This window comes from Mirounga leonina, unplaced genomic scaffold (assembly GCF_011800145.1).
Source record: "Mirounga leonina isolate KUSES-001 unplaced genomic scaffold, KU_Mleo_1.0 Mir_101799, whole genome shotgun sequence".
Taxonomy (NCBI): Eukaryota; Metazoa; Chordata; class Mammalia; order Carnivora; family Phocidae; genus Mirounga; species Mirounga leonina.
Genome location: NW_023270210.1, coordinates 524157 through 595537, shown reverse-complemented (window position 1 = coordinate 595537; position 71381 = coordinate 524157). Strand labels below are relative to the sequence as shown.

General features: G+C 39.1%; 4 protein-coding genes and 2 pseudogenes across 5 annotated transcripts in view; 3 read left to right on the top strand and 3 right to left on the bottom strand.

Annotated features, from left to right (window-relative positions):
* LOC118014332 (phosphatidylinositol-binding clathrin assembly protein-like) overlaps positions 1 to 11685 on the top strand; it is a 43514-nt gene extending 31829 nt beyond the window's left edge. The window contains exons 15-16 of the mRNA XM_035010549.1: positions 10640 to 10745; positions 11599 to 11685. Of these exons, the coding sequence (XP_034866440.1) occupies positions 10640 to 10744 (105 nt within the window). The 3' untranslated portion in view covers position 10745; positions 11599 to 11685. The remainder of the gene's footprint in view (positions 1 to 10639; positions 10746 to 11598) is intronic.
* Positions 76 to 2003, bottom strand: LOC118015254 (annotated as a pseudogene).
* An 11113-nt stretch (positions 11686 to 22798) lies between the features above and the next one.
* On the top strand, positions 22799 to 44263 carry VBP1 (VHL binding protein 1). Of its 2 annotated transcripts, XM_035010582.1 has the most exons (7): positions 22845 to 22925; positions 26300 to 26325; positions 26913 to 27037; positions 36519 to 36585; positions 38448 to 38546; positions 41413 to 41551; positions 43227 to 44263. In XM_035010582.1, exons 3-7 carry the CDS (start codon positions 26931 to 26933, stop codon positions 43295 to 43297), a joined length of 483 nt encoding a protein of 160 aa, XP_034866473.1. In that variant the 5' UTR covers positions 22845 to 22925; positions 26300 to 26325; positions 26913 to 26930; the 3' UTR covers positions 43298 to 44263. The 2 variants fall into 2 exon arrangements, with proteins under 2 accessions (XP_034866466.1, XP_034866473.1); XM_035010575.1 differs by lacking the exon at positions 26300 to 26325 and having other exon boundaries at positions 22799 to 22925.
* Positions 44264 to 58343: 14080 nt separating this feature from the next.
* RAB39B (RAB39B, member RAS oncogene family) lies at positions 58344 to 62685 on the bottom strand. Its single transcript, XM_035010512.1, has 2 exons — positions 62471 to 62685; positions 58344 to 59720 (listed from the first exon to the last, which is right to left on the bottom strand). The coding sequence occupies exons 1-2, from the start codon at positions 62683 to 62685 to the stop codon at positions 59294 to 59296; spliced, it is 642 nt and encodes a 213-aa protein (XP_034866403.1). The 3' UTR covers positions 58344 to 59293.
* A 2419-nt stretch (positions 62686 to 65104) lies between these two features.
* On the bottom strand, positions 65105 to 65717 carry LOC118014325 (DNA-directed RNA polymerases I, II, and III subunit RPABC4-like). The gene has a single exon (XM_035010539.1). It carries the CDS (start codon positions 65589 to 65591, stop codon positions 65244 to 65246), a length of 348 nt encoding a protein of 115 aa, XP_034866430.1. The 5' UTR covers positions 65592 to 65717; the 3' UTR covers positions 65105 to 65243.
* A 290-nt stretch (positions 65718 to 66007) lies between these two features.
* Positions 66008 to 66799, top strand: LOC118014320 (annotated as a pseudogene).
* The last annotated feature ends 4582 nt before the right edge of the window (positions 66800 to 71381 follow it).

The window sequence follows — 71381 nt, the reverse complement described above, 5'->3', positions numbered from 1 at the left end:
CTAACAAAAAAAGCATGATATAGATCATTTAAAATGGAAGGTAGTCCATCCATGTCCTTCCCTCACATTGGAAAAAGAAATAGCAGCCCTTTGAGAAATGATATAGCAAAGGCTTTGTGTGATGGATAAAGGGAATAGAGAAAGGAACCCTAGAAATGGGGAGGAGAAGGGATGTGTGGTAGTGGAATAGTTTAGAGAAAGCTGTTCTAGAATTAATAGATAATCCAAAATAGGAATAATCAATATGCATATAATAGAGATTCAACTAAGCCTTAGTTTACATTCATGAAGTCCAGTTTATCTATTTTTTTTTTCTTTCGTTGCCTGGACTTTTGGTGTCATATTGAAGAATTCATTGCCAAATCCAGTGGTATGAAATTTACCCCCTATGTTTTCTTCTTCTTCTTTTTCTTTAAATGTCCAGCGTTTATAATACGAGGGCCAGAGCTTTCTCCCCAACTCAAGTTTATAAATTTTCGATTGGCTTGTGAGGCCAATAGGGATACTTCTTCTTGTCTAATTTGGTTTCTGGGAAGACTTCATTCAGGTCCTCAGTGGTCATCTGATCAAATGGAATTATGTTCTTCATCTTCGCCAGCTCTTGTTCATATTCCTCAATCCTGGCCTTTGAGAGAGACAAAACCTCAGCCCAACTGTTCACATCTTTTTCTTCAGCATCCACCTGAACAGTGTATTTATTCTCTGGCACAAGAAACTTCAGGGCATTAAAGTGCTTCTCAAAGACTCATGTACCAAACCAGCCTTCACCACATTGGCCTTGTCGTAAGCCCAGTTGATAGCAGGTGGTTTCTCAGGGAGAGTAGCCAACCTGGAGGTAAGTGTTTCATTCCAGGATTTCAGGGTGTTAGCAATGGCCTTCTGGTTTCAGGGTATGATCTCCCCAAAAGCTACCCAGTCACTAGTTTCTAGAGCAAGTTTTTGCCCCAGCCATCTTGAGATCCTTCACCGACCCCGGCAGCCCACAGTCCATAGCAGCAAGGAGCCCCTATGTTTTCTTCTAAGATTCTTATAGTTTTACCTCTTAAGTTTAGGCCTGGTTTGCTGCTGGTTTTCCTCCCTTTCTGCAGGGATTTTGTTGTTATTTCATTTTGTTTTGTTTGGGATCATTTCCCTTCTTTATCAAGCAGGTAAAAAAAAGTGAAATTTAATAAGCTGAATTTGTTCTTATTGTTCAAGACTTGCAATGGGAGAAATTGTTAATACAAGCAAAATATCTGGAATTTTTCTGATTTCAGGCTTTTTATCCAACCCTTTTCTAGCTCATTTAATCTGTTATTTCTGTTCTGCCGATTTGGCAATGTTTTCATGATTTAAAATTTTTCTTTACTTACTTAAAAACTGTTTGCAAACAGCAGTTCTTATAGCTTATAAGTTCTTATAGTTTTTATAGCTTCAATGCGTTTACATAAATTTCATGTGATATAATACAGTTAATGGAAACTCTGAAGTTCAGTCTACACAGCCTCACCACCAACTCACTCATGTTCTTATTGGTGTTGTTAATTTGGAAAAATGTTAAAAATACAGGAAAGTACAGAAGATAATAGCCATCCATGCTTCAACACCCTGAATTACTAAGTGTTAATATTTTGTCATATGTTTTTCCAGATCATTTTTAATGGAATTTTACAAATAAAACCAAAATAATCTTGGCACACTCCTAGTGCTAGTCACCCTCCACCTCTCCAGAGACAATGACTGTGACGAATTTATGTATGGCCTTCCAGAACATTTCCATTCTTTACTGTGGAAAAATAAGTAGTATTATTTTATATGATTTTTTAAAAAACTGATTATAATCATTATCATTTCCTACTTATGTTTTTGAGATCTATATAGATTGGTGCTTATTAATTATAATGGCTCAGTGGCATTCTACATAGGAATACTACCATGTAGTAGTATATTTTATCCCTTTACTGAAAAATTCCTCCAAAGAATTCTCTTGAACCTATTTTAGTAAGGACTCTGCCTGCCCCCATTGTTCTTATCTCAGTCATGAGTGACCTCCATATTATGATAACCAATGGCCCCTCCTCAGTCCACATCATGTCTTACCAATGGCATTTGATACAGCTGATTGCTCCCTCCTTGAATACTTTCTTTCACTTAACTTCTAGGACATCATACTCTCAGCCTTTTGTTCCTTCTCAGTTTCCTCTTTCCTGTCACTAAATATTGGACAGGATCAATCTCTGGATCAATCTCTGAGTACCTACTCTATCAACATTCATTCCCTTGGTGATTCCATCTACACCATGGCTTTAAATGTACATTTATATACTGATGACTCCCAAAGTTGTATCACCAGTCTAGAGCTCTTCCCTGCTACCAATTTATATATCCAACTACCTAATTGACATCTTCACTTGAATGCATAATAGGCATCTCAAACAGTATGTGTCCAAAACTGAACTCTTGATCTCCTCAGAGCTGTTCTACACACAGCCATCCTAATCACAGCTGATGGTAACTTTATCTTTCCAGTTGCTCAGGCCAAAAACCTTGGAGTCCTGCTTGACGCCTCTCTTTCTTTTGCTTCATAAGAGATTGGCTTACAGTATAAGTTAGACCAAGCCACTCAGGTATAACTGCCCCCCTCCCATTTCTCTCAGAGTAAAAGCCAAGGTTCTCCATGCTCTCTCTCTGTCTTCATATCCTGGCACTCTTGCCTGGCTTAGTTCATTCTAGGCTGCTCTTTGAGTACACCAGGCATCCTCCCAGCTCAGGGCATTTGCAACTTTCTGTGCCCTGGCCTTGCACTACCTTATTTCCTTCAGGGATCTGAACAAATGAGTCCATTCTTGACTACCCCATATAAATGGTACCCCACTATTACCCAATGAGTTACTTTTCTGTCCTTATCTTACTCAACACTTCTATCACTCAGCCAGCACATATTCTTAAGCATCTACTATGTTCTAGGTACTGTTTTAGAAGCTGAGCATATAGCAATAATCAAAAGAAACAAAAATCCATGCCCTTGCGGGACATACATTCTAATCGTGGGGAGTACAAACAATAAATAAAATAAATAAGGTGACATGCTAGGAAGACATTTAAAGCAGGGAAGAAGAATTTAGAGAATTGGGGTAGGTTTCCAGTGAACACTTTATTGAGAATATGACTCAGTCTTAAGTAGAAAACTGAAAGAGGAGAGGGAATAGGCCATGTGGAAGATCAGTTCCAGGGAGAGGGAGTGGTCAATGCAGAAGTCTTGAAGAGTGTCAGGAGAGAGCAGATGAGATCACCTAGGAGTGAGTGTAGACAGTCACACAGGTCCAAGGAGTGAGCTCTGGGATGACTTGCCATTCATGGGGCAGGGAGATGCAGAGGAACTTACAAAGGAGGTAGAAAAGGAGTAGCCAGTGAGGGAAGAAGGATGTTTCTTGAAACACTCTTAGATTTGGAAACACCGCACTTTCTTAGTTTTCCTCCCTTCCTCCTACCTCTTTTCTTTTAACGTTCTTAAAAATTTTATTTGAGTATAGTTGACAGACAATGTTACATTAGTTTCAGGTGCGCAGCATAGTGATTCAACATCTCTCTCTGTAATGCTATGCTCACCGCAAGTGTAGCTACCATGGGTCAGCATACAGTGCTGTTACAATATCATTGACTATATTCCCTGTGCTGTGCCTTTCGTTCCCATGACATATGCATTACATCACTGGAAGTCTGTATCTCCCACTCTCCTACACCCGTTTTACCCCTCCATCACCCCCCTCCCCTCGTGCAGCCATCAGTTTGTGCTCTGTATTTGCAGGTCTGATTCTGCTGCTTGTTTGTTTATTCATTTGTTTTGTTTTTTGGATTCCACACATCAGTGAAATCATATGATATTTGTCTCGCTCTGTCTGACTTATTTCCCTCAGCCTAATACCCTTTAGGGTCCTGTCATGTTGTTGCAAACGACACAGTCTCATCCCTTTTTATGGCTGCATAATATTCTGTCTTCCTTATCCACTTGTCTATCAGTACACACTTAGGTTGCTTCCATATCTTGGCTATTGTAAATAATGCTGCCATAAACATAGGGATGCATATATCTGTTTGAATTAGTATTTTCATTTTCTTGGTGTAAATACCCAGTAATGCAATTGCTGGGTCATAGGGTATGAGGAACCTCTCCATACTGTTTTCCAGAGTGGCTGCACCAGCTTGCACTCCCACCAACAGAGTAAGAGGGTTCCCGTTTCTCCATATCCTCGCCAACACCTGTTGTTTCCTGTGTTGTTAATTTTAGCCATTCTGACTGGTGTGAGGTGATACCTCATTGTAGTTTTGATTTGTATTTCCCTGATGGTTAGTGATGTTGAGCATCTTTTCATGTGTCTATTGGCCATCTAGCCATTTTTCTTTGGAAAAATGTCTTTTCAGGTATTCTCATTTTTTAAATTAACATATAATGTATTGTTTGTTTCAGGGGTACCAGTCTGTGATTCATCAGTCTTACACAATTCACAGCACTCACCATAGCACATACCCTCCCCAATGTCCATCACCCAGGCACCCCATCCCTCCCACCCCCCTCCACTCCAGCAACCCTCAGTTTGTTTCCTGAGATTAAGGGTCTCTTATGGTTTATCTCCCTCTCTCGTTTTGTCTTGTTTCATTTTCCCCTCCCTTCCCCTATGATCCTCTGTCTTGTTTCTCCAATTCCTTATATCAGTGAGATCATTTGATACTTGTCTTTCTCTGATTGACTTATTTCGCTTAGCATAATACCCTCTAGTTCCATCCACATCATTGCAAATGGCAAGATTTCATTTTTTGATGGCTGCATAATATTAATCTGTTGATGAACATCTTGTCTCTTTCCATAGTTTGGCTATTGTGGACATTGCTGCTATAAACATTGGGGTGCACGTACACCTTCGGATCACTACATTTGTATCTTTGGGGTAAATACCCAGTAGTGCAATTGCTGGGTGGTAGGGTAACTCTATTTTCAAATTTTTGAGGAACCTCCATACTGTTTTCCAGAGTGGCTGCACCAGCCTGCATTCCCCCCAACGGTGTGGGAGGGTTCCCCTTTCTCCGCATCCCTGCCAACATCTGTCGTTTCCTGACTTGTTAATTTTAGCCATTCTGCCCGGTGTGAGGTGGTATCTCATTGAGGTTTTGATTTGGATTTCCCTGATGCCTAGTGATGTTGAGCACTTTTTCATGTGTCTGTTGGCCATTTGGATGTCTTCTTTGCAGAAATGTCTGTTCATGTCTTCTGCCCATTTCTTGATTGGATTCTTTGTTCTTTGGGTGCTGAGTTTGATAAGTTCTTTATAGATTTTGGATACTAGCCCTTTATCTGATACGTTATGTGCAAATATCTTCTCCCATTCTGTCGGTTGTCTTTTGGTTTTGTTGACTGTTTCCTTTGCTGTGCAAAAGCTTTTTATCTTGATGAAGTCCCAATAGTTCATTTTTGCCCTTGCTTCCCTTGCCTTTGGTGATGTTTCTAGGAAGAAGTTGCTGCAGCTGAGGTCGAAGAGGTTGCTGCCTGTGTTCTCCTCAAGGATTTTGATGGATTCCTGTCTCACATTTAGGTCTTTCAACCATTTTGAGTCTCTTTTTGTGTGTGGTGTAAGGAAATGGTCCAGTTTCATTCTTCTGCATGGGGCTATCCAATTTTCCCAACACCATTTGTTGAAGAGACTGTCTTTTTTCCATTGGACATTCTTTCCTGCTTTGTCAAAGATGAGTTGACCACAGAGTTGAGGGTGCATTTCTGGGCTCTCTATTCTGTTCCATTGATCTATGTGTCTATTTTTGTGCCAGTACCATGCTGTCTTGATGATGACAGCTGTGTAATACAGCTGGAAGTCCAGAATTGTGATGCCGCCAGCTTTGCTTTTCTTTTTCAACATTCCTCTGGCTATTCGGGGTCTTTTCTGGTTCCATACAAATTTTAGGATTATTTGTTCCATTTCTTTGAAAAAAGTTGATGGTATTTTGATAGGGATTGCATTAAATGTGTAGATTGCTCTAGGTAGCATAGACATTTTCACAATATTTGTTCTTTCAATCCATGAGCATGGAACATTTTTCCATTTCTTTGTGTCTTCCTCAATTTCTTTCATGAGTATTCTATAGTTTTCTGAGTACAGATCCTTTGTCTCTTTGGTTAGATTTATTCCTAGGTATCTTCTGGTTTTGGGTGCAATTGTAAATGGGATTGACTCCTTAATTTCTCTTTCCTCTGTCTTACTGTTGGTGTATAGAAATGCAACTGATTTCTGTGCATTGATTTTATATCCTGCCACTCTACTGAATTCCTGTATGAGTTCTAGCAGTTTTGGGGTGGAGTCTTTTGGGTTTTCCACATAAAGTATCATATCATCTGCAAAAAGTGAGAGTTTGACTTCTTCTTTGCCGATTCGGATGCCTTTTATTTCTTTTTGTTGTCTGATTGCTGAGGCTAGGACTTCTAGTACTATGTTGAATAGCACTGGTGACCTGTCGTGTTGCTGACCTTAGGGGAAAAGTGCTCAGTTTTTCCCCATTGAGAATGATATTCACTGCAGGTTTTTCATAGATGGCTTTTATGATATTGCGGTATGTACGCTCCATCTCTACACTGTGAAGAGTTTTAATCAAGAAAGGATGCTGTGCTTTGTCAAATGCTTTTTCTGCATCTATTGAGAGGATCATATGGTTCTTATTCTTTCTTTTATTAATGTATTGTATCACATTGATTGATTTGTGGATGTTGAACCAAACTTGCAGCCCAGGAATAAATCCCCCACTTGGTCGTGGTGAATAATCCTTTTAATGTACTGTGGATCCTATTGGCTAGTATTTTGGTGAGAATTTTTGCATCCATGTTCATCAAGGATATTAGTCTGTAATTCTCCTTTTTGATGGGGTCTTTGTCTGGTTTTGGGATCAAGATAATGCTGGCCTCATAAAATGAGGTTTTTTTATTATGTTAATCACCATACATTACATCATTAGTTTTTGATGTAGTGTTCCATGATTCATTGTTTGCCTATAACACCCAGTGCTCCATTCAGTATGTGCCCTCTTTAATACCCATCACCAAGCTAACCCATCCCCCCACCACCCTCCCCTCTAGAACCCTCAGTTTGTTTCTCAGAGTCCATAGTCTCTCATGGTTCATCTATAAAGTGAGTTTTGAAGTTTTCCTTCCATTTCTATTTTTTGGAACAGTTTCAGAATAGGTATTAATTCTTTAAATGTTTGGTAGAATTCCTCTGGGAAGCCATCTGGCCCTGGGCTCTTGTTTGTTGGGAGATTTGAAAAAAAATTCTTTTATTGTTATGTTAATCACCATACATTACATCATTAGTTTTTGTGGGAGATTTTTGATTACTGTTTCAATTTCCTTACTGGTTATGGGTCTCTTCAGGTTTTCTATTTCTTCCTGTTTCAGTTTTGGTAGTTGATACGTCTCTAGGAATGCATCCATTTCTTCTAGATTATCTAATTTGCTGGCATATAGTTGCTCATAATATGTTCTTATAATTGTATTTCTTTGGTGTGGGTTGTGATCTCTCCTCTTTCATTCATGATTTTATTTATTTGGGTCCTTTCTCTTTTCTTTTTGATAAGTCTGGCCAGGGGTTTATCAATCTTATTAATTCTTTCAAAGAACCAGCTCCTAGTTCCGTTGATCTGTTCTACTGTTCTTTTGGTTTCTATTTCATTGATTTCTGCTCTGATCTTTATTATTTCTCTTCTCCTGCTGAGTTTAAGCTTTATTTGGTGTTCTTTCTCCAGCTCCTTTAGGTGTAGGGTTAGGTTGTGTATTTGAGACCTTTCTTGTTTCTTGAGAAAGGCTTGTATTGCTATATGCTTTCCTCTTAGGACTGCCTTTGCTGCATCCCAAAGATTTTGAACAGTTGTTTTCATTTTCATTTGTTTCCATGAATTTTTTTTTTAATTCTTCTTTCCTAATTTCCTAATTTCCTGGTTGACCCATTCATTCTTTAGTAGGATGCTTTTTAGCCTCCATGTATTTGAGTTCTTTCCAACTTTCTTCATGTGATTGAGTTCTAGTGTCAAAGCATTGTGGTCCCAAAATATGCACGGAATGATCCCAGTCTTTTGGTCAGTTGAGACCTGATTTGTGACCCAGGATGTGATCTATTCTGGAGAATGGTCCGTGTGCACTCGAGAAGAATGTATATTCTGTTGCTTTGGGATGGAATGTTCTGAATATATCTGTGAAGTCTATCTGGTCCAGTGTGTCATTTAAAGCCTTTATTTCCTTGTTGATCTTTTGTTTAGATGATCTGTCCATTTCAGTGAGGGGGTTGTTAAAGTCCCCTACTATTATTGTATTATTGTCAATGTGTTTCTTTGATTTTGTTATTAATTGGCTTATATAATTGGCTGCTCCCATGTTAGGGGCATAGATATTTATAATTGTTAGATCTTTTTGTTGGATAGACCCTTTAAGTATGATGTAGTGTCCTTCCTCATCTCTTATTATAGTCTGGTTTAAAATCTAATTTGTCTGATAGAAGGATTGCCATCCCAGCTTTCTTTTGATGTCCATTAGCATGGTAAATGATTTTCCAACCCCTCACTTTAAATCTGGAGGTGTCTTTGGGTCTAAAATGAGTCTCTTGTAGGCAGCATACTGATGGATCTTGTTTTTTTTTTATCCAATCTGATACCCTGTGTCTTTTGATTGGGGCATTTAGCCCATTTACATTCAGAGTAACTATTGAAAGATATGAATTTAGTGCCATTTTATTGCCTGTAAGGTGACTGTTACTGTATATTGTCTCTATTCCTGTAAGGCAGGAAGTCTTATCAAGCCCTTTGTTTGGTCCTGCAGAAGTGGCAGCCCTGTACACTGAAGATAGCTGGGAGCTGCTTCTAAATTGCTGGCATAGGGTTAAGACAAGAAAGACAGGAGGGGCTCCTGGGTGGCTCAGTCGGTTGGGTGTCCGACTCTTGGTTTCGGCTTAGGTCGTGATCTCAGGGTTGTGAGATCGAGCCCCACATCAGGCACTTCACCCAGTAGGGAGTCTGCTGGAGAGTCTCTCTCTTCCTCTCCCTCTGCCCCTCTCTCCACTTGTGTGCACATGGGTACGCACTCTCTCTCAAATAAATAAATGTTAAAGAAGAAAGAAGGACAGGAAAACTTAACCTTATTATCAACTAAACTTCTATTAGTCTTTTTCACTTCTCCCCTATTCACTTCTACCAATACCCCCATGGGGATTTTTAAGATCCAGGAACAAAACTTAACAATTTCCTTTGTTAAAATTAATCTGTTCATTTAGGATCCTATCTCTAGCCTGGCAAGCACATTAATGTTTCTGAGTCTATTTAATATATTTATTATCCCTTCCAATATATATATGTTATTCACATGTTCAATGCACAAGTGTCCTACATTTTCATTAATAACTTAGATAAAGATAATCTGGAAGACCAAGGACACAGTCCTGCAGCATATCACCAGAAACCTCTTAGCAGGTCAACACATTAATCATTCATCTTTAGATATGAGTCATTTCAACAGTTTCTAATTTACCCAGTTGTCCTTAACTATAGCCCATACTGCCTCAACTTGTGAGGAAAAAGTGCAATAGATACAGATCGAGAAGCAGTAGGCTTGGAAAGTCATGCTGAGGAGTTTCACACTGTCTGCACTTAGTGAGGATCCATTTAAGAGGTTTAAATGGGGAAGGAGATGGTCAGTCTTATCTTAATAGGTCTGTGCAACCTCCTTATATTTGTCTTTCATTAAATGTCCTTCTTTCATCTTTTGAATATATTTCAAAATCTGTATACAAATGCCAAATCATAATGTTGTAGACTTTAAATATATACTGCTTTGTCAATTATACCTCAATAAAGCTGGAAAAAAATCTAAACTTATCAGGTCACTGGAAAGATAATACAAACTAGAGAGATGTCAAAGCAAGATTTGATGGTGTGCCTGCCTGCCCTTCCCTCAGTCCTTTCACCAGGAAAATTTCTATATATCCTTTACATTTAACTTTTAAATCGTCATATCAAATCACATACTTGTACTAAAGTATTTCATCAAAGATACATACATCTCGTTGTATATTTAATATGTTCCATGTCTACCTACAGACTTCCCTTCTCTTTCCCATGAGGATTATTGGCTTTGAGATGTAGGAGTTCTTTTTCTCATAAAGAGTCTTTTGTAGGCCTTATTGGCAGTTAATTCATCCCTCCTTTTCAAGAACCTTTTTTTTTTTTAAAAGATTTTATCCATTTATTTGACAGAGAGAGACATAGTGAGAGAGGGAACACAAGCAGGGGGAGTAGGAGAGGGAGAAGCAGGCTTCCCGCCGAGCAGGGAGCCTGATGCGGGGCTCAATCCCAGGACCCTGGGATCATGACCTGAGCCGAAGGCAGATGCTTAACTGACTGAGCCACCCAGGTGCCCCTCAAGAACTATTCTTTAGGTCTTTTTCCTTCACACTTTATTACAAGCAGCTCCTTCACAGATCTATTTTTCTCTCTAGCATTTAGCATTCCTTTCAGTTGACATTCATCAAATGTAATATTTACCATGGGGGGCTGCCTGTCCTCTTGGCACTATTATATTAGGAGAAATAGTAATTAAGTTTTCACTTTTTGTTTTCTTTTCCATTTGAATTCATAGGTTCAAACTCCAATGGGAGCTCCTTCCCTGATGGCACCTCAACCTATGATTCATACGCAACCAGGCTTAAGCACCAGCAACTCTTGCTCCATCCACAAGAAATAACGTATGTTTGAACTTCTGTTGCTTAGGGCCTTGGCAGAGATGTATAATCACTGGAGGCAGGACCAGTGTTAGAAGAGTCTTACACTCTATACATCTTTTGTGTACTGTTGGTCTCTCATAGAAGAAAAACTAATTCTAACATTTTCAGCATTATAAAAAGACACAGAACTGTGCAGACCTGGTCCTCTACAAACTTGTGTTGTTAAACCTCAACTGGGTTCTGATACCTATTCAGTTTTAGTCATTCATTCAACAAACCTAACTGTCATCGGTGCTGGAGAGGTGGATAACTCAGCCTGGAGATTTCAGGAACAACTTTCCAGAGAAATGATACCTAAGTTGATTGCTAAGATTTAAAAATAGGTGGCCAGATAAACATATAAACAGAGAGGAAAGCACAAAGCACCGTGAGAGATCAAAGGAGGGAATGATTAGATCAGGGATGGAAGGTTCCAGGGTAAGGGGTATCACATGATAGGGAGGATTTCAATCAGTAGATGTATAGATAATAGAAGTTTTGCATTATACACAGAGAAAACAGTGTGGGCAGAGAAGTGGATGCAGGAAGTGAAAATGTGGATGAATGTAGCTGAAGCATATGGCAGACCGTGTCATGGCTTCAGAGTATTATTTTCTAGAAGTCTTTACAAGGTTTCTTCCTTGAGTCTTTAGGTGATGTATTGGGCCCTCGGGTTCCTGAATGCTTGTTTTAGGAGGCCTGACAAAGCTTTGGGTATTAGATAATAAGATTGACCAGAGTTTTATGTAAAAATATTTGTAATTTATTTTAGAACCACAAAGAAAAATATGTAGAAATGATAAAAGATTTACATATCTATCTTTCTTTCATGCAGACACAATCCATGTAGAAGTACCAAAGCAAAAAGATTCAGATTCAGAGGTGAACAAAGGTGATGATCTCTCTACAGCCTGAACTGAATCATCCACAGCTTCCAAGTAAAATAAACATTCATTTGAACATTCAGTACTGTGAGATTCTTCAATTCAATGTTTTGGAGGTGATACATTCTACTTCTCTTGTTTTAATAGTTATCCTTGAAATGTTACCCTGCAAAATTATCAAAAACTAAAGTTAGTATCTTAATCTCCCCTCCCGAATAACACAAGGACCTTAGAACACTTTTTTTTTTTTTATTATGTTAGTCACCATACATTAGTTTTTGATGTGGTGATCCACGATTCATTGTTTTCGTATAACACCCAGTGCTCCATGCAGTATGTGCCCTCCTTAATACCCATCCCTGGGCTAACCCATTCCCCCCAACCCCCTCCCCTCTAAAACCCTGTTTGTTTCTCAGGGTCCATAGTCTCTCATGGTTCATCTCTCCCTCCGATTTCCGCCCCCCTTCATTTTTCCCTTCCTTCTCCCAATGTCCTCCATGCTATTCCTTATGTTCCACAAATAAGTGAAACCATGTGATAATTGACTTTCTCTGCTTGACTTATTTCACTTAGCATAATCTCCTCCAGTCCCATCCATGTTGATGTAAAAGTTGGGTATTCATTCTTTCTGATGGCTGAGTAATATTCCATTGTATATATGGACCACATCTTCTTTATCCATTCATCTGTTGAAGGGCATCTCGGCTCTTCCCACAGTTTGGCTATTGCGGACATTGCTGCTATGAACATTGGGGTGCATGTGGCCCTTCTTTTCACTACATCTGTGTCTTTGGGGTAAATACCCAGGAGTGCAATTGCTGGGTCATAGGGTAGCTCTATTTTTAATTTTTTGAGGAACCTCCACACTGTTTTCCAAAGTGGCTGTACCAACTTGCATTCCCACCAACAGTGTAAGAGGGTTCCCCTTTTTCCACAACCTCTCCAACATTTGTTGTTTCTTGCCCTGTCCATTTTTGCCATTCTAACTGGTGTAAGGTGGTATCTCAATGTGGTTTTGATTTGAATTTCCCTGATGGCTAATGATGATGAACAATTTTTCATGTGTCTGTTAGCCATTTGTATGTCTTCTTCAGAGAAGTGTCTTTTCATGTCTTCTGCCCATTTTTTGACTTGATTATTTGTTTTTTGGGTGTTGAGTTTGAGAAGTTCTTTATAGATCTTGGATACCAGCCCTTTATCTGTAGTGTCATTTACAAGTATCTTCTCCCATTCTGTGGGTTGCCTCTTTGTTTTGTTGACTGTTTCCTTTGCTGTGCAGAAGCTTTTTATCTTGATGAAGTCCCAAAAGTTCATTTTTGCTTTTGTTTCACTAGCTTTTGGAGATGTATCTTGAAAGAAGTTGCTGTGGCCGATGTCAAAGAGGTTACTCCTATGCTCTGCTCTAGGATTTTGATGGATTCCTGTCTCACATTGAAGTCTTTCATCCACTTTGAGTTTATCTTTGTGTAGGGTGTTAGAGAATGGTCGAGTTTCATTCTTCTGCATGTGGCTGTCCAATTTTCCCAGCACCATTTATTGAAGAGACTATCTTTTTCCCATTGCATATTTTTTCCTGCTTTGTCAAAGATTATTTGACCATAGAGTTGAGGGTCCATATCTGGGCTCTCTATTCTGTTCCATTGGTCTATATGTCTGTTTTTGTGCCAGTACCACGCTGTCTTGGTGATCACTGCTTTGTAATATAGCTTGAAGTCAGGCAATGTGATGCCCCCAGCTTTGTTTTTCTTTTTCAACATTTCCTTGGTGATTTGGGGTCTTTTCTGATTCCATACAAATTTTAGGATTGTTTGTTCCAGCACTTTGAAAAATGTCATTGGAATTTTGATCGGGATGGCATTGAAGGTATAGATTGCTCTGGGTAGCACAGACATTTTAACAATGTTTATTCTTCCGATCCATGAGCATGCAATGTTTTTCCATCTTTTTGTGTCTTCTTCAATTTCTTTCATGAGTGTTCTGTAGTTCCTAGAGTATAGATCCTTTACCTCTTTGGTTAGGTTTATTCTGAGTTATCCTATGGTTTTTGGTGCTATTGTAAATGGAATCGTTTCTCTAATTTCTCTTTCTGCAGTTGCATTGTTAGTGTATAAGAGAGCAACTGATTTCTGTGCATTGATTTTGTATCCTGCCATGTTACTGAATTGCTGTATGAGTTCTAGTATTTTGGGGGTGGAGTCTTTTAGGTTTTCCACATAAAGTATCATGTCATCTGCGAAGAGAGAGAGTTTGACTTCTTCTTTGCCAATTTGAATCCCTTTTATTTCTTTTTGTTGTCTGATTGCTGTTGCTAGGACGTCTAGTACTCTGTTGAACAATAGTGGCGAGAGTGGGCATCCTTGACGTGTTCCTGATTTTAAGGGAAAGGCTCTCAGCTTTTCCCCATTGAAGATGATACTCGCTGTGGGTTTTTCATAGATGGATTTTATGAACTTGAGGAATGTTCCCTCTATCCCTACACTCTGATGAGTTTTAATCAGGAAAGGATGCTGTATTTTGTCAAATGTGTTTTCTGCATCAATTGAGAGGACCATATGGTTCTTCTCTCTCCTATTAATGTGTTCTGTCACACTGATTGATTTGCGAATGTTGAACCACCCTTATATCCCGGGGAAAAATCCCACTTGGTCCTGGTGGATGGTCCTTTTAATGTATTGTTGGATCCTATTAGCTAGGATTTTGTTGAGGATTTTGGGATCCATATTCATCAGGGATATTGGTATGAAATTCTCCTTTTTGATGTGGTCTTTGCCTGGTTTGGGGATTAAGGTAATGTTGGCCTCATAGAATGAGTCTGGAAGCTTTCCTTCTGTTTTTATTTTTTGAAACAGCTTCAGTAGAATAGGTATTATTTCTTTTTTGAATGTTTGGTAGAATTCCCCAGGGAATCCATCAGGCCCTGGACTCTTGTTTTTTGGGAGGTTTTTAATCACTGCTTCAATCTCGTTACTGGTTATTGGCCTATTCAGGTTGTCAATTTCTTCCTGTTTCAGTCTTGGCAGCTTATAGGTTTCCAGGAAGGCATCCATTTCATCCAGATTGCTCAGTTTATTGGCATATAGTTGTTGATAATAATTTCTAATAATTGTTTCTATTTCCTTGGTGTTAGTCGTGATCTCTCCCCTTTCATTCATAATGTTATTAATTTGGGTCCTTTCTCTTTTCTTTTGGATAAATCTGGCCAGTGGTTTATCGATCTTATTAATTCTTTCGAAGAACCAGCTTCTAGTTTTGTTGATCTGATGTACTGTGTTTCTGGTTTCTAATTTATTGATCTCTGCTCTAATCTTAATTATTTCTCTTCTAATGCATGGCTTAGGCATCATTTGTTGCTTTCTCTCTAGTTCTTTAAGGTGTAGAGTTAGTTGGTGAATTCGGGATTTTTCTATTTTTTTTGAGTGAGGCTTGGATGGCAATTTATTTTCCCCTTAGGACCGCCTTTGCAGTATCCCGTAGGTTTTGGACCGATGTGTTTTCGTTCTCATTGGTTTCCATGAATTGTTTAAGTTCTTCTTTGATTTCCTGGTTGACCCAAACATTCTTGAGCAGAGTGGTCTTTAGCTTCCAAGTGTCTGAATTTCTGCCAAATTTTTTCTTGTGATTGAGTTCCAGTTTTAAAGCATTGTGGTCTGAGAATATGCAGGGAATAATCTCAATCTTTTGGTATCGGTTGAGACCTGATTTGTGACCCAGTATGTGGTCTATTCTGGAGAAAGTTCCATGTGCACTTGAGAAGAATGAGTATTCTGTTGTTTTAGGGTGGAATGTTCTGTATATATCTATGAGGTCCATCTGATCCAGTGTGTCATTCAAAGCTCTTGTTTCTTTGTTGATTTTCTGCTTAGACGATTTGTCTATTGCTGAGAGTGGAGTATTGAGGTCTCCTACAATTAACGTATTGTTATCAATATGACTCTTTATTTTGGTTAACAGTTGGCTTATGTAGATGGCTGCTCCCATGTTGGGGGTGTAGATATTTACAATTGTTAGATCTTCTTGTTGGAAAGACCCTTTAAGAATGATATCATGACCTTCTGTGTCTCTAACTACAGTCTTTAGTTTAAAATCTAATTTGTCTGATATAAGAATTGCCACCCCAGCTTTCTTTTGAGGTCTGCTGGCATGGGAGATGGATCTCCATCCCTTCACTTTCAGTCTGGATGTATCTTTAGGTTCAAAATGAGTCTCTTGTAGACAGCATGTCTTTTTATCCAGTCTGCCACCCTGTGCCGTTTTATGGGAGCATTTAGGCTGTTCAGGTTGAGAGTGATTATTGAAAGATATGAATTAATTGTCATCATGTTGCCTGTGAAGACATTGTTTTTATAGCTTGTCCCTGTAAATTTCTGTTGTATGTGACTCTTGGGGTCTTTCTCCTTTTATAGAACCCCCTTAATATTTCTTGCAGGGCCGGCTTAGTGGTCACATATTCTTTCAACTTCTGCCGGTCGTGGAAGCTCTGCATCTCTCTATCCATTCTAAATGACAGCCTTGCCGGATAAAGTATTCTTGGCTGCATGTTCTTCTCATTTAGTACCCTGAATGTCTTGCCAGGCCTTTCTGGCTTGCCAGGTCTCTGTGGATAGGTCTGACGTTATTCTGATGTTCCTCCCTCTGTACGTAAGGAATCTCTTCCCCCTAACTGCCCTTAAGATGGTTTCCTTGGTTCTAAGATTTGTGAGTTTTACTATTACATGCCGGGGTGTTGGCCTGTTTTCCTTGATCTTGGGTGGGGTCCTCTCTGCCTCTAGGACACTAATGTTTCTTTCCTTCCCCAGATTAGGGAAATTCTCAGCTACGATTTGCTCAAATATATCTTCTAGTCCTCTCTCTCTCTCCACCCCCTCTGGGATTCCAATAATTCTGACATTGGAACGCTTCATGGTGTCACTTATTTCTCTGATTCTATTTTCATGGATTCTGAGTTGTTTTTCCCTGGCCTCCTCTTTTCCCTTTTTATCTATTATATTGTCTTCCAGGTTGCTTATTCTTTTTTCTGCCTCACTTACCCTAGCTCTTAGATTATCTAGATTAGATTGGATCTCATTGATAGCATATTTAAGTTCTGCCAATTCAGCTTTCGTTTCTGCCCTTAGAGACTCTATGTTGCCATTAATTGATTTCTCCATTCTAGCTATTGTCTTCACAATTGCTAGCCTGAATTCCATCTCTGACATCTTGGTTATATCTGCATCCATTTGTAAATCTGTGGCATAAGTCATAATCTCTGAGTCTTTCCTATTTTGGGGGTTCCTCCTCCTAGTCATTCTGTTGATGGGTGTTTGAGGGAATGTATAGAGTCCAAATTATTGACCACAACCCAAGCAAGATGCACCTGTTTTTTTGGGACCTTAGAGTTGCTGGCCTCTTGTTCTCCCAGCCCATCTTCTGTGGGAGGGGCCTGCTGCACTGTTACTCAGGCAACCCTGTTGGGTTGGAGTTGCCCTGCCCCCCTGTGGCAGGGGATTGGGTCAGTGGGAACCAGTTTTTGGGGGCTTTTGTTCTCTGGTGGCTTTCCCTGGCGGCTTTCTGCATCTCTTCCGAGAGTCAGAGCAGAAGAGACTGTTTCCAACCCTCTGCCTCAGAGCAGAGAGATCGCAGTCTGTTCTTCAGTGAGCTCTCCAGGCCACAGTCTCTCCGTTTGTCTGTGCTGCTATAAACTGCAGCGTCCTGGGTTGTGCGCCCCTCTGCAGCACTCCCAGTCCTGCCTCCAGGTCGGGGCATGTCTCTGCCCTTTGTGCTTTTAAAACTGCCAGCTGCCCCCAGTTCGCATGCATGACCCTGCCGCTCCAGTTTCCGTCTAAAGTCCTTTCCCCGCTGCTACCGGTCTGCGAGTCTGTGCCCTGTCCCCAGCATGGGAGGTTATCGCTCACCGGTGGTGTAGGATCCCCACGGCCAGGCTCCCTCCTGCTGCCATTTATCCTCCGATATCTGCCCATGGAATCACGGCTCCCCACTTCGTACCTCGAAACCAACCACCTGTGATCTTCTGTTTGTAGAGATCCAGATCTATCGTCTGACATCTCAGACAGATTTTGTGGGTACTCAGAGTGGTCTGGTAGATATCCAGCTCAATTCCGGGGACCAGTTGGAATAGGGTCCCCTACTCCTCCGCCATCTTTTCCCTGTGTCGGACCTTAGAACACTTTAAAGCTACAAGGACATTCCCTCCCAACTTACATACTTTGTGGTCCCATATTTTAGCCCTGCCCCATTTTGTTAGCCCCCCAAATTAAAAGTATTAGACTGGCTGGCTCAGTCAGGAGAGCATGCAATTCTTGATCTCGGGGTTGTGAGTTTGAGCCCCACATTGGGCATAGAGCTCACTTAAAAAAGAAGGATTAGTATTTATGGAAACAGTTTTTGCTTAGATTTAGCCACATGTTTACAAATTCTTTGTTCGCTATCCCTTCTTGCACTGGAATCATTTCCCTCTTCCTGAAGTACAACTTTTAGAAGTTCATTTAGTATAGTTATGCTTGTGATAAACTCAGTTCTGTTTATCTGAAAATATATTTCTTGTTACTCATTATTTTTAAACCAGATTTTAAATTGATGTATACATACAAGTTCTATAAGCATGCTTGTACAAATCTTTTTGTGGACAAATGTGGATATATCTTTTGGGTAAATGCCTAGGAGTAGAATGGCTGGGTCATAGGGTAGGTCTTTGTCTAAAATTAAAACTGCTGAAAGTTTTCCAAAAACTCCTGTTCCACTTTATCCTATTGGCAATGTATGAGAATTCCAGGCACTCCAAATTCTGGTCAACAATTACTGCTATCAGCATTTTAATCTGGCCTGTTTTATTGGGTTTGTAGTAACATAATATTGTGGTTTAATTTACATCTCTCTGATGACTAAGCGACTTTTTACATACTTATTGGTCATTCCAATCTTTTTTTGTGTGTGTGAAATTCAACTACTTTATTCATTTTAATGTTTTCTCTTTTTTTTGGCTGTTTATTTGTAGTTATTTATATATTCTGAATATTAATTCTATGTTAGATATATATTCTACAAATAATCTGTCCCAGTCTGTGGCTTGCCTATTCACATTCTTAATGGTATCATTTGGTGAGTAAATGTGTTTCCTAATTTTGAAATCTAATTTATGAAGTTTTTCTTTTATGATTAGTGCCTTTTGTGTCACTAGAAATATTTGATTCTCCCAATGTCATGAAGATATCCTCCCATTTTCTTTGAGAAGGTCTATAGTTGTAGTTTCTATATTTAGATCTATGATCCATCTAAAATACATTTTTATGTTTGGTGCCAGGTAAGGGTAGAGATTTACTTTTTCATATAGTTATGCAGTTGTTCCTGCAACATTTGTGAAAAGCAAATTCTTTTCCCCTTGGGTTGCCTTGGTAGATTTCTCAAAACTCAATGACAACAAATTTATGGCTCTATTTTTTACTTTGTTTTGTTCCATTGAGTCGTATCTCTATCCTTAGACCAACAGCACACTGTCTTGATTATGATTGTTTTCTGTAGGTCACAAAACAGTCTTCCATGTTCATTCATATTTTCCAAGGTTGTGTCAGGTATTCAGGTTCTCTGTGAAAATCCCATGAAAATATTACAATCAGCTGATCAATTTCTTTTTTTTTAAAGGCACCTGAGAATTTTGATTGGGACTACACCAAATCTATAGTTAAATTTGGAGAAAATAGACATATAGAAACATTAGCAATATCGGTGCTTCCAAACCATGAACATGGCATAAGTCTCCATTTATTTATTTAGGCATTCTTTAAATTCTCTCTGTTGATTTGGAGTTTTTAATGGTAACTAGCATATTTCATTATCTAACTACCAAGTACTTTATGTTTTTTAATTCTAATATAATGGTACTATTTAATTTCATATTCTAAGGTTTTGTTACTACTATATAGAAGCTCCCACTGCCCTCTACCACCGCCCCATTCCGGTCTTCGGCCCCTCCACTTCCTTAGTCCAACTTCTCTGCTCAATCTCTTTTCTCCTCCAGCATCAATCATCTTCCTAGCCCTCCACCACCTCCCCTTTCCCCAGTCCTGTAGCCCCACCCCATGTCCAGTCCTTCAGCTTCTTCCTGTCCCAGGTCCTGTAGTTCTGCCCCTTCCAGTCTTCCAAACCCTCTCTTCTATCAGGTCCTCTACAAACACCCCTCTTTCTAGTCTTAAGCCCCACCCACTTTCCTTACTCCCCCAGCACCATTACACCAGTCCAGTCCTCTCCCCAGTTCTCTTTTCCCTCCCCTCTCTCTACTCCAGCAACCTCTCCCATCTCCCCAGTCCTGGAACTCCTCCTCTCTCCCCAGTCCTCTAGCTCTGGCCACTTTCCTCATTCTTCCAATGCCCTCTCCATCCTGGTCCCCCCAGGTCTGCAGTTCTGCCCCCCTCCAATCCACCTGCCTCCCACTCCTCAGTTCTCCATCCCTGCCCATTTGTTTTTACTACTCCAGTCCTGCTGCAATTCCTATACCTCTAGCCATGTTCCCCTCCCTGAGCAGGTTCCTGAGTGTGTTCAGAGTGGAGGGTGTGCCTCTCCTCCAATTTCCCTGTCTCCCTTTCTTCTTTGTCCCTGTATAAATGCCATGTCTGAGAGTTCCAGCCCTGCTCAATGTCCTTTGGCCTGGCCCTCTTTTTTTTTTTTTTAATATTTTATTTAGTTGAGAGAGAGAGAGGGAGCGTGAGTAGGGGGAGGGGCAGAGGGAGAAGAAGACTTCCTGCCAAGCAGGGAGCCCAATGCAGGGCTCGATCCCAGGACCCTGGGATTATGACCTGAGCTGAAGGCAGATGCTTAACCGACTGAGCCACCCAGGCGCCCCATGGCCCTCTTTTTTAATTATGTTGCTCTTCTTCCCTTCTCTGGTCCTTAATCATTTTGCCTGCCCCTTGCTCCATCATTATCCTACTCTGCTCTACCCTCTCTCGTGTCCTTTCCCTGTCCCATCCCCATCCCCAAGCTCTCAGGTAGGTCTTCATTCATCTTACTGCTTTCCCCTCACAGTAGTTTTATTTTGAATTTTATTAGTGTTTGTGAGGTTGAACATGTTTCATGCTTAAAGGAAACTTTTACATCTTTTGGTTAATTGTCTTTTGCCCATTTTTCAGTATGACTTTGTCTATGTGACATAATTTTGCTGAATTTTTTCAAGCTGAATTTACAGTCTGAATTTGCTCTGGTATCATTTTTGCAGGAGTTATGTTGTTGTTGTTTTTCATAAATGGGCAAATATATTGGCCTTTTTTCTCTTTGTCCCTGGATGAGTCATAGAATGTCTTACACCAAAGTTAAAGGTGGAATTACCCCATATTTTCTTCTGGTACTTACATGATTTAGGGTTTTTAACATTTATTTTGGTAATCCATTTGGAATTTATTCTTGTATATGGTTTATGATATTAATCTAATTTTAGCTTTTCCCAAATTGCTACCCAGCTGTCACAACACTATTTGTTAAAAAGTCTGTCTTTGTTTCAGTGGTTTGAGATGCCACCTCTGCGTACTTGTCTGTTTCTGGATATACTACTTTATTCCACAGGTCTGTCTTCATGAAATAAAGAACACTGGACTTAGAGCTGAGTTATTTGGGTTCCATTGGTCTATATGTCTGTTTTTGTGCCAGTACCATGCTGTCTTGGTGATCACTGCTTTGTAATATAGCTTGAAGTCGGGCAATGTGATGCAAGATAATGAAAGTAAAATCATTTGGTTACTGTATTGTGTGGCTGGTACATATTAGATATTTTACATGTATAATGTCATTTAATCTTTACAACATTCTTGTTGGTATACCTTGTTATTCTTTGTTATTCTTCATGCAGAAGAATGAAACTCGACCATTCTGAGGTAGTGTAGTGTCTTCACCTGTGCTCCCTTGCTACCCAATATGTGACTCTTATAACATTTATCCTATTATCTTACAAATGGTTCATTTTTTTGAGATGGTGGGAGGGGAAGAGGGAGTGGGAGAGAATCTTAAGCAGGATCCATGCCCAGCAGAGCCCACCGTGGAGCCTGAGGTGGGGCTCGATCTCACGACCCTGAGGTCATGACCTGAGCCCAAATCAAGTCTGAGGCTTAACTGACTGAGCTACCCAGGAGCCCCACAAATGGTTCATTTTTAAGGTTCTTTATAGTTGTCTGTTAACTATGGGTGATGATAGTCCCTCTCAGCTTGGGCTTGTGGGGATTAAACAGCATGACTCAGTGACTGGCACACAGTTAGCTTTTAATAAATGTTAATCACTATTCTTATTACATATGTGTCCCCACTAAGTAAGGGAACTAACATCCTTTATTCATAAACGGGCTGCCTCATTGTAGGGTTTGTGTGAGTGGAAGAAGCACCGCTTCACTGCAAAGCACTCCAGTGCAAGCAAAGGCGGGAGGAACAGGGTTGTTAGTTATTAGAAAAGAGACCAAAGAATAAGTACTCACGTCTGTATAACGCACTTGCTTTCAAAGGGTCGTAGTGGTGGACGATGTTGGGGAAGTCCTTAGGGCTGGAAGCCTCGGAAGAGTTCTTAGGATTTTGTGTGTAGAATATGAAGTTTTGAAAATGGTTGAATTGGGGTGGCAACATTCCGATCAAGGATGGCTTTCAGGAAAGGTTGGTGCAGTGGGCGGGATATTTATTAAAATCAGGCCAATGGCTCCATTGCGAAACAGACACAAAACAAGTCCCCTTTGAGGGCCAGGAAGCTCGCTCGGATTGTGGGACCAGAAAGGCACCGAGACCAAGGCCCCGTCGCGGCGTCTAGGTCCCAGATTCACTTGTAGCCGAGAGGGGATCGGGTCGCTTCGAAGGCTATTCTGGAAGGTGTTGCCCGTTTTGGGGTGGTACTGGGGTCAGGTTCGGTCTCTGAGTCCTCGAGCCCTCCCACCCACAAAATCCCCAAGACCCCTCTTCTTGAACCCTGCATTGGTTTTTCCTGCAGAGCCAGCATCTCCCCCCGCGGTACTTCCTGGCTTGTCACTCACCTGTGCACAGCCAATCAGCACCCAGAGGTTGGGCGACTCGTCGGAGAGAGAAGGGGCGGCTACTTCCTGCGCGCCAATGAACCCGCAGACTCACAAGGAGGGGGGGGCGGGCCTGCAGCTGTGAGCGAGCCAATCAGGGACCACCAGCGGTTGGCGGCTCGGGAGGCAGTTACTCGCGCTCTCGCTTTCCCAAGATGGCGGCCGCGAAGGACGGTTGTGGCTTAGGAGAAGTGGCCACAGGGAACGGGCGGCGGCTCCACCTAGGGATTCCTGAGGCCGTGTTTGTGGTAAGACGCACGCTGGTCCTCGGCATGTTGGCGCTAGGCCGCGGGCTACCCCTACTTCCCGGCCTTCACCCCGGCCTCGACTATTGGGGGAGGAGTTGAGCAAATGGAACTGGAAGAGAGCGCTTCGCCCGCTCTCCCCCTCTACGCCTAGACGAACTGAACTGCTGGTACCCCCCCCCCCCCGGGAGGGAAACGCGGTCGGCGAACAGAAGGGGACGCCGGGCGGGAGGACTGTGGAGCGGAGCGGGGCGGGGCGGTCTGAGGGGCCTCCCCCCGGATGCCGAGTTTCACCCTCTGCTGCTTGAAAAGGGAAAGGGGGAGGCGGTGAGCAGCCGGAGAGAGACTCACCCTGGATGCTGGAGGGACCGACGGTTATATGGTGACTTAGGATACAATGAGTAGGCAGAACAGCTGGTGCTTAGGTGTGAAAATAGGAAATTACACCTAGTCTGTTCAAGGAAGGCAGTGGTCTGTTGCCTTGCAGGAATGGAAGAAGAGACTGATGGTAGAGTCAGAGTGTGAAGGCTTTGTGTGTCCTGCTAAGGAATTGAGGCTTTTATCCAGTAGGCAACGGGCTGTCATTAGAAGGTATCTAAATAAAGGCACGGTATAATCATGTTTGGTTTTAGGTACCTCATTCTAACAACTTAGTAGAGAATGCATCGTGTGGAGTTGAGAGAGGAGGTAGGGAATACAATTTGGAGGCATCACAGAACACGGGGATCAACCCAAGTCCAATCAAAGAGAAGCAACTAGATTAACTTCAACACTGTCCTTTCATTAGGCCATTCTAGAAATAGTATTTCAAAACTGTTTGAATAATGAGAGAAAACACGACTGGCCTTCAGGTCAGTATCATCTGTCTTTCACTCAGTTCTGACCGAGCTACTATAAAGTCTTAATTTTCCTGACCTTTTGGTTTGTACCTATATTGCTTTATTTCCACCTTTTTGTTAATGATACCTTACATGATTCAAAATACCCATTTCTTTTATTTATTCTTTATTTAGACCACTTTTATATACACTCTGTATTGCATATTTGCATTTGCTGATTCAATTTTGTAGTTGTTTTCTTTTGTTATTTTGTGTTTTCTCCCTGAGCTGTGCCATTTATTTCTTTACATTCGTTTCCCAACTAATGGTAATGAGACAAAATTTGTTGAGTGCCATGCACTTTCCTAACGCTTTTCCAAAACTCCAGGACGTAGGTATTATCGTTCCCATTTTGTGGATGATGAAACTGAGGAACTTGAGTCACTTGGCTCCAAGTCATATAGTGTGAAAGTAAGCAAGTTATCCAGGATTTGAACTTGGGCAATCTGTGGAGCACCAGAGTCCCTATTTACATGCTCTGCCAGTGGGAGGAAAGTGAGGTAGTCATCTTGGCTCAGTGTCATTTCTCTTGGTCCTAGCACAGCACCTGACACATAGTATAAGCGCATAACTAGATGTTGAATTCAATTTCCATAGTGCCTTAAATAATACGTTCTTGGTCCTCAGCTAGAGATAGCTTCAAAAAACTAATTCAAGAGGGTACACTTTATCTGAGGCTTTATAAAGTCTTGTCTTAAAATGCCTTTTCCCCCTAAAATTGCTCTGGGTTATTTTTTCTAGACCTTGAGATTTCTACCTGTAGAATATAATATATAAGCAATCCAAATTTTATGTAATTATTTAAATAACATGGGACTGTAGAAAGAACATTGGCTTCTAAGTAGCCAGGGTTTGAATCCTGCCTCTACTTTGCAATTGCTGCTTCATCTTGACCATTTTATTTTTTACCACTTTGAGCCTCAGTTACTTTCACTGAAATAGCGATAACAATATTTAGAGAGTTGCTATGAGAAGCAATACGTGCTTTCAGTATAACAAGTAGATGCTTAATATATATTAGTTTCTGTGATATAGGAGGCCCTATACTGTTCTGGTTAAAAGTCAGACCTCATCCTTTTCTCCATTCCCACTGGTGCCATAGTTTGTTTTCTTTCTCTGCTTGAACTGTCATTTTCCCCCTTGCCCAGTTGCTGATGTCTTAATCTCTCAACATCTAGTTCAGATATGACCTCCCTGTAGTTTTTCTTTTTTTTAAAAAAAGATTTTATTTATTTATTTTAGAGATAAAGACAAAGAGCTTGCAAGGTGGGGGTGGGAGCAGAGGGAGAAGGACAAGCAGACTCTGTGCTGAGCGCAGAGTCCAGGGTAGGGCTCAATCCCACCACCGTGAGATCATGATCTGAGCAAAAATCAAGAGTTTCACGCTTAACCAACTGAGCCACTCAAGCTCCCCTCCCTGTAGTTTTTCTTGAGCACTGCCCCAAGACAGAATTTTTGGCACTTTCATCTGTTCCCTCAGCACATTGTATTATAGACATATATAAACATAGCTAATGTTTGTTGAGCACTTACTAGCTGTCATGTATTCTTGTAAGCATTTTACACATGCTAACTCATTTAGTCCCCTGTGAGAAAAAGGTATTTTCATTTTACAGATGAGAAACTTGAGTCAAAGAGAGAGGTTCAATAACTTCTCCAAAGTGAACACATCTAGTACGTGGTGAAGCCAGGATTCAAACAAGGCAGGCCCTGTCTCTTAGCCACAATTCTGTGCTGCTTAATTCTGCTTGTTAGACTCTAAGCTCCTAGCAACATTTACCAGGTGCTAGAAACTTTGACTTATATCTCTTTCCTGCAGTGACCCTTCTGGGAGGATGGTGTCTCCATTATACATGCAGAATTCAGCCATTGCCCCCAGCCTCACCTTTTCAATTTCTTTTACTATGTCTCTAGCTTGATGGCTTCAGAGTTCACACTCCCTTGCTGTTGTTTTTCTTTTGCTTCTTGTCTTGTTTTGGCTAAAATACTCCCTTAATAGCTAGTAAGTATGGATAAGAATAATGATACAGAGATCTCAGAAACCGTAAGGTAATTGAATTTAACTTAAAATGAAGGAATAAAGTTCTTTAAAGTGCTGGAAACGTCTAATAGGATTGCCTTAAAATTTCCATATATTTTCACTTAGTTCCTGATCCTTATCTTATTAACTCGTTTTTCTTCAAGGACCAGCATGTAGTATACATTTAAAAAATGCTGTTCAGTTTTGCTACTTTTCTTTTGCTTCATTATTCCTTTTACAAAAGATTGTTCTGTTTGCCTTTCAGGTTTACTTTATTTCCACCACTTGATACTTAAGGAGGTATTTGTGGCTTGCCTTGGGAACCTAACGACCATATGTTAGCATGATTTCTATGGTAGAACTTGCATTAAAAATTTTAGTCGATAATTTTGGCATAAAATCTGTTGAGTCGTTTTGTGACTAGGCTATATGACTAGGCAATGCGTTTGATTGTTTGTAATTTTCATATTTACTACTAGGGTCGCCTGGGGGGTGCATAAAGCAGGTAAGGTCATCTTTCTCTCCCTATAAATAAATAAAAATAAAAAGAGGAAGGTGGAGGAAGAATAAATTAGCTACATAATGTATGTGCACTGTCTGAAATGGTCTTGAATTTTTTATAACTACATTTTAGTTAAAAACAAGTATTTGGAAAAAAGAAACAAGCTTTTTCTTTTCTTTTTTTTTTTTTAAAGATTTTATTTATTTATTTATTTGACAGAGAGAGACACAGCAAGAGAGGGAACACAAGCAGGGGGAGTGGGAGAGGGAGAAGCAGGCTTCCCGCTGAGCAGGGAGCCCGATGTGGGGCTCAATCCCAGGACCCTGGGATCATGACCTGAGCCGAAGGCAGACGCTTAACGACTGAGCCACCCAGGCGCCCCAGAAACAAGTTTTTTCTTTCTTTTTTGCTTTAAAGATAAATTTCAAGCAGTCAAAAATCAGATTAGAGGTATGAATTCTAAAATTTGAGAGTACCTGGGGGACTCAGTTGGTTAAGCGACCAATTCTTGGTTTTGGCTCAGGTCATGATCTCAGGGTTTAAAATCTCTTAAAAAAAAGTCTAAAACTTGTGTTATTTTGATATTAAAGGAAGATGTAGATTCCTTCATGAAACAGCCTGGGAATGAGACTGCAGATACAGTACTAAAGAAGCTGGATGAACAGTACCAGAAGTATAAATTTATGGAACTCAACCTTGCTCAAAAGAAAAGGAGGTAAGTATAAACATTTACAAGTTGTTTTTTGTTGTTAATTTTGTATGGCTTAAACTTTAAAAATCAAGACATAATTTACATATAATAAAGTGTCCAGATGTTGAATATTCAGTTTAATGAATTTTCACATATGTATTCACTTCTATAACCATTGCCCAGATCAATATGTAGAATATTCCTGTTACTCTAGGAAGTTCCCTATCGCCCCTTTCTGGCCAACTCTGCCCACTCTGAGACAACCATTGTTCTGATTGTTTTCATCATAAATTTGTTTTTGTCTGTTCTTGAACTTCATGTAAGTGAAAGCATATAGTAACTACTATTTTATGTCAGGCTTCTTACACGTAGTATAATGCTTTTGAGAGTCATCCATGGTCTTGTGTGTACCAGTAAATTAGTTTCTTTTTAGTGCTGAATCTTCCTCCATTGTATGTATATGTACCACCCACAATTTTTATCTATTTGCCTGTCAATGGACATTTAGGTTGTTTCCCCATTTGGCTTGAAGTCTTTGTGTGGGTATACGTTTTCATTTCTCCTAGGTAATAACTTCGGGGCAGAATTGCTAACTTGTATGGTAAGTGTAATGTTCAGTGTTAGAAGGAAACTGCCTAGAAAGTCCTCCAAAATGGCTGTACCATATTTTACTCCCACCAGCAGTGTATGGAGTTCTAGTTGTTCCATTAGTCCACATCCTCGCCAACACTTGGTATTATTAGTCTAAAGATGGTTTTGAAAACATAGTAGAATGAATATTGAAGACCTTATTCCAAAGCATCTAGGGTCATAACATCTTGGATCTCTAGTACATCCTTCTTATTTTGCCATTGAGATGAGAGACCCATAGAGGTTATGACTTTCCCTAGATTTCACAAATAATAGGCATAGAACAAATGAATCCTTGCTCTCAATTGTGTATTTCCCTATATTTTTATAGTAGCTTATAAAATCAGTTCACTGCAATACATACTTGTGGATATCTGCTATGCACATATGCCAGAATTCTTTGTCAGTTAAATATTTATGGGATTCCAACTAGGTGCCATATACTGTTTTGGGTGAAATAAGGTCCAGGGGCATGGTAGATATGTAAATACCATAAGCACATAAAGTATCTCAGTTGAGATACCTTAGTACAAAGTAATGAGTTAGCACAGGGAAAGGTGTGATCTGGAGCGGGATGAGGAGGTTCAGGGGAAGCTTCCAAGAGGAGCATATGGCTGTGTAGAAGTTTGAAGGCTGGTTATGAGTTTGGAGGCAGACTAAAGCAAGGAAGGATCATCTGGGCATAACGTGCCATTCATGTACTACATGCTGGTCCTTGAAGAAAAAGTACAGAAGTTTGTATTTAGATATATTTTCTCATTTGATTTGGTGACAGGGAAATTTGAATAAGGGCTGGGTATTAGATGAAAAGTCATTGACATAGGGGCGCCTGGGTGGCTCAGATGGTTAAGCATCTGCTTTCGGCTCGGGTCATGATCCCAGGGTCCTGGGATCAAGCCCCGCATCGGGCTCCCTGCTCAGCGGGGAGCCTGCTTTTCCCTCTGCCTCTCCCCCTGCTCGTGCTCTCTCTCTCTCTCTGTATCTCTGTGTCTTGAATGAATAAATAAAATCTTTAAAAAAAAAAGTCATTGATATAAACAAATGGAGAGTGTTAACAGAAAAGAGTAGGATAGAAAACACTAAGAACAGTATACTCTTATTTTGAAAAAAAATGTATATGTACACAAATTTCTGGAAGAAGCTACACTAATGGTGTATTAACAGTGGTAATCTTTGGGTGGTGGGAATATGATATTTTAAAAAATTTGGTTATCTGTGTTGCTAAATTTCTCCAGTAGTCACATACTGCTTTGTAATAAGTTTATTTTCATTTTAAAGAGAAGAATAAAGTCATTAGATTTCAGATCACCCATAGGGAGGTTATAGATAGAGAACAAAATGGGCCTCAGGACTAAGCCCTGGGAGAGAGGAGGAAATTTGTGTATCATAGTTATATTGCTAACTCTAGTACTGTGGTGTAGTAGGATATTCACTCCAGGTTTACATATGCTCTAGGCCTGAATGTGAGGGATAGAAATTGCACTGTGTACCTGCAGCCTTCCTAATTAGGTGCACTTGGGGTATATCAGTGAACAAAACAGACAATCCCTGCCCTTGGAAAGGTTGCAGTCTAGTGGAGTCTAGATAGTAAACACACAATTCAATAGAACTAATATTTATTGTGCACCTAATATGTGCTTGGCATCATCTTCAGTACTTAGGATATATCAGTCCTCCTGGAGCTGACATTCTAGCCAGAAAACAGAGTTAGATTATAGAGTAGGTTAGAAGGTGATAAATGCTATGGAAATAAGAAATGGAATAAGAGGGAGTGGAGTATTGGAGGTGGCAGCTGCTGAGGGTTTTGAGCAAAGAAGTGGTATGATCTGATTTTCCCCTATTATCTTATGACTCCCTCGGGTTGCTGGCTGATAATATTCCTGAGAAGGGCAGAAGCAAGGATGTCAGTTAGTAGGCCCTTTCATGAGTCTAGGTAAGGTGTTAGAGGTGGTGGGAAAGAAACATATTCTGAATCTACTTTGAAGTTGGAGCCAGCATGATCTGGTGGATTAGAGGTGAGATGTGGAAGGGACACATACAGGATGGCTCCCAAGTCTGAGCAACTTGGAAGGAAGAGTTAACCATCATCTGAGATGGAGAAGACTGTGGGTGAAGCCGGTTTGGAGGAAGATCGGGAGTTCAATTCTGGACACATTTGAGATACCTTTTTGGATATCCAAGTACAGATAGATGTTAAACAGGCAGTTAAATTTGTGAGTCTGACTTTGGGGAGCAAGCTGGGCTGGAGATAAAAATTTGGGAGTAACTTAAAGCTAGGGGACTAAATGAGCTCCATCACCAAAAGAGTGCATGTAGGTGAAGAAAGGATCAAAGATCTGGGTACTGCAACAGTCAGATGTTAGGAAGAAGAGGGATAACCAGTAAAACGACTGAAAAGCTGCCAGTGGGGTCAGGAAAAACCAGGAGAGTTTACTCTGGAAGCCAAGGTAAGAAAATGTGTTATAGAGAAGGGAATGATCACCTGTGTCAAGTAGGATAAGGACTGAGAATTGACTTGGACTTACCAAAGTGGAAGTCATTGGTGTTATGGATGGGAATGTTGTTGGTCCAGTGGTTTAAAAGACATTGGGGAGGGTATGTGCTATGGTGAGCGCTGTGAATTGTGCAAGACTGTTGAATCACAGATCTGTACCTCTGAAACAAATAATACATTATATGTTTAAAAAAAAAAAAAAAGATAGGAGGGGAAGAATGAAGGGGGGGAAATCGGAGGGGGAGATGAACCATGAGAGACAATGGACTCTGAAAAACAAACTGAGGGTTCTAGACGGGAGGCGGGGTGGGAGGATGGGTTAGCCTGGTGATGGGTATTAAAGAGGGCACATTCTGCACTGAGCACTGGGTGTTATACGCAAATAATGAATCATGGAACACTACATCAAAAACTAATGATGTAATGTATGATGATTAACATAACATAATAATAAAAAAATTAAAAAAGGAATGATAGAATTGGAGATAGTGAATATGGAAAGCTTTCTGAAGAGTTTTACCCATTTCAGTAGTGGGTTGTTGTCTTTTTTTATTTGTACGTGTTCTTTATACATTGACCCTCGAACAACACAGATTGTTCAAACATGGGTTTAAACACAGGTCCACTTACACATGGATTTTTTCAATATACATTTTGGAAAAATTTTTGGAAGATTTGTGACAGTTTGAAAAAAACTTGCAGATGAACTGCATAGCCTTGAGATACCAGAAAAAATTAAGAAAATGTTAGGTATTATTGTAAGGATACAGTATATAATACATAAAAGGTATTATAACATATAAAATATATGTTTATCGACTGTTTATGTTGTCTATAAGGCTTCCAGTCAACAATAGGCTATTAGTAGTTAAGTTTTGGGGGAGTCAAAAGTTATACATGGGGGGGCACCTGGGTGGCTTAGTCGGTAAGCGTCTGCCTTCGGCTCAGGTCATGGTCCCGGGGTCCTGGGATTGAGCCCTGCATCGGGCTCCCTGCTCGGCGGGAAGCCTGCTTCTCCCTCTCCCACTCCCCCTGCTTGTGTTCTCTCTCTTGCTATGTCTCTGTCAAATAAATAAATAAAATCTTTAAAAAAAAGTTATACATGGATTTATGACTGCATGGGGGGTCAGTGCACCAGCCCCCACATTAGGATACTAATCCTTTTACATGGATGAGAAATTTTTCTTCCTTTTTTAATTTATCTTTTTTCTTTCTTTATGGTTTCCTTTGATGAGTAGTTCTTAATTTGTTTTTGGTTAAAATTTTCCTTAATAGCTTTTTGTGTCTCATTTAAGAAATCTTACCCTATATTTCATGTTCAAAAACACAAACTTCTGTGTTTTCTTCTAAAAGCTTTAAAATTTTGCTTTTCACATTTAACTTCTTATTTTTTTATTTATATTTATTGTGGGGGAGGGTTAGAGGGAGAGAGAGAATCTTATGCAGGCTCCACATTCAGCATGGAGCCTGACACAGGGCTCAATCTCATGACCCTGAGATCATGACCTGAGCCGAAATCAAAAGTCAGAGGCTTAACTGACTGAGCCACCAAGGCGTCCCTCACATTTAACTTCTTAATCCAGAAGTTTATTTTTATGTATGTTAGGTGTAAGTTTTCAGTTTCTTCTTCTTCTTCTTCTTTTTTTTTTTTTAGTGGATATACTGTGGACGTATTATTTGACTCAACACCATTTAATTTTAATGTAGTCCAATTTAACAATCTGTTTCCTCCTGTTTAAGGGATATTTTCCTATCCCAAGTTCATGAAGATATCCTCCTAATATTTTATTCTCAGTTTTATTGTTTTATCTTTCACAACTGTGTTGCTAAATTTCGAAGCAATTGTGAAATTTTTTTTTTTTTAAAGATTTTATTTATTTATTTGAGAGAGGGAGAATGAGAGACAGCATGAGAGGGAGGAAGGTCAGAGGGAGAAGCAGACTCCCTGCCGAGCAGGGAGCCCGATGCGGGACTCGATCCCGGGACTCCAGGATCATGACCTGAGCCGAAGGCAGTCGCTTAACCAACTGAGCCACCCAGGTGCCTGCAATTGTGAAATTTTCAAGCGTGTTTCTTGTCTTCTCAATACTGTAAATTGATAGTTGGATCTGCAGTCTTGATCATATTCAGGGTGTTTGTGACAACACTGCTTCATAGGTTTGTGTATTGTTTTTCCATTAAGAGGTAGATAGTGTCTAGTTGTCTCTTTTTATGGTGCTCAGTGCCTAGATACATTAATTGTGAGTTGCCAAATGATGTTCTAATTCAGTTATTTTTCACCTATTAATAAGTCTGGTATACTTCTATAAAGAGAAATAATCCCTACTCATTATTTGATAAGAGTAGCTGCAGGAAATCAGCTCACCTTTCAGTTTCTTCCCTTGCTGGAGTCAGCCCTGTAGTTCCTGTCACCTTCAGCAGCTCTCTGCTACCTTCCAACAAAGAAGGTGTGTGTTTGTTTTCTTTGGCTATTTGAGTGGTCACAGGTGGGAGTGCTGGTCTGCCATCTTAACCTGAAACAATTTTTATCCCTTTTTAAAAACTTTTTAGTCTATATTATTAGGCACATGCAATTTGAGATTTATTATGTCTTGGCGAACGTAACCTTATATAAGGTAATGCTTATTGTTTTAAAGTCTGTTTTGTTGGATACTTCCAGCTATCCCAGCTTTCTTTTGGTTAACATTTTCTTATTTCATCTTTTCCAATCCCTTTACTTTCTGCCTGTTTATTATTTATATTTAAGGGTGTACCATGTAAACAACATAAGGTTATTGTTTTAAATCTAGCCTTTTTAGATCAACTGATTTTTCTTTTTGGGTATGTTCAAGATGATAATCTCTTGTTTCATTTTACTGTAATTTGTCTATGTGTGGATGTTTTTCTTCTTTCTTCACTAGCTATATGTCAGCTTCCTGTAACTATGGATAACTGTGTGGTTTGCCTTTATCCATAGAGGATTTTGCTTTTGCCAGGAGTGGTGATTCTATACCAGCCTGTTCCTGTTGTGGCACTTAATATGTGAGCTTCCCCACCGAGTTGCCGAGGCAGGGACCCAGGCTTGGGTCTGTAGCTGATAGCAGCACCTGACTCATGATGCTTACTTTTCTCTAGTTCTCACTGCTCAACTCAAAGCTTTTTTCAGTTTTTTACCCTTTGATTTTTTCTGGAACTTCCCTTACCTCTGTGATATCAGCTATGCTACAAAAACTATTTTTGTGCATGATCGAGTTGTTTTGCAGCAGATGGCTCTGTGTAGTTTGGATACTAACCTTTTTCTTTTACATATCCTGTAAATTTTTCCTTGCAGCCTATCATTTGCCTTTAACTTTACCTTCAGCTGTATAAAAGTTCTTTAGTATTTCATAATTGTTTTGTGGTAATCTCAACACCTGGATTGTATGTCTTTTATCGTTCTTTAACTGGAAATTTTGTGATTATCATATTTTGCATTTTTTTCTGGTAATTTTTTTTCTCTTGTCTTCTTCTGGGATTCCTGTTAATATAGATTTTGATGCTTCTAATTTGGCCTTCCATTTCTCTTTATTATTTTCTCTCTTCTACTGACTTTGGTAATTTGTCTTTTGGTCATTAGATGGATGTCCATGAGTTCTTTATTTCAGCCATTACATTTTTTGTACCTAGTCGTTTTGGTTAGTTCTTCTTAACAGCTAGCTACTTGTTTCTTTATATTATCAATATCCTTTCTTTTCTCTCTGAGGTATTTTTAAATACTCACTGTATAATCTTATCTTTTAGTATTTCATTTTGTTTCATCTGATGGGTGTTGTTGAGTTTATTGTCTTTATTTTATTGTAGTTGTGTTTATCAGATTATCATTTCTTTTCCCCATCAGCTCATATTCCCTCAGGGATATCAGTTTCTTTGGTCACTAATGTGTGTGGGGTTGGGGGTAATTTAAGCCCCTCCTGGTGAGTACGGGTAGGAAGAATGCTGCTGGTGTTACAATCTAGGGCACCACCATTGGACAGATGTTCCTTCTCCCAAACCAGGTGACTTGGCCTCTGAGGATTCTTTTTGTTCCTCTGCCCTTGGCTGTCTTCACTGTTATCACTCCTGGGAGTAGGAGTCAGGGGGCGGACTGTTGGGGACCAGTATTTGTCTTCTCAGCTCCTTAGCCTGACCTCTCTGCTTCTGGTCAATTCTACCATTTTTCCACCCTGTAGCGGTGAGGGGGTAGGTAAGGTGATTCACCCACGGCAGTTTAGAGGGAGGAATAAACATCTAAAAAGCTTTCCTTTAACTCTACTCCCCTTTTGAAGATTTGATCTGCTTTCCTTCTAAGCCGCTATCTCCCTTCTCACTCTTCTACCCACTCCTAGAACCTAGAGATTTCCATTGCTCATATAATAACAAAGACCTAGAACTGACCCAAGTGTCCATTGGCAGGAGAGTAGATAAAGAAGTTGTGCTATATGGGGCGCCTGGGTGGCTCAGTCGTTAAGCGTCTGCTTTCGGCTCAGGTCATGATCCCAGGGTCCTGGGATCGAGCCCCACATCGGGCTCCCTGCTCGGCGGGAAGCCTGCTTCTCCCTCTCCCACTCCCCCTGCTTGTGATCCCTCTCTCGCTGTGTCTCTCTCTGTCAAATAAATAAATAAAATCTAAAAAAAAAAAAAAAAAAAAAAAAAGTTGTGCTATATTCATAATTGAATATTACACAGCAGTAAAAATGAATGAATAAGTCTTAGGAACCTAATTGAGTTAAGCAAACCCAAGAAAAATGCATTCAACCCTCGATTATATTAAGCCAAGAAACCAGCAAAGAATATATCGTTTGGGAATATACATAAATGTGATGAAATTATTGGAAAAAGAAGAAAAAGGGGCTGTAAGCACACAGGAGAGCTGCTATCTCTTGGGATGGAGCAGAGTGGGAAGAAGTATATTGCTTGGACATGCTCAGCGACCTTGGTGATGTGGTTCCTAAGTTGACTGGGGTTGCAGCTGCTTGATTTATTAATATGCTTCATAATTTATGTATTACATGTAATATTTATACATACAAAAATATCATAGAAATCATTGACATGACCAAAAACCTTTATTTGAACATTCTTCTTTTGTTGCCTGTGTATCAGATATTTTACAAATAGTTTTAGCATTTACCTATATTAACACGTAATACAAAAGTAAGCACAGTTGAAAGCGCTACAACATCCATTCCATACTGAATTTGTAAAGAGCTCACAGAGCTAAGTAAGTAAAAAAAATGAACAATAAATGTGTGTCTCTATATTATTCACTGGACTGTATTTCCAGATAGTGATAGTATTTTTTTTTTTAAGTAGCAGGCTCATCTAACATACTTCTTGCCAGGTCAGTAGCACAGGGTATAATAAAGTTTGCCCTGCTAGTCTCCTTCACATATGCTGTGACTTCCTTTATATGATGCAATAAATATATTTTCTTTGTTTTTTGTTTATCAAGTTTTTATTTAAATTCCAATATAGTTAATATACAGCATTATATTAGTTTCAGGTGTACAATATAGTGATTCAACACTTCTATAATAAGTACATTTTCATTATCACATTTAAATTTTGTTTACATACCAATTTCCAGTCATATTTAGTTAAATGTATTCTGAAAGAACCACAGCTTTGTTTTTGTATCCCTAGTTTGTCTTGCTACAAATTCCATTGTGATTTGATAGGGACCCCACAATTAGTTTGCACATTTTTCCATGCGCAACACATTATAACCTTGGGCAGCTTCTAATCACCAGGAGAAAGAGCTAAACCTCAGTGCCAACAAAATAAAAAATGTTTCATTCTTCTAAGTAACTTTCAGTGTTTTCAGCATATTTTTATCTCTTATTTTCTTGTCAGTGAGGTTGATGTTGCTTTGGAATCAGTTGCTGGTAGCTTTTTAAGAATAATTTTTAGTAGATTTTAGTTGTTAGAACACTTTTATGTCCATAGCACAGTTAAGCAGAAGGTACAGAGATTTCCCATATATTCCTTGCCTCCCCACACATGCAGAACCTCCCCCATTATCAGCAGCCTCCACCAGAGTAGGACATTGATTACAATTGATGAGTTAAGGGGTGCCTGGCTGGCCCTGTCATTGGAGCATGTGACTCTTGTTTTCAAGGTCATGAGTTCAGTCCCCACATTGGGTGTAGAGCCTACTTAAAAAATAAATAAATGATGAGTCAGTATCAATATATTATTATTAACTGAAGTCCATAGTTTACCTGAGTGTTCACTGTGGTGTTGTATATTCTGTGGGTTTTGACAAATGGATGGTTTTAATGGTTCTCAAAAAGATAATCAATAGAAAATGCAAAGCTAGTAAGACTGTGTCCTGGTGTTTTTCTTGCCTGCAAAATACTAAGTCAACCTTTTTCTTATTCACAGACTAAAAGGTCAGATTCCTGAAATTAAGCAGACTTTAGAAATTCTAAAATACATGCAGAAGAAAAAAGTAAGTGCATTTTTGTTTCTAAATATGAGTGAACCAGAGACTCATCTTCCTTGACTCTTTGGTCACTGGTATTTGAATGTGTTAGAATATCCGGTTTGCCTTCTTGATACTTGTCACAGTGTACTTCTGTGATAAATTTTGTGGCTTTTTTCCCAAGTCAGCTTTAATTTTAGGGCTTACACTTCTTGGATTCTTTTACTTACATGAAGTATTTGTAAAACTTAAATGCAGTTGAAAGTTATTTTAGGTACAAAAAGAAAATGTCTTATTTTGAGGTAGTAGCATCCAAGGGTTTTTATTGTTGTTATTGTTCTCCCTAAGAATAAGGACTGAGTCTAAGAATCTTAGAAATTGTGTTTTGGGGCACCTGGGTGGCTCAGTTGGTTAAGCGACTGCCTTCGGCTCAGGTCATGATCCCGGAGTCTGGGGATCGAGTCCCGCATCAGGCTCCCTGCTCGGCAGGGAGCCTGCTTCTCCCTCTGACCCTCCCCCCTCTCATGTGCTCTCTCTCTCTCATTCTCTCTCTCTCAAATAAATAAATAAAATCTTTAAAAAAAAAAAAAAAGAAATTGTATTTTGGGTTCTCATGTAACGGGAAACTGTTACAGAGAGGTTACACTTGACCAGTGTCACATAGCTAGTTATTGGCAGAAGTGTATTTGAGAATCTTCTGAGTCTTAAAACAGTACTCATTAAATAAAAGCAGGCTGTAAAGATTAAATTTTATAAGCAAATTGTACTTAAAAGATTATATGGGGGTGCCTGGGTGGCTCAGTCAGTTAAGCATCTGCCTTCTGCTCAGGTCATGATCTCATGGGTTGTGAGATCGAGCCCTGCATTGGGCTCCCTGCTCAGCGGGGAGTCTGCTTCTCCCTCTCCCTCTCCCCCCTACCCCCGGCTTGTGCATGCTCTCTCTCTCTCTCTCAGATAAATAAAATCTTTTTAGAAATGTGTATATAATTTATTACTTGACTACTAGAATAACTATTTCCAATACATTATTTTATGTGGTGAAATTTGTAAGAGACTTCAGGAAACTGGTTGGTTGAGCATGAAGCACTAATGAAGGAATAATTGCTAACTTGTGGGAGAGGGAGAGAGACTGTGAGTGGGGGGGGGGAGGGGAGGGGAGGGAAAAGGCAGAGGGAGAGAGAGAATCCCAAGCAGACTTCACTCTTAACGCAGAGCTGACGTGGGGCTCAATCTCACGACCCTGAGATCATGACCTGAGCTGAAATCAAGAGTCGGAGGCCTCACTGACTGAGCCCCCCCAGGCACCCCAATAATTGCTCACTCTTGCATAGCACTTACTCTTTGCCAGGCACTATTTTGTGTGTATGTGTGTGCATGTTTGTGTAAAGTCTGTTTTCCACAGCCTTCAGAGGTATCGGGACTATTATTCTAATTTTATATATCGGGAACCTGAGACACAGATCAAGTGAAATGCCAAATTTACACAAGTAGTAAGTAGCTGAGCCAGAATCCATGCCTCCCATGCCCAGCCATCTGGCACTTATTTTGCCACCACACTTAGTTGGCACGATGGTACTGTTTTAAATGACTTAGGTTTAGCTCTATGATCTCTCCTTTATAGCCTTGTTATTAAACTGACCTATTGGGCACCTGGGTGGCTCAGTTGGTTAAGCGACTGCCTTCGGCTCAGGTCATGATCCCGGAGTCCTGGGATCGAGTCCCGCATCTGGCTCCCGGCTCAGCAGGGAGCCTGCTTCTCCCTCTGACCCTATCCCCTCTCATGCTGTTTCTCTCTCTCTCTCTCTCAAATAAATAAATAAATAAAATCTTTAAAAAAAAAACAAAACAAAACTGACCTATTTACAATACTGTCATTTTTTTTTTTGAAGGAGTCCACCAGTTCACTGGAGACCAGATTCTTACTGGCAGATAACCTGTATTGCAAAGCTTCAGTTCCTCCTACTGATAAAGTGTGTCTGTGGTTGGGGGTAAGTAACTGAAATAGCCCCAGCTTCCTTGGCTGACACTGGTAAACCAGTGTTTTTCCCACCACAGCAGTACTGTTTAAGCCGGGGAAAGTGCTCATCTCCCTTTGACTGTGGAAGGAACACAGGGTTGGAGTTCAAGGGGTCTGTATTGGAAACTGACTGGAATTACAAGTGTGATGAGCAGCAAAAGGTGCTTGTCTCTCCCAGTCAAGACAAAACTAACCAAAGCCCTCTTTCTTCCCCTTCAGATAATGCTTTATCTCTTAAATGTAACAGAAGGAAGAGGAATAGAAATAAAACAGAAAGAACTGCTGAACCTCAGATAAATGTTTCTTCCCCATAAGGGTTTATTAGTTCTGGAAAGATCTCTCAAAACTTAAGGGGGAAAAGATTATTACAAAAACCTTGAGATTAGAGTCCATTTTTAAAACCATATATTTCAGTTTTAGATGATGTCATAGACCTTGTCTGTGATTTTTTCCTATCTTACTCTTCTCAATCCCCTGACCAATCATCCAACCCATTCCTGACTGTCCGGCTATCTAGCTGTCCATTGGTCTTTTTACCCCAGACAAGTTCCTGTACCAAGTAGCAAGCTAAGTGTATAGCTCCCATCTCTCCTTACTGGAAGGATTTCCGCCTTGTTGTTACCATGTAGAATCACCCCTTAGAGGCACTCTAATGCTATGAAAGATGGGCAGATTAATACCCCATAATTCACTCTCTGTGCCTTAGTTCCTCCTCCTTGATTTTTGTTAGTTATAATATTGTCAGGGTTTGTACATTTCTTTCTATAATCCTAATTCCCATACTTATTTAGCTTTAGTTCTGTAAATGGAATAGCTATCTACCCAATGGCTCTAACCCTAGGGGTAATCTTCCTCAATTTCTCTTTCCCTCAGCGCACATTCCATCAGCAGGTGGGGATAAGATGATTCCATAAACTAGATTGGGACAGTAGGGAGCTGTCTGATAAGAATTACAACTGGAATCCACTTCATACCTCATAAGAGAATGAATTCTAAATGTATTACATACTTGCCTGAAATACACCATCAAAGTTCTAGACCAAGTAATAGATAATTTGTTTTATAACCCTGGAATAAGGATGGTTTGTTTAGGCCACAAAACTCACAAACTAAGGTGCGTGGGTGGCTCAGTTGGTTAAGTGACTGCCTTCGGCTCAGGTCATGATCCTGGAGTCCCGGGATCGAGCCCCACATCGGGCTCCCTGCTCAGCGGGGAGTCTGCTTCTCCCTCTGACCCTCCCCCTTCTTGTGCTGTCTCACTCTTTCTCTCTCAAATAAATGAATAAAATATTAAAAAAAAAAACCTCATAAACTATAAGCGAAGTTGAAACTCCCTTTGCAGGTAGAGGACTAACAGGGTCCTTTGCACGGTTACTTGGAATTGTGTTTTGGGCGTGTCAGTCTTGAGATGCCTGTTAGACCATCAAATGGAGAGGCTGATAAGACTGAGGAATGAATCAACAAAAGAGAAATACTTGGCACAGGGTACTTCCTGAATGAATCATCAATGTTTTTCTGACACAAATGAAATGTTTTTAAATGTATTCTAATTTTTTTTTGTTAAAAGTAACCAAGGTGTAGAAACTTTCTGGAAAAAAAAAATAGTAATAAGAAACAGTGGCACGGGTGCCTGGGTGGCTCAGATGGTTAAGCGTCTGCCTTCGGCTCAGGTTGTGATCCCAGGGTCCTGGGATCGAATCCTGCATTGGGCTCCTTGTTCAGGAGGGAGCCTGTTTTTCCATCTGTCTGCTGCTCCCCCTGCTTGTGTGCTCATTCTCTCTCTCTCTCTGACAAAAAAAGAAAGAAAGAAAGAAAAAGAAAAAGAAAGAAAGAAGAGTGGCAGTTGACTCAGGAATGAGATTGGGGTCTGGGATTGAAGAGACATGTACTTTCCATTGAATATTTTTTTTGTCCTATCTCAATTTTTATACAGTTTTCCAACTATCATGGATTGGGTTATTCAGTCAGTATTTATGCAGCACCTGCTTTGTGCCAGACACTTTCATGTTGTCTGTCTCATTTAATCCTTACAACAATCCTTTGAATAATTTTTAAATTCCATTTGTCAGATGAGGGAAGTGGTTCAGGAAATGCCCAGTGGTACGGCAGGCAATAGGAGGAGTTCAGAGCTGGGAAAGGTTTGGTTCCCCACTTCCAGAATGCATGCATCTCTAAGTGTTGGCAATAACACCAGAGCTTCAGAATTCAACACAGTCACCTTGCCTTTGCCCCTAGCATCTTTTGGAGGTAGGAAGAGGACAGTAAAAGCTAGCCATTACTGGATCAAATTAGATAATATATATGTATTTGAAAACTTTTAAATTGCTGTATCTTAAGCTCAGAAACAACTATTTAAATTGATTCAAATGTAATACTATTTAGTGTCATCATGGAGGTTGTAGAAAGACGGGATTTGGTGTCTAAACATTGGTTCTTCTCTTAATTCTACTGTTTACTTAATATCTGTGTTAGTGTAGGCAACCTGACCTCTTTGAGCCCACATTTTCTTAGCTGTAAAGAAGAAGATAACTTGACTGACCAGGGTTGTTATGAGGAGTAAATGATATAATGTATGTAAATATATTCTTTAACCCAGGGATCGATAAAGTTTGTGTAAAAAGGTCAGAGAGTAAATAGTTTGGTTCTGCAGAGCACATGGTCTCTGTCACAACTACTCAGCTCTGCCGCCATGGTGTGAAAGCATAAACAAATGGAGAATATCTGGGTTCCAATAAAACTTATAAGAAAAGGCAGCTGGCTAGATTTGGCCTAAGGGCTGTAGTTTGCCAACCCCTGCTCTAAGCTGTTGAGTAATTGTCATGACTTTCTTTCTTCAGGCTAATGTAATGCTTGAATATGATATTGATGAAGCTCAGGCATTGTTGGAAAAGAATTTATCGACTGCCACGAAGAATCTTGATTCTCTTGAGGAAGACCTTGACTTTCTTCGAGATCAATTTACTACCACAGAAGTCAGTATCCTTTCTTTAACTAAAAGCAAAGGGAGGAAAGAAGGATGTTTTCGACACTCTTACTTACATTATTTTAATGAGAAGAATATCCTTACTCTTAGGCTGATTTGAACTTGCAGATTTTATGAGAGTAATAAATAGCATATTTGGAACTAATACTTAACTAAGTTTGTAGATAGATTAATCTGAATTTGAAGTGTGAAGGTTTGGAAACAGCACATTCAAATTAGTGCACAAGCATTTTTCTTTCAAATATTTTCTCAAGACACCTTCAAAGCTAGTTAAATAGCTTAATCCACAAGCATTTATTAAGGGTCTCTTAACTGTTGAGGCACAGGATGGTAAGGGTTAAAAAAGAGTGCCAAAGTCTTGCTGTGTTAGAACTGCACAAAAACAGCTAACTGATAATTTCATAGCAAAATATAAGTGAGTTCGTTTTGGGTATGCCATGCCAAGGCAATTTAAAGTTAGAGAAAGAGAGATACGTGCTGGAATTAGTTCGAAGTTAGAACTTGGGCTGTTTTTAAAGGCATTATAGGATTTGGATCAGCAAAGAGAAGAGATGGGGGTAGGTATTTTGGTCAAGGAGGGGGTAGGCCTGTTGAAACCCAGCTCTTTGCCTTTCCTCTCTGACCTGTCTCTCTTGGTGCCTGTTGCAGTCATTGGCCCCACACAGTCGCCCAAGGCTCTCTGTGAGGTGTTCCCAAGCCAGTCTTACTTCATGCCACTGACCTCTTCCTGCCGTAACCTTCCCCCAGTGCACCCTGGGTTCCAAATAGCCCCAATCAGTTCTCCTCACCCCTTTATATTTCTACTTTGTTCTTCCTACCTGGAAAGATTTCCCCCTATTTATGTGGGTTACTCCTTTTTTTCCCTTCATATTTCAGCTCAAGCATCAGATATTTCTCAACATTTTCAAATCCTTGGGGTGTTTTGTTGTTTCCCTGTGCTTACTTAGCACTTTGCATGTAGTACTTTGTTTTCTGTGCCAGATTGGGAGCACTTCAAGTGTAGGAGCTGTACTTTCTCTTTTCTCCACAGCATGTAGCTAGCATGCAGCAAGGCATTGAGTGCTTGGGTGAGGGAAGATAGGCGTGTTGGAGGGGCCTAGAGCAGGAGTTGGCATGGGACTCGTAATGTGGAGACTTTATCCAGAGTGGGGAAAAGCTATTAAACTTCTAGAAGAAAAAACAAACCTTCTAGGGGATAACATTGGAGAAAATCTAGATGACCTGAGTATGGTGATGACTTTTGGATACAACACCAAAGGCACAGTCCATGAAAGAAATAATTGATGTGCGAGGCCTACACAGGGTGGTGCTCGTGGAAAGGAAAAGAAATTGAGTGAATGTCCTATTAAACCAAAGGGAGGGTAAGAGATGAAATTATTAATAGTTGTACTAATTTAAATATTGCCTGAAAGGATATGGTTTGAACAGTCTTTGAAATTTCATGAATGAGGGGCTGTCTTTCAAACTGATAATTCTTTTTTTATAAGATTTTATTTATTTATTTGAGAGAGAATGAGAGAGAGCACATGAGAGGGGGGAGGGTCAGAGGCAGAAGCAGTATTTTGTGTGCACGATTTCTCTCTTTGATTCAGTATGTGAGTGAATACTTAGTCATTGCATGTGTTATCTTTAGATTTGCATTTGCATTTTCTTTGACAATTCTTGCAGATATGGCCAGGGTTTATAATTGGGATGTAAAAAGAAGAAACAAAGATGATTCTACCAAGAACAAAGCATAATGCTGACAATTAAAAATGTGGTTCAGTTTTCCAAACATGTTATTTTAAATACCCCAAAGTTTATCCCTAAAGGTTGACATGACTTTGACTGATTTTTTTTTAACAGCAAGAAAGATAATTAAAACTTAAAAGAAGATAAACATCACTTTATTATAAAAACAAAATTGGTTTCAAATATTTTACGAAATTAGCAGTATTTTAATTTTTCATTTCCAACAAAGTAAATGCTACTTTCATCATTTTTTTGGTTTGTCATAAAAAAGTCTTAGCTGAAATGGCTGAGGTATGCTATGGAGCTGAATTCTGGACACTTTTCTTTATTGGCTGATGTTACTCTCACTTGATGTGGTTAAACCAGTGTAGAGGTAGGAAAAACAGTTAGTTTAAATATTTCCAAACTTGTTTTCTTTAGTACATAAGGGGCTTTATGGCTCTCTGTTGCTGTTATTTGTCTTATATAAATGGATTTTCATGAATTACTGCTTAGCCAATAACTATTATAATATTCTGTACTTTTTAAGAAATGGTAATTTGCCTTCCTAAACAGTAAGAGGGCTATTGAGACAACGCTTTTTCTTACCGCATAGAAGTGCACAGTGTCTTTGCGATGCCAACATAAGGGGGATCTTGGCCAACATGAAATAACAAAATTCTTTAGCCACTCAAAACTCTTGGCTAAGGCAATTTTGTATTTCTTAACAGTTCGCCAAAGCAGCTGAACAAGAATATTAAGATAAATATAAATCTGCGGTGGTTGAAAAGATTTGTGAGCTTTTTTATTCATGATAAAACCTCATAGGAAGAGTAGAAAAATCCCTGTGGAAAGTCATTGATCCAGCGGCTAGCACTGACTGGGTGATACAGATTCTGATAAAAAATGTATTATTCCATTTCCATGTAGTACAACATATACTCGTACAATGTTTTGTACTTGTATTTCATGATATTAAAACATTGAAGTTAAAACTGTGGCATGGCACTTTTTTTTTAACATTATTCTTTCTAAAGTTAATGTGTCTTTTCACATATTTGTAAAGTTCATTTACTTCTACATATAACGAGCATGTCCCAAGAACTTATATTTGTAGGAACAATACAGAATCTCTTTGGAAGGAATACAGATCAGCAAACAATTGAGGAGTTAAATCTGAAAGACACCAAAGTTCCTTGAGTCACTTTTTCTCTCATACTTTTAAATTCCCATATTTTAGTATTTGAGGTTTATATACATCTTGATATATGGTAAGTGCTAATTTTCCCAAACCTTATTATGGTAAGTATATTGGCACAAAATGTCCTTGTCAGTAGTAGGACATGAATGATTTGCTTGGTTTAAGTACATGAAAATGGAACTGAATATGAAGAAACACAGCTCTTTAGATATGAATTAAAGAGCAAAAGCTAATTCTATAAATGCGTATAAATACTTAGTATGTGTCAGGAATGGTATTAGGCTTTGTTAATAAAAGAAAGATATTTAAGTCTTGCCTCTGCCAGATCATTTCTCTTATAAGTATTTGCAGTTTCAGAATAACATAACCATACTGCTTTGACATGATATTTTCAAGCTTCATATTAGCATAGTATACCCAGAGAGGATATGGGTAAAAATTAACTATGAAACTTGATACTGAATAATAACAGGTGTGTTGGAAATGAAACTAATATTTATTTTTCCATTCAGATGCTCATTTGAGAAAATGTAGAAAATGGGAAAAAGGACATAAGTTCCGCTTGCAGTCCCCTTAACATTTCTTTGTCTTCCATTTCTTTTTTATGCATAGGTTTTTTTAAACATAATTTTGAAAATTTTGTCTTTATCATTTTTACCCTACTTTTTTCACTATATTAACATCATTTTACTAGTTTCATAGTAACTGTAGTAAACTGTGATACACATTGAGACATTTGGGTTGCTTTAAAACTTTTTCTCCATTGTAAGTAACAAATAATTCCGTAATTTGCATTTTTACATGAGGCTTTCCTCATGTATTTAGAATTTTTCCTGAGACTTAACCAAAAATGGAACTAAGGAGCAAGATTATAGCGTTTTTATTCCTGGGGTTAGCTGAGAATAGTTTTGTCAGTAGTGACAGCAGGGGATGATGGAAAGCACAATTCATCATCCCACCCCTGCCTTTCTCTGCCATATAGATATTGATTGATGGCTGCAGTAGGAACAACCTTACCCAAGTCCACATAGCCAGAATGAGACCAAGACCCAGTTCCTAGGTGAATTTCCTTCCCTCTGTACCGTGATGTCTCGCTCCTTTATTTAGCAATAACTAATAGGTAAGTTTGGTAGGAATGTTAACTAAAGTTCAGTCCCTTAATGCTCTCCTTTCTCTGCTTTAAACTTCAGTGATACTTTTAAGGTCTTGAACTATTTCTTAAAGGTTTGTCTTGATAGGTTCTAATCCTGTACCCTTTTGATAGCCTTACTATGCCTATTCAGTGCTAATGTGGGATTGTGTTGTCTCTGAAGACATTGAGTGTGTGTGCAACGCCTATCATAGCTGGTGTTGGGTTCAACTATACATTTAAACTCCCAAGCCTTGGATAGGCTATGTCTGACACCAGTTTACTCTGAAGGACATGGGACAGTAAGACACCATGCCAGGGGATGGTGGGAATTCTTCTGTGGGAATTCTTGCAGCAGTCCCCACAGACTGCATAGATAGGGGCAGGAGCCACCCTGACCTAGGAGCCATAAGGGACCACTCCCTCTTAGAACAGTCCCCTGTGCATAGCATCCCCATCCTGGCCAGGCACAGGGCCCAGGAACAGGAGGTACATTGTACTCAGGGACTTATTTATGTTCACTTGCAGCCCTCTCGGCTCTCACCTAGGACACAAGGTGCCACCCTGGGCATTTTACCAGAAGCAGGCTTACCTGGTCACATAGCTGATGGTCCACTTTCATCAGGTTTCCAGAGGAACCAAGCTAGAAAGCTAATCCAAGGTCAGTTCCCCAAACTCGAAGGAGAAAGGGGTTTTGAATACCTCTTGCTCACAGCCTGTTGCATCTTCCATAGTTATGGGCCCAGGTTTTGACAGTGACTTACTTCCTTTTATAAGGCCCCTGGCTAATGACTGACTGCCTCTGCAAAAAAGGTAGTAATAGTTAAGGTATTTTAAAGGGCCGGATGGAGGCGTTTCTGTCTGGATTAGGTGAAAATAAGACATCACCACCTAGCCTCCAAAGTTTTACAATTATATGATGGATTGGAGAGCTTTTTTCTCCTTGACCCAAAACCAAGTGGTGCCATAAATTTAGCAAAACTATTTATGAACTCATTACAGAGTAAGTTTTTTTTGATCTTGTGGCCAAACTAGTTGATAAGATTTTTCTTACACTTTTTATGTTGAAGTTTTATAGCTACAGTCAGTGTCACAGAATTGATGTGCCTGCTAATTAACCGTATTTTCTATATATTAATATTTCTCTTCTATATCCAGGGAAAGTACTGCTTACATGATCAGTTGTGAGAGGAAAGTTTGAGACATGAAGTGTTTGAACTTGGTTAATGTTTACAGAACTGCTCTTCTTGTCTGATGTCGGGTTTAGTTACAGCCACATTAAACAAAAAGGATGGACCTGGTGTGTACAGTATATCTGAGCAGTTTGTTTATAAAGGATCATGTCTCTTGGTCATGGTTTTCAAATAAATTTATGTTCAGTTGGTTGTGTGACAATGGGGATACTTTATTTGGAGGTAGGCCATGACCAGATAGGAAATTTCTCCTAGATCTTTTAGCTGCTTGAGTAAACCCATCTTAGCCTGAATTGGCTTATTTTCCCCAGATCAAACCTGTGCATTCTAGAGAGTAAAAAATAGAAAAATTAAAAAGCAAAAGTCAGCAGATAACAATCTCTTCCTTTTCATCAGTACACCCCAGACAACAACAAAAAAACACATCCTTGGCTTCTTTAGTCCATGTCTGGACTGGATTGGGCGATAATTTCTTTTCAGTCCAGAGGGAGCTTAAGAGTTCAATTTTAATTCACCCTAGATATTTAATTTTCAACTATACTATAGCTATTAGTAGCAGAACCAGAGCAAGGTGACAATTCTATTTGCTGTGACACTTGAAACACTGACATCAGTGTTTGGTTAAAAAGTGGACTCATGATGGGGAAAGAAGCCTCGGTGGGTGGGTGGGTGGGTGGGGATACATTTTATTTTAGGGAAGGAGTGATCAAGTTCCAAGACAATAAGGATGACCCTGACAGACAGAATGCAGGAGGAGCAAGGAATTTGGCCTTGGGGATAGACAGAGGCAGGCAAGCTGGGAACTAAGCCTGAAACCCCTTCCTTTCTTCCCTCCTCCCTATCATACCCCCCCTTTTTGACCCTCTACCTATCCCACAGGTAAAAGTTGGCTATACCAGGAACTTCTGAAAGTAGATGGGGTCCAAACTGGTTCTGAGAGAAATTGAGATACAGTAAAGGCAGGGAAAACAGCTCAACCATAGAAATAACTAAAGAAAGGGGCATTTTGAAAGTATATAAGAATACAGCTTGGAGGGGTTTTTAAAAGGGACGAAATACAGTCAGACTGCCTTCATACAGCTCCAGTTTTTCATGTGTGACTGCATGTGTCTTGATACAAAATTATAAAGACTAGTACTGAATAATGGCAAAACAAATACTAATATTTAAGTAATTAGAAGTGGAGATATATACCGAAATACTGAACACTGGTTATGTCCACCCCAGAAATTATTTCTATGAAATTGTAATTAATATAAATATTTCAGAGTAACATACTTTTTAAAAAGTGTTTTGAACACTTTAAATGAGATGGCAAAGGATATTTTAGGGAATCAAATTTTGGTCCTTCTAGTAGAGTAAAAACTCTCCGTTGTTAACATCTTTCATTTTGGTGCTTGATATTTCTGTATTTTGGGTTCCAAAGAATCATGTCACCAGGGAGTTTGCAGTAGGAGTTCCAATTACTGTTTTCTTAAATTAATTTTTTTTTCTACTTTCACATATTTAAAACAAGATCCTGTTGCACTGATAAAGGGTACCATTTATGACAAAGATGAAACCTTTGTAAACATGTATCTAATATGTCAAAATATATAAAGTGTTAGAAATTCAAGAAAAAATGGATCAAAACATTAGTGGGAGTCTTAATACACTATTCTCAGTCACTTACAGGCAAATCCTCTGGGCCACATTTTCTAGTCATAACTCAGATAATTTAGGCATTAATAGTTTCAAATAAATCTGAAACATTTTAAGTTTAAACACTGAAATAACTTTGAGGTAAAAAAAAATGGAAACTAGAATTACAGGTTATTTAGGATTTAATGCAATGGGAAGCTAATGAGCTTAAAAACAGGGAATTCAGATGAAAATATGAGCCCTAGATGCCAAACTCAAAAGAATAAAAAACCAAATGTCCAACACACTAACTTTGCTTCCTCCGTCAATTAAGGTCAAGGATGATCTGTCTCAAGGTAATACTGTTTCTCTCCTGCCTCATCTTTTCCCCTCCAGTAGTCTTGTCCTCCCAGAGCATTCCTTAACCACTTATTCCTGCAGTCACACCTGAGACCTTGTCATTACTAATCATTGCCACCCCTTCCTAATCTCATCCTCAAGCCATTCTGTCCCAGCTTGCTTGGGATTTCTGGCTGAAGCACAGGAAACGGAAGCCCCTGGGAACCTCCTGGAAAGAGGGAGGAATTTGGGAAAGTGACCCCAGTGTTGGTTACAAACTTCTGGGTTCATATGTGTTCCTAATCAGCATACCAAAGAACTGAACAAAAGGATAGACCACTCCCAGTTTCTGGACTGGCTACTGTGTGGTGTATGAGCTTTGAAAACTGAACTGCCATTGGAATGACATTGGAACATGTGACCTGAACTTATCCAGAGAAATTCTCAGCTAAAACAAAAATACCAACATTCTCCATAGAATTTAAACAAGACCCAGAATTGCATAATATTCAAAATGTTCAGAGTACACTTAAAAATTACTTGGCATGTGAAATACCAGAGAAGTACTCACATGAAAAGAGACAGAGTATAAGTTTATGTAGATAACATGAGAAGTTAAAAAATTAGAATGCAGAATAAGCAAAATTGATAAAACCAAGAACTGGTTCTTTGAAAATACTGATAATCAGGCTCCTTGCTCAGCAGGGAGCCTGCTTCTCCCTCTCCCTCTGCCTGCCGCTCGCCCTGCTTGTGCTCGCTCTCACTATCTCTCTCTTTCTGTGTGTGTCAAATGAATAAATGAAATCTTAAAAAAATACTGATAAAAATACACAAGCCTCTAACAACTCTGACTTATAAAAACAACATAAACATATAGCATTACAAATGGGAGGTTTCTATGCACCAATACAGAGATTTTAAAGTTATACTAAGTACAACAACTGTATGTCAGTGCATTTGAAAATTTAGATGTGATGGATAACTTTCAAGGAAAATATAAATTACCAAAATATACTTACCAGGATGTAGGCTATGTGCCGCTATGGTAGTCATTCCCAGTCCCTGTGCCACATGTCTACTAACAGGTCAGGGTGGCTCTGCTCCATGCTCACTTCACTCTGGAATCCAGGCTGATGGATAAGCCTCTAGCTAGGACACTGATGGTCACATGGTCAAGCCTATATCATAGGAGGGAAGTATAATCCTATTCCAGGGAAGGACAATGAATATATGTGACCAATAAAACAGTGTCTCTAATGGTTTAAAACTGAATCTAACCATAACCCTGAAATAAATTGAAAAGATTGTTAAACATCTACACCCTCTTCTGCAAAAAAAAAAAAAAAAAAAGGAAAGAAAAGGAAGAAGGAAGAAAAAGGAAGGAAGGAAGGAAGATAGATTAGATACATGCTGGAAGGAAGGAAGGAAGGGAAGGAAAGAAGATGTTAGATAAATGCTGGAAGGAAGGGAGGGAGGGAGGAAGGAAGATAGATGCTGGACCAAAAGCTTTTATGGGTGAATTCTATCAAACTTTCAAGCAGCAGATCACTCTTATTTAATTACTCTAGAGTATAGAAAAAGAAGACAGATTTTCATCCATTTCATGATTTCATGAGGCCAGAATAACCATGGTGCCACAACCTGACAGAAAGCACAAAAGATCAACATTTCCAATGAATTGTTAGTCCTTAAAATAAGTTATTTTGTCATGTAAATTGAGGAGATGCTGTGTAAAATTGCCTCCCATTGGAAAGCCCCAATATAGAATAGTGTAGTTCTACAGAATACTTTTTGCCTTGTTTAATCCACAATTTTCCAAATTTATGTCACTGTAGATCCCCCCACATTCCTCTTAATCCCTGTGGAGTTTTTGGAAATACTGTTACGAACCAATCTCGAATTGGAATATAGATGCAAAGATCTATATTACTTACTAATAATAGTAAATTAAATCAAGCTGTTTTAAAAATGTACCATGAACAAATGCAGTTTTTTCTAAGATTTTTAAGAAATATGGTTAAACATAAACAGATTTACTAATATAATTAATTACAATACTAGGTTAAGGAAAAAACCCGTTTGATTATCTCAATGGGTACAAGAAAGACATTTGAAAAACTCAACATACATTCTTTGTAAAAGGTCTTAGTAAAATAGTAATGTAGTGAAAAGTTCTATAACCTAATCAAGGTAATTTAAGGTTAAAATGCTAGAAGCATTCAATCCATATTCTAGCCAGTGTGAAAAGACAAGAAGAAGAAATGAAGTATAAATATTTGAAAGGAAGAGAGAAAATTACCATTATTTGTAGATTACAGTGTCTACCTAGAAAACAAAAGAGATCAATTGAAAAACTGAAGTAATAAAGTTTAGTATGGTGTCTGGATACAAGATGTAAACATACATGTATCCACAGATTTCCTACACACTAGCAATGACCAATTAGAACATGTAATGAGAAAACCCATTCAAATAAAATATAAATATCATTTATGATATATAAATATTATAAAATATCTAGGAATAAACAGACAATGCTAAAGCCTATAAGTGTGCATGGTGAGCACCCAAAATCTAGTCTCAGCAAATTTCCAGTGTTCAATACACTATTAATAACTACTACAGTCATCATTCTGTATAGTATATCTCCACAACCTATTCATTCTGCATAACTGCATTCTATGTATTTGAGTTGTTTATATTCCATGTATAAATGAGATCATGCAGTTGCTTGCTTTCTGTGCCTGGCTTTTTCACCAAATGAATGGGTAAAGAAATTGACACATTTCTTATTAAGTTTTACTGTATTGCATGAGAATATCAAAGAAAATTTTGAAGGGAAAAGGATAATAAAAATATACTGTGGAATTACCCAGCTACAACAATGTAGTATTAGGGCCAGAATAAGCAAACAATTTAATGAACTATAAAACGGGAGTCCAGAAACAATTTAATATTTGAAAAGAGTAAAATTTCCAACCATTGAAGAAAGAAGGAAGTATTCTATGGACAGTATGGGGTAAGTAGCTAGCCATTTGGGAAAAATAGTTGTTATCCCTACCTCCACATCCTATACATAAATCAATTCCTAAAGGAACCCTAAATGGGTTATAGGAAGTCATAGGAAAATGGTTTTCTAGTATTTGGGTGCAGAAGGCCGATCTAAAACTAACACTTTTTGGCCATAAAGCATCAAGAGACCAGTCTATATATATAAAAAAAATAAGGTACATGGTACTAAAATCAAAAGTAATAAAATGTTATCCAGTAGACATTTTCTTTGCACCTTGTCCCCCAGCCACCTGGTTCCCCAACTTTGAGACAACTTCCCAGTTTCTTGTAGACAACAGGTGAAATGATTAAATAATAAGTAAAATATGATTATTAAATTATTTAATAATGATGTTATCTATTAAATATTAAAGGCTTCTGTATTACCAAACACCATAAAAAGTTAGAAAAACATGAAAAAAGTTTTTTTTAAAAGATTTTTTATTTATTTGAGAGAGCACGAGTGGGGGGAGGAGCAGAGGGGGAGGAGGACGGGGGAGAAGTAGAGGGAGCAGCAGAGGGAGAGAGAGAAGCAGACTCCCTGCTGAGCAGGGAGCCCGATGCAGGACTCAATCCCAGGACCCTGGGATCATGACCTGAGCTGAAGGCAGACGCTTAACTGACTGAGCCACCCAGGTGCCCCAACATGAAAAAATACTGTAACGTATGTGGTGGATAAAGCATTGATTTCCATATGTAAGGAAATCTTATTAATAAGAAAAACACCTTTTTATTAGTACTATATTCAGCCACAAGCAACAGAAAACCAATAACCAAATATATGCAAATTTAAAATACATGTTCTCTCAGATCTGCAGAGTTAAAAGATTGGCAGTAATATTCATTATAGGGCGCCTGGGTGGCTCAGCTGTTTAAGCGTCTGCCTTCAGCTCAGGTCATGATCCCAGGGTCCTAGGATGGAGTTCTGCATCAGGCTCTCTGCTCAGCAGGAAGTCCACTTCTCCCTCTCCCTCTACCCCTTGTTCCCCCCTGCCCCGCCCTGCTTGTGCTCTCTCTCTGAAATAAATAAAAATCTTTAAAAAAAATAATACTGATCATAGACATTATCATACACTATTCATGGGCATTCAATAAAACCTTTCTAAGGAGCAATCCGATTGATTTTATCAAAATTTTATTTTATTTTATTTTATTTTTTATTTTTTTTTAAAGATTTTATTTATTTATTTGAGACAGAGAGAATGAGAGAGAGAGAGCACATGAGAGGGGGGAGGGTCAGAGGGAGAAGCAGGCTCCCCGCCGAGCAGGGAGCCTGATGCGGGACTCGATCCTGGGACTCCAGGATCATGACCTGAGCCGAAGGCAGTCGCTTAACCAACTGAGCCACCCAGGCGCCCGATTTTATCAAAATTTTAAATGTGTATATTCTTTGATTCATAAATTCTACTTTTATGATTTTGACTTGACATAATTGGCCAAACACACAAAGATATGTATACATTGTAGAATTGCTTTATAGCAGCAAATAATTGTGCATAACCTAATGTCGACCAATGAGAATTAGTTTATTCTATGTCCATACAGTATAATGCTATTATATCAGTTTGGAGACTTTCAGCTACAAGTGGAAAAAAATGGCATAAACTAAAAAGTGATTTATTATCTTATGGAATAAGGAGTCTCAATATAGAGTGGTTCTAAGGGTAGTTAAAATCTGTAGCTCAAAGATCCAGATTTCTTCTATGTCTGTCATCTTCAGTATGTCAGCTAACTCTTTTCCTGATCACTTCAACAAACGTACCAGGCACTAACTGACTATAGAGATACAATAAGGAAAAATGGACAGTTCCTGCCCTCATAGGTATTTACAAAAAAATGTAGTGTATGTGTACAAAAGGTAACAGCACAGTATGAAAAAGATTCATTTAGGTGCAAACATATAACAAATCCCAAGCTTTTCTTTTTTTTTTTTTTAAGATTTTATTTATTTATTTGAGAGAGAGAGAGAGCACATGAGAGTGGGGGGAGGGTCAGAGGGAGAAGCAGACTCCCTGCTGAGCAGGGAGCCCGATGCGGGACTCGATCCCAGGATTCCAGGATCATGACCTGAGCCGAAGGCAGTCGCCTAACCAACTGAGCCACTCAGGCGCCCAACAAGTCCCAAGCATTTTGTGAGTATGTTTACTATGTGACATTTACCAAGTGCTAAGTACTTTATATGGATTATCTCATTTCATCCTCACAACAATTCTATGAAGTGAATATTATTATTGTCCAATTTAATATATGTGTAAAGTGAGACTGAGAAATTGAAACAGATATATATTAACTGGTAGAGTCAGAATTTGAACCCATGTTGGTCTTACTCAAAATCCATACCCTTAACCACTATGTAAATAACATTTTGAAAAGTAAAAATTAAATAAATAAAAAGTCTAGAAGGAAATAGACCAAACTTTTAAGAATCATTTTCTTTAGGAGCTAATGACTTGAATGCAGCTGACAGACCCCACAAGAGCCAGGAGAAAGAGGGAGGGAAACAAAGTCAAAGGGTGCATTGATAGACTGGCAGCGGGCAGTGGTTGATTGCCTGAAGGTTCCTAAAGAAGTGTAAAACAGGGTTCATGGGATAGAGTGGACAACCAGAACTTGTAATCAGAGAGGTTTTAGAGGCTGTATAAAATTTGGTCATGCTTCAGAATCGGGCCATGTGTGTATTTTATGAAGTGAGGTAATAGTCAAGGTCATTGGATTAAAGCAGGGCAATAAAACAACCATTCATTCTAGTATTTATTAGTTATTCAAGCATATATGTATGTTACAGGTTGCAGAAACAATGGTGAACAAGATGAATAAGATTCTTATGTTTGTGGAACTCACAATTGGAGAAGTAGGCAGAGGCCAGATCATGCAAGGCCTTGTAGCCATGTTAAATGTGCTGAGAAACCATTGGTGGGTTGTAAGCAAGGGAATGACTTGATCTGTTTTCTGTTTTGAAAGGACCATTCTGGCAGTTATGTTAAGGTTGTATCTTGGGAATAAGAACAGAAAGTAAGGTGAGCACTTAGGAAGATATCGAAGTAGTTCAGGAAAGAGTTGGTAGTAGCCTGGATGAAGGTTATAGCAATGGAGATAGATATATTTTGAAGATAGAGCTGATAATGCTTGATGATGGATCTTATATTGGAGGCGGGGGGGGAGAGAAGTGAGGGATTAAGGATAACTGCTAAGTATGTTGAACAAAGGGATGGATGGTGGTGTCATTTATGGAGATGAGAAAGATTGGGGTGGAAGGAACACAGTCTGATAGATACTGATTTCATATTGGATATGTTGAGTATAAGGAATTTGTGTATGTGTTTAGTAGGCAAGTTGGCTGTATTGTTACAGTGCTCAGAAGAATGGGCTGGAGTCCTCCATTTGGGAGTCCTCAATGCAAAGACAGTAACTGGAGTCATGAGCAAAGGTAAGATTGTCTAGGTAGAGGAGAGAATGGAGAGCAAGAAAAGAATTGAGAAAAGAAAAGAAAGGAATTGAGAAAAGAAAAGAAAAGAATTGGAACTCCAACAGAACTGAGAACAACAGCTTCCTAAGGAGCTTGGTGTAGGCAGAAATCATTCCACCAATGCTGTGCTGACAGGTCACTCATGACTTCCTGCTCCCTTGAATCCTATGGATATATTTTAGCCATAATCTTTCTGAATCCACTGCTACATTATGATACCACTGTCCACTCCTTCCTGTGAAACTAGACTCTCCAGGTTTTCCATTCTCTCCTTCTAAGTAAGTTTCTTTGCCCTTTACTGGACATGTGCAACTTTGTTGTTCCCCAGGAAGACTAAAGAATTATACTCTATGTTGAACTGTCAAGAACAGCTTCTGGAGCCACATCTTCTCTAGAATTGGGAAGCTGCTTGCAGATTTTGGAGGCTGTTGGTTTCAGAACTTCATGGAGGTGAGGGATAAATCCAGACAGTTATCTCAGGAAAGAGAATTCCAGATACAGTAAGGAGCAAGTACAAAGGCCCTGAGGTGTGAATGTGCTTGGTGCGTTTGAAGAACATTTCAACATCTCACCAAAGAGATTCTGGTTACTTTTAAGGCAGAGCCAGCGTAACCAGATACATCAAATGTAGACTATGAAAGAGAGGAGTCAAGGATGACTCCAAGGTTTTTGGCAAAAGTACACAGAAGGACAAAGTTGCCATTTACTGAGGAAGTAAAGGTTATGGGAGAAACAAATTTGGGAAGGAAAATTAACTTGGTTTGGGACATGTTAAATTTCTGATGCCTAACACACATTCAAATGGAGATGTTGGCTAGGCAGTTGGTTATAAAGGTCTGGAGTCCATGGGAAAGGACAAGCTGGAGATACAAATTCAGGACTCATTGGCTTATATGTGGTATTTACAGCCATGGGACCGAATAAAGTCACCAAAGAAATTCACTGAAGAAAAGATGATCAGGCCCTGGGGGTTTTAGGGAGGGTTTTAAGGAGAATGGAATGATAAACTATATTAAATGCTGTCACATGGGTGGCTTTCCTTTCTACCTTCCTTCCTTCCTCCCTCCCTCCTTCACCCATGACTATAAAAATGATAAAGCTGTGCGGAATTCAGCCTTCCTATGCCCAGACTTAGAATCAAACATCTTTCCCTTTTTTCCTCTCCCCTAAATATGTACTATAAACCCCAGGCACTTCTGAACTGTTGTGTTCTAATCTGGGCCCCACACTCCAAGGGATCCTGACAAAAAAATCATGCCATATAGTAGGACCTGAAAAAGCTGAGACAATTTAGCCTGGGGGAACAGAAGACATTCCAGGGATGACAATAGTTGTGATCAGCTACCCGGTGTCATAATTAAGATTGTTGACCAAAAATTGCAGTCATTCAACTTTAGGCTTGATAGAACCAACTTTTCCAGAAGTGGCATGGGATTCTCAGGCAGTAGTGAGGCCTTTGTGACTTTCAACGTGATGATTCTATCTTTCAAAAATCATATTCTTGTTCTAGCTTTGAGATGCTGGTGAATACTGTTTGCATAGTGGAAATAGCTACAACACACACGTGAAATCTCACAGTCACATAATCAACCATTTTACTAAATACAAGCAAATTCTCATTCACATACAGCTAAAGAAAACATTTTTCCACATTTCATTACAATGCACAACAAAGTGAGGAAAAGTTTACAGTACATTTTATTCTGGAATAGGAGACAATCTAATCCAACATGCAGTTGTGGTCTTTGTTACAAGTTAGTTGATCTTTTCTTTTACCTATGTAGTAAAATAGCTTCTAAAGCTTTATCCTTAGTATTGTATTAACACCTGATTTTTTCACACTTATTTTCTAAAACCCACTTATTGCAGTGACAACAGCACTGAATTCTACTAAAATGATTTTTAAAATTTCTAGAACTTGTTTAAGCAATTAAGCTCAGCCACCTTTGCTGGATCCTGTGCTGAGTATTTTTAAACCTGCCTAAAAAAATGCAAGGAATGAGAACAGTATACATATAATGTATTTTAGACAAGAAAACTGTAAAGTTTTGTTTCTATCCTTTTTTTTTTTTTTTGAACTGACAGAATCCACTCATTTATCCACTGGATAATCTTGCTTTCAGAATCTTCTTAATATAATTAAGTATAGTAGTTGGTGAAACTTTGTCTTAAGCCCATTTACCATCTTTTATTTGCCTTCTGAAACCACAAAGCTGGCAACTTAATTACTCCACCCAAGCCAGGTCATGTGGCATGAACGTAGAGATGATGATTGGTTCACTTGTAGTTGATGCTGCAGGTTGGTCCAAGGTGGTTTGTTTCCATAATTTTCATTATTTGGCTGCTTCATTCTGGCTGAAGTAAATTCCCAAACGTTCAGATTCAGTCACATTCATACTGAAGTTCAATATTATATGTCAAAGCAATTTACCATTGTCAGGCCTTCCTATCACAATGCATATGAGAAACCTGACTATTCAGAATTGTTTTCTTACTGTGAAAGGTATGGCTTTTGCCTAGCTCAACTGGCTACAGTCCAAAGAATAATTTAAAGCATGACCTCTCTTCAAGAAGATAATGGAAGCTTAAGCCAACCATTTCAATTTTCTGATGCAATTAGATGTCTGTTCACCTGAGAATTAAGAGCTGACTCTCCAGGATAGCCAAGAATCCAGTGTAGTTATATGGCAAACAGGTGGCTAAGGTCATTGTGAGTTGAGTATTTTATCCCCATCCCACTCCCCATTGCTGTATTTGGTTCCTTTCAATGATATGTCCACTGTGTTTCAGTGATAAGAACACATTAAAACTGTGTGTTTTGAGTTGTGCAGTTATTTACTCATTTAAAGCCCTCTTGTCAATGATATCTGAATTGGCTTTACCTTTTGTTTCATCCCCAGGTTCCCTCAGGATTATAGCTGAGTCGTAAGCAATAAGGAAACATATCCTAACATGTAGAGAACATTTATTTACAGTCATATCTCTTCCAAAGTAAACAAATTAATAACAGTTCATTCATCTGATAGCAGGCACAAGATGATGCAGTGGAACAAGAACTAGGAGTCAGGAGACCTTCCCCTTAGCCAAGTGAATCTCCTGCTTCTTAGTTTACTCTTGTAAAATGGGGAAGAAAACCTCACAGGCCTGTTGTGATGATCAGTAAGTAATTCAAGGGACTGTTTGCAGGGTCACAGCGCCTCTTGTTGAGCAGGTACTCAGCAGTCCCTGTACCTGAAGAGTCAGGCAGGTGAAACTCAAGGCATGGTCAGAAGGGACAGAGGGTATGGCATGGATTACACTGTTTCTTCTACTTATGTGGTAATTTGCATGGGACAGTTTCTTTCACGCTGTTGGTTATTCCATCACAAGGGTGTACATTTTCTGGAATGTGATAACATCAGTATGTGTAATGGCCTCCCTTTTCATAGTCACACCAATTTTACTAGAACAGCAGGCCTAGAAAGGGTCATAGTAAATAGCTGGTCCATGCCCCTCATTCTCCGGATGAGCTGTTTAGAAGCCAATCGGTCCCTTACAACGAAACCCAGCACACACACTTGGTGTGGGATAGTCTCACTGATTAAGTTGATCTCATAGTCATTTTTAGTTTTGCGAATTGTTTCCAATGTGATACTTTTTTCCCCTTTACATATATCTTTATGTTTGTGACCTATGAATGAGCTGGAACACCAACAAATAGTTATTCTGTCTGTGGGTGTATTTTTCTGGAGCCTAGCTCCCCAAACCTCAGCCCCTTGACATGTGATCCACAAAGGGCACATGGAGCAGCCACTGCCCAGAATGGGCCACAAACAGTGCCTGGCCCATATCAGTAATTTAGTCCCTCGGTCACAGCACCCAGGCTCCCACATCCACCCACCCACAGCCTGTCAGAAACCCCTTGAGAAGGAGGCTCACTTGTATGTAAAATGGAGGTTGAGTCCATTCAGTCACGCAGGGATTCTTTTCATTTTGATCACTTTTAAGTTCAGGTGGGAGAGCGTGTTTTGGAAATAAAACAGCTGACTAGCACAAACATCTCCTTTCTGATTTGACAACCTCTTCTGAAGAGTGAACCACATTTGGTACAAATCCACTCTTCACCCCTTCCCATCCCTCCTGGATTGTAATATCCCCCCTTTTAACCAGCTCATATATGTCTCTTGTCAGGTCTGTGAAGGCTTTCTCCACATTAATGGCGTCTCGGGCTGACGTTTCAATGTACTTCATGCCGTACGCAGCAGCCAGTTTCTCTGCCTCGTGGCGAGTCACTTGCCTCTGTGTATCCAGGTCACACTTGTGACCCACCAGAACAAATACAATTTGGTAGGGCTGAACGTGCACTTTGGTCTCTTCTAACCACTCATGGACATTCTGGAAGGACCTGCGGTTGGTAATGTCAAATAAGAGAAGACCACCTACTGAGTTCCTGTAGTAGGCGCGAGTGATGGATCTAAAACACAAGAAAGAAGTAAAGAATAAAGGCCATGCCCAAACTCCTGTACTTCGATGAACTCAGTGTATTCTAGTGTGTCTGGTTACTGACACAGTCCTTTAGTAAAGATGATTTTCTTTTTTTTAAACAATGGAATGCAAATGTCATCTGTAATAATAATAACACATGAATTTTCAATTGGGCAACACTAAGAGATAGCATCTTCTGGAAAAGAATGCTCATGGCCTTACAGGCATTTTCCCTTGATTCAGGTAGAACTACGGCTCACTCTCCCACCCTGGCAAAATGGGATACCAAAGTCACAGGTTATTATGAAGAAAAGTGAAATAATGAATGTTAAAATGTTCTCTGACCTGGAGAGCTCATGATAAATTCTAGCAGTTGAAAGAGAATTTAAAAAGATTAGAAGTGAATTTATGATAGATGACAGAAAATGTTTATGAGTATATATACGTATGTTGCAATATACTCCATTTTTTCCCATTTATCACTTCTTCTTTAACTCTAAGGGGGTCCTCCATCTCTTCTCTGAGGAGAAACACATTTTGTTTTTTATTTTCTAGGCCATGTAGAAATGGGAAAAATAAGAATGGTCTGCGAAGGTGTCGAGCAGAGTGCCTGTCAGCCCTATTTCCTGACACATTTCAGAGAGGCTGACTCAGGAGCTACCACTGGGAAAAACTGCCCAAATAGCAAAAATTTCCCCTTAAAATGATACAACTTATTTAAAGCGGTGTACCTGGAATATTTCTAAAACCTAACCTTTGCTGTACTTAAACAAGAAACGTCCAATATTTTAACTTCTTGAGTTGAGGAGCATACATATGTTAGGGTGCTTTACTTAGAGCATATTAGAGCTTATTAGAAGGTGTCGAACTATTTGCCTCTACAATCACTTGTTTTAGACTACTGTGCTTTTTGATCTATGTCTATTTTTAGGTTTTGTGTCTCCTTCGATGAAAAAGATAAACAATGAGGGACTCGATAGCTTAAGGCTTAGGACAAATGGCCCAATGATAAGAGAACATTGTCCAGGGAACTACAGTCCAAGCTAGATGATAGTAAGAACAAATGTTACAAATGAGTTCAAGTCTCCAGAACCAGGCAAATCAGCCCTGGAGACTGGAAGCATTTCTAATTCTCTTATGTTTAAAGGTTCATGGAGAATGGTAGGTGTAATCAGAAAATTCAACACGAACAAAGGTTTTGATTCGTGAACAACTTGGTTCAGGAAATTGGTGAGCAAGCTGTAGATCCCTGTCAAAACTCTAAAAGACATTATTATATTAATGGTTTGTGAGTATTTAGAAAGTAACAAAGCCCTTTCTAAACACAATATAGGGCTACATAAAAATTAAAACTTCCATTCATCAAAAAATTTTCTTAAAGTTCAAAGACAAATGACAAACCAGGAGAATATTTTATAACATATATGACAGAAAAGGATAATAATCTATAAAAAACTTTCAAATCAATATCACCGAATAAATAATAAGCGGTAGATATGAAAAGGCTTTTCATACAGAAAGAGATTCCAGTAAACATATAAAAGACACCTTTTTTCACTTCTAATATGAGAAATTTCATCAATTCAAAGTGAACCTGTACAAGGATATTTGTCACAAGTGTTGTTTGTGGGAGGTGGGGGGGGGTGGGGTGGGGTGGAGACAAGTTTGTAGTAAACTCTTCTCTCTACTCTTCTTTGACTACCTAACCAGTATTTTCTATGCTCAATTAGTGTTCAATAAATGAATAAATAATCATAAACGTATTTGAAAATGAATAAAGGCTATTGAGTCCTTTTGATCTAGTTCCTGCTGCCTTATGTGACTTTAGCTCAAATTGTTCTCTCAAAGTTTTCTGTGTACACTGCTCTCTCTCACTTGTCTTAATACGTGCTGCCTTCTGTCCCTGGGCTTTTCCTGTCTTTGCTTGGGTAGTCATCTTCTCCAGGTAGCCTTTTCTGTGTTCAGACATATAATTACGCATGATGCATACTACAAAGGAAAGACAAAGGGTTGTAGGAGAAAATTAAGCCTGTTCATTGGCTACTCATTATATGCTGAGCGTTATAGTAGGGAGTGGGCATACAAATATGAACAAGACACTCTTTTGTATAATTGCTGATTATGTATTTCCTCCCACTATGCCAGCACAGAAGTTCTAAGAGGGAAGGGCCTGTGTCTGTTTTGTTTACAAGGCATCCTCTTGTGTGTTTCGTCGGGCTGTTTCCCCAGAAACAAGCCCAGCGCCTGGCATGCAGTGGATGATCTCTGAATGTGTGCTGGTTGCAAGAAGGAATCAATCATCAGTATCTATTTCATATAGTTATGTGTATCTCTATATATCTATATCTGTATCTAGGTCTATAAGTAGCTATCCTGTATATCATCTGTCTATACCTGTCAGTTAAGTTAGGATGACCTGGAAACGTTTTTGAAAGTAATATAGCATAAGGACTGCGATTGATAATTACCGTGACCAATTCCAGCTAGTTTATTAGCCACCAAGGGGCAGATTGGTGGAATTGTGCAAGCAATACGTATTATCGACTGGCCTCCCTGCCAGGGTGCTTCTTACCCTGCACTGAACTCCCGGCTAGCTGAAGGTGGGCTTGAGCAGAAATCCCCAGACCCTTGGTATCGTCCCTATGGGGCCGCGACCAGGACCAGGAAGTCCTCTTTCCCCAGGGGTTGTTCAAGCCGCGAAGACCCTCCCACTGCTCGCGGCCCCGGCTGCGCTCCCACCTGAACCTTTCTTGACCCGCGGTATCCCAGATCTGGAGCTTGATGCGTTTTCCTGGCTCGATCTCCACCAGACGGGAGAAAAAATCCACTCCCACAGTGGGGTCCGAAACCTGGGCAAAGCGGCCTTCGGTGAAGCGGCGGATCAGACAGGACTTGCCCACCGTGGAATCCCCGATGACAATGAGCCGGAACTGGTATAGCCAGATGGCCTCCATGGCCGGGGATCAGCAGGTCTCCTTGGCCCGGGCCGGCCGTGGGCGGCGAGAGGGGCGCCCAGCCGAGGCCTCGGAGAGCGTGGCTTGGTCCGGATCTAGATCGGCAGCGAGCACATCGCTGGCCTGGGAGCCTGAGGCGAGGTAGGCCCAGGCGCAGGGAGAGCGAAGGAATGGATGCTGCGCTCGCAGAGGTGATGAAATGGCAGCAGCATCAGCACCACGCACTCTGACTCATCACTGACAACCGAGTTACTGTAATCCCGCGCGTAGACGCGACGCCCGGGGCTGCCACACTGTCTGTAAAAGGAGCGCACACAGAAACAGCCGCGGAAAAAAAATCATGCGCCTTCCTTTCCTTTCTCATTCCTCCACCCACCGCCTCTTCTTAATTTTTTTTCTCTATCTCCAAATAGCAAAAGTAATACCTTTTCATTAAAACTAGCAAAACAATCCAAAATGTACACAAAAAGGTAGATCCATAATTATCTGACCCCTCCCTCCCCAAGATATTAACAACTTGGGATATATTCTTTCATGTGTATTGCCATGCAAATATATATACACATAAAAATTTATTGCTGTTTGATTTTTACAAAGATTGGATCAAATTGGACCATTATTCTGGCATTTGTTTTTTGCAATTAATAAAGAATCATAGACATCCTCCATTTCCAACTCATTTTCCTTTTACCATGACAATGCTGCAATAATGATTCTAAGTATAGTCACACATATGTTATTTGTGTGAGATAGAGTCTTTCAAAACGGACCGGGAAGTCAAAGAGTATGAACATTTTAAATGTAATGGATTTGGGCATTATACATTGTAAAAATACTTAGCAATGTAAATTCTACTTAGCAATATGTGAAAAGGCCATTTCTTCACATTTTTTTCAAGCATCATGTTATAGTCTTTCTGAATTCTTGCCAGTCTGATGTAGTTAAATAAAAACGTGCTCATTGCTTTGTTTTACATTTCCCTGACTACTAATGAGGTCAATACCATTTCTTGTGCATTGACCATTTGTGTTTCCTCTTCCGGGAATGGCCTCTCCGAATCCTTTGTTCTTTTTTTTTTTAAAATATAATCCCTTATCATTGCCTTACTAAATTAAAAAACAGTTTTATTGATATATAATTCACATACCATACTATTTGCTCATTTGAAGTGTACAATTCAATGGTTTTTAGTATAGTCACAGAGTTGTGCAATCCTCACCACAGTCGATTTTAAAATATTTTCATCATCCCCAAAACGGACCCCTACCTTTTAGCCCATCCCCCCTCTATCATCCTTCCCTCCTAGCCCTAGGCAACCACTAATCTACTTTCTGTCTCTATAGATTTCCTTATTTGGGACATCTCATACAAAGGGAATTATACAATATGTGGCTTCTTTTCATAGAAAATTTTTCTGGCTTTATAACTGGCTTTTTTCACTTACTATAATGTTTTAAAGGTTCATCCACATTCATTTTTATGACTGAGTAATATTCCACTGTGTGGATGTACCATTTTGGTAATCCATTTATCTATTGATGGACATTTGGGTTGTTTCTACCGTTTGGCTATTATAAATAATGCTGCTCTGATCATTTGTTTCCAAATGTCTGTCTGAACACATGTTTGAACTCTTTTGGCTTTGAACCTAGGAGTGGAATTTCTGAGTTCAGTGGTGACTGAATGTTGAATGCTTTGAGGTAATGCCAGACTGTTTTCCATAGTGGCTGCAATGTATGAGGGTTCTTATTGCTCTGTTTCTTCTCCAACACTTGTTATTTTCTGACTTTTTGACTCTAGACATCCTAGTGGGTGTGAAGCGGTATAGCTCATTGTGGTTTTGATTTGCATTTCCCTGAAGACTAATGACAATGTGCATATTTTTACATTCTTATTGGCCACTTGTGTATCTTCCTTGAAGAAATGTAGACTCAGATCCTTTCCCCACTTTTAAACTCGGTTATTTGTCTTTTTATTATTGAGTTATAAGAATTCTTTATATATTCTAGGTACAAGTCCTTTATCACATATATGATTTGTAAGTATTTCTCCCACTCTGTGTAGCCTTTTTTTTTAAATGAAAAATTTAACTCAAAATAATGCATGCATGCTAAGTACATTGGTATACTCAATACAAAATGATGCTGGAGAGTTTACAAAGTTGGTGATGTAAAACAGTAGTTCCCAAGGAACTTACTTACTCAGACCTTCACAGGGCCCTAGAAAACTTCATTTTTAACAAGAATCCCAAAAGATTCTAGGCCTTAATTAAAAGAGTGGTTTAGGGAAGCACTTGAAAGTTTCACTCTGTGTCAGATTACATATACAATAAAAGTAAATTATAAATCATGTAATTGAACAAAAAACTTTTCTTTATAGAAACTATTAAATAGATATCTAAATACAAGATGGATTTTATTTTTTTATTTTTTTTTACAAGATGGATTTTAAAATGAAATGTTATTTGTATTTGTAAAGGTATGTACACTGATCAAAAGCTATACAACATTAACAGCAAATCCAAGTACAAATGAAGATAATCCTCTGAATTCCATGTTTCATTGAGCATCAAAAACCACCAATCTTTTAGTCCTTTTCTTGTACATTATTCTGTATCCACATTCTCTGCATCTGATCGGATCCCTGGATTTTATTTCATTTTCTGGGTGACATTCTCTGCAGATATGTATCATTGGCTGCCGCTTTGGGGGTTGAATGTCCTTTTGGGTGTCCATTGATAGTCCCTCTAAATACAACCAGCCAATTCCTACCCATGTAGCCCGCAGAAACTTCGTACTCTGAACTCTGTGTACCCTTTTTGCACTTTCTTGAAGGTGTCTTTTGAAGCACAGAGTTTTAAATTTTGCTGAAATAGAACTTATCTTTTTTTCCCTTTTGTTGCTCATGCTTCTGGTGTCATGTCTAAGAGTACTTTGCCAAATCCAACATCATGAAGATTCACTCCTAGGCTTTCTTCTAAGATTTTTGTAGTTTTAACTCATACATTTAGGTCTATGCTCTATTTCGAGTTAATTTTTAAATATGCTAGAGGTAGGGATCCAGCTTAATTCTTTTATGTATGGATATCTAGTTGTCCAAGCACCATTTGTTGGGAGAGGATATTCTTTCCCCATTGAATGATTTTGGCACTCTTGTTTGAAAATCAATTGACCATAGACTATGGGTTTATTTCTGGACTCTCAGTTTTATTCCATTGGTTTGTATGTCTAGTCTTATGCCAGTAACACATTGTCTTGATTATTGTAGCTTTGTAGTAAGTTTTGAAATCAGGAAGTGTGAGTCCTCCTCCTGTGTTCTTTTCCAAGATTGTTTTGGTTATTTGGGGCCTCTTTTAATTCCATATGAATTTTAAGATGAGCTTGTCAATTTCTGCAAATAAGGCAGCTGGGATTGATTGAGATTTTATTAAATTTATAGATCAATTTGAGGAGTATATTCATCTTAATAAAATAAAATTAAATTAAATTAAGTCTCCTAATGCTTGAACATAGGATGTTTTTCCATATATGTAGGTCTTTTAAAATTTCTTTTAACAATGTTTCTTAGTTTTCAGTTTACAAGTCTTACACTTCTTTTGTTAAGTTATTTCTAAGTATTTTATTCTTTTTGATGCTATTGTGAATGGAGTTGTTTTCTTAATTTTATTTTCAGATTGTTCATTGCAAGTGTATAAAAATACAACAGAGGCTGTTTGTGGTGGATGTGATGGCTTCTAGGTTACTTCGTGGAATTGGAGTGCTGGCCATGCAGGACCTCAGGGCCCATGGTCCCAGTGGAGTCACCATGGTGCACTTCATGGCATCTGCAGGTGGTGTTCCTACTGAGACGAGCAGGCAGCTGGGCTGGAGAGGGAGGTCATGATGACTGCATGGAAGGGGCTAGACCCATAAATATGCTAGCCCCACAGGCAACTTCAGGCACCAAAGAAGACCCTAATTTAGTCCCATCTATCACCAACAAGCAAATAGTGGGCTGCATCTTTGAAGAGGACAATAGTGCCTTCATCTGTTTCTGGCTGCACAAAGGTGAGATCCAGTGATGCCCTAGCTGTGGAACCCATTACAAGCTGGTGCCCCACCAGTTGGCCCACTGAGCCTTTGTACTAACTTACTCAAAATGTGCTGTGAAGTGTCTTCCTTCCACTAAAGACTAACCATTGCATTGGCTCCTTCTCCTCCCTCCCCCAAAATACAATAGATTTTTATTTATATTTATTTATTTATTTATTTATACTTCATGATGGATTGACACTTTTATCATTATGAAATATTCCTGTTTGGAAATCTATTTTGTGTGACACTAGCATAAACATTTCAGCTTTTTTGCAGTTGTTGTTTGTGTGATACATCTTTTGCCATATTTTTTTTACTTTCAGTTTGTATTGTGGGTTATTAAGCATTTCTACTGTATATATAGTTGTATCATTTTTAAAAATCCACTCTCACAATCTTTGCTTTTTTATTAGATTTTGTTATTGTAATCATTTATATACTTGGATTTGCATGTGTCATTTAATTTAATTTTTCCTTTTCTATATATCTTATGGGATTTTTTATTCCTCTATTCCTTGTGTCTGTTCATGTCTTCTGCCCATTTTTAAACTGGATTATTTGTTTTTTTGGTATTCAGTTTTATAAGTTCTTTATATATTTTGGATACTAACCCTTTATCAGACATGTCATTTGCAAATATCTTTTCCCGTTCTGAGGGTTGCCTTTTCGTTTTGTTGATTGTTTCCTTTGCCATGCAGAAGCTTTTTATCTTGATGAAGTCCCAATAGTTCATTTTTGCTTTTGTTTTCCTTGCCTCAGGAAACATATCTAGAAAGAAGTTGCTATGGCTGATGTCAAAGAGGTTACTGCCTGTGTTCTCCTCTAGGATTTTGATGGTTTCAGGTCTCACATTTAGGCCTTTAATCCATTTTAATTTCTTTTTATGTATGGTATAAGAAAGTGGCCCAGTTTCATTCTTTTGCATGTTTCTATCCAGTTTTCCTAACACCATTTGTTGAAGAGACTGTCTTTTTCCCATTGGATATTTTTTCCTGCTTTGTTGAATGTTGACCATATAGTTGTGCGTTCATTTCTGGGTTTTCTATTCTGTTCTATTGATCTGTGTGTCTATTTTTCTGCCAATACCATAATGTTTTGATCACTAAAGCTTTGTAATATAACTTGAAGTCCAGAATTGGGATGCCTCCACCTTTGCTTTTCTTTTTCAAGGTTGATTTGGCTATTTAGGGTCTTTGGTGGTTCTTTCAGAATGGCTGAAATTAAAAACACAAGAAATAAGAAGTGTTGGCAAGAATATGGAGAAAAAGAAACACTTGTGCAATGTTGGTGGGAATGCAAAGTGGTGTAGCTTCTGTGAAAAACGGTATGGAGGTTTCTCAAAAAATTAAAAATAGAACTACAATATGATCCAGTAATTCACTACTGGGTATTTACCCAAAGAAAATGAAAACGCTAATTTGAAAAGTTATATGCACCCCCATGTTTATTGCGGCACTATTTACAACAGCCAAGATATGGAAATGACCCAAGTGTCCATCGATAGAGGAATGGATAAAGAACAGGTGGTATGTGTGTGTATGTATATAAATATATATGCAATGGAATATTACTCAGCCATAATAAAGGATGAGATCTTGCCATTTACAATGACATGGATGGATCTAGAGAGTATAATGCTAAGTGAAATAAGTCAGTCAGAGAAAGACAAATACCATATGATTCCACTCATGTGTGGAATTTAAGAAACAAAACAAAGAAAGAAAGAGACAAAAAACCAGACTTAACTACAGAGAACAAACTTGTGTTTGCCAGAGGGAAGGTGGGTGGGGGAATGGTTGAAACAAGTGAAGGGAATTAAGAGTACACTTATCTTGGCAAGCACTGAGTAATGTATAGAATTTTTGAATCATTATATTGTAATCTGAAGCTAATATAACACTGTATGTTAGTTATACTGGAATTAAAATAAAAACTAAGGAAACAACATTGGTACATCACTAATAACTAAATTCCACGCTTTATTAAAATTTCACTAATTTTCCCTAATGTCCTTTTTCTTTTCCAGTATCCCATCTAGGATGCCACATTACATTTTGTCATCATGTCTCCTTAGCCTCCTCTGGTCTGTGACTGTTTCTCAAAGTTTCTTGGTTTTTGATAACTAGAGACCTTTGAGGAATACTGGTCAGAGATTTAGTAGACTCTCATTTGGGATTTGTTTGATATGCTTCTCATGCTTCTACTAGTTAGGAGTAGATCCCTATAATGTGAATGTTTGCTTGATGTTGTCTGAGTTAAGATCCCTTAACTTATCATCATTTTAAAAAATTCTATTATCTTGGGGCGCCTGGGTGGCTCAGTCAGTTAAGCGTCTGTCTGCCTTTGGCTCAGGTCATGATCCCAGGGTCCTGGGATTAAGCCCCAGGTCAAGCTCCTTGCTCACTGGGCAGTCTGCTTTTCCCTCTGCACAGGGTGCTTTGTGCCTGTGTTGCCTTGGTGAGTACTGACCCAGGGTGTTCTGGGGTTGCTTTTGTGGATGGCTGGGGCTGGTGTGGGCTGGGGGCTAGGGGCTCACTGAGGCAGCAGACCAGTTAGGGCGCCCAGACTGTGCACTGGTCTGTGCTTTTAAGGTGGAGGGGAATGTAAGCTGTGGAGCTCACCAACCCCTACAACTCAGAGAAAGTTCCAGCAGCTCCCTCACCATTTGGTGGAGTTCTAGGGCTGGTTCCTTTATATTCTAGTTGCCCTTTTAAACCATGGCTTTTTTTTCTGTTTCCCAGGGCAGACAAATCTACTCCTGGTCTCTCAATACTCTCTCCCCACTGCAGTTCACAGTGTCAGGGGTGGGGGTTCCCTTTGTTACTTTGTCTCCCTGTCTCCTGCTGTTCTCTGTGTGGTCTCTCTATCTTTTGTTGTGCTGACGCTGTTCAATCAGCTATCAGTTCTTCTTCAGGAGGAGTTGCTCTATAAATACATATCGTTTGGTGTGTTCTGCAGAAGACGGTGAATTCAGGGTGTTCCTATGTCACCATCTGGGAGCAGAAACTGTAGTTAAACTTTTTGGAAACTTTTAATTTTTATATAATTATACTTTTACCCATAACATAGCTTCCCCCAACAGTAATGTTTGCATAATGATTGTACTTATACCTCTTTAAAGTTGTTTGGCACAGAATTTTTCAGGTTCTGATTTGTTTAAAATTTTTTTCTTTTTCTATAACCTTGATATTTGAAACTTGCTTCATTGGATGTGAAATCCTTGGTTTACACTTTTTTCTTTGAAAAAGAAAAAGCATTTCTTGAAAATGCTGCTTCATTGCCTTGCCTTATATGTTGCTTTTGAAAAGCCTGATTCAGTTTAATTAATTTGACTTCATGGATTATTTCATCATTTTGCCTAGAGGCTTAGAGGATATATCTTATCTTTCATGTCTAATAATTTTACTAGGATATGTCTTGGAGTTGATCATTTTGGTTTATTTCCCCAGAAACCTAGTGGGACCTTTCAATGTGTAGACTAAAGTCTTTCACTTTGGAAATTTTTCTTCGATTATAGGTTTAAATCTTTTAAATATTAGCTCTGTTACATTGTTTTGTTTTTCTTCCCCAGTAATTCCAATTACACATTGCTATTCCTTTGCTTCTCTTTCAATTCACCAATTTCTTTCGGATCCTTTTTACTTTCTTCTTGGTTTTATTTTCATTCTCTCAGTTATTTTTTCTGCCTTTTTCAATGCACCTTATTAAATTCTCTTGAGTCTATTTTCTCTTTGCAACCTTGTAATTTATCTTCACTTCTGAGATAATTTTGTCTCTTTCTTCCATTTATTTTCTAGTTTGATCAATTTTCTCGTTTTTTTCTTGATTTATTTTGAAAGTCTGAATCCAGGTGATTTTTTTCATATCCCCAAATATTTGTCTGCATGTTTTTAAATTCAGTTTGGAATGTTGTCTTACAGGTTTTTTTTCTGCTTCATAGTTGTTCTCTGTAAGGAGATGTTTATCAGTTGAGGTATGTTGGATCTTGTTTTCTGATTTTTTTTGGTACTAACTCTATAGATTTACCAAAAGTTACTTCTCACTTCTTTTTATGTCTTGTATTTTTTCCCTAGAAGCCATACTTTTTGAAGACTGCTACTCCAGATTCCTTTTACTCTGTGTTCTGGCCTACCAGGACATTTTAAAACATATTTTTATACTTGAGTTAGACTTACTCTTTCTTTCAATGATTTTAGATTAAGCCTAGGCCCATGACTAACTTCCTTATTTCCTACAGTTTTTATCAGCCTGCATTGCTCATTACAGAAGTTTGTGGTACAGCATGAATGTGACAGAGTACTTCCTGGAATTTGGTATTTTTTAAAAACTTATAGTTATATTGATGTTTGGGGATTTTTCTGCTTTAAGTTATGCTTCCCCCCGTGGTTTTAGTGCCATTTAGAATTTTTGTTATTTATATTGAAAGACACAAACCAAGACAGCTACCATTGTCTTCATCAACCTGGAAGTCTAATTAATCTTTTAAAATTTTTTCCTAACTTAGAAAAACCAGATCCACCATCCCCTACTTTGCTGAGATCACAAGGTATCATTTTCCTTACCTGACTAGCTTAAGACCGTCCCACCTTTGCTGATGACAAAACAGATCTTGGAAGTGGTCTT

Bases quoted from the DNA above. Each gene is read 5' to 3' on its own strand.
- LOC118014325 (XM_035010539.1), bottom strand. From the start codon at position 65,591: ATGAGCAACAAAAGGGAAAAAAAGATAAGTTCTATTTCAGCAAAATTT.
- RAB39B (XM_035010512.1), bottom strand. From the start codon at position 62,685: ATGGAGGCCATCTGGCTATACCAGTTCCGGCTCATTGTCATCGGGGAT. The intron at 59,721-62,470 runs GTGGGAGCGCAG...CTTGTGTTTTAG, and splicing joins GCGGGTCAAGAAAGGTTCAG to ATCCATCACTCGCGCCTACT.
- VBP1 (XM_035010575.1), top strand. From the start codon at position 22,833: ATGGCGGCCGCGAAGGACGGTTGTGGCTTAGGAGAAGTGGCCACAGGG. The intron at 22,926-26,912 runs GTAAGACGCACG...TTGATATTAAAG, and splicing joins TTCCTGAGGCCGTGTTTGTG to GAAGATGTAGATTCCTTCAT. The intron at 41,552-43,226 runs GTATCCTTTCTT...CAATTCTTGCAG, and splicing joins ATTTACTACCACAGAAGTCA to ATATGGCCAGGGTTTATAAT.